Here is a 60,948-nt window from a genome sequence, read left to right on the forward strand (position 1 = left end):
AGGGTGCTTGGACCTCCCCCAGAAAGAGCCCATAACCAGAATGCATTTCGTCCCGGTTTCTGTTCAGGTGAGTCCGTCTCAGGGAACTCTTCATGGGGCCCCCTCCCCCACTCCGGAGCACCCACCATTCAGCCCTAACTGCCAACCAAAGGGGTTTCATCCTTTCTTTCACATGTAAGCCTCTGCCCCAGGAACAGTAAATCGTTCTGTTTGAGTTTCCCTCCAACGCTCCTCTCAGTAAATCCAGGAAAAATAAAACCTGCCCCCTCTGAGAAGAGGCCATGAAGGCTGCCTCTGCATCCCCGGGGTGGGGTGCAAGCGGGGCTTACACCAGTCTGCTCCAGCGCTACTGCACATGTCTTAAAGAGCCAGCGAGCCACACTCATGCACGAGGCAGCAGAAGACACGCACCCAGGCAGGACTGAGCCCAAACTCATCAGGAAGTCCACAGGGTCCCCGCCCCCAGCGTGTGGGAAAGAAACTAACGCTTTGGGTTTACGTGGGGCTGAGTGCATCGCAGGTCAAGGTACCCAACGAGCTGACCCATCCAAGAGTGAGCACCCCTTTCTCTCCCCCCAACCCCACCTCCAGCCACCTCCTCCCACTGCAGCCACCGCCGAGGTTCTGCAGTCACTTGAAGGAGAAAGATTTCGCAGTACGGCATTCTTAAAGCTGCAGTGTCCAAATTCTCCTTCAAAGCCCAGCTGTCCCCGACATCAGCTTACTTACCCGGGTCCTCTGCAGAGGGTGGGTGGGCTAGGGGATGAGACTGTTGAGGGGAAGCTTGGAGCAGCCCTGCAGGTGGGGACCAAACGCCCAGACTCTGGCAAGGGTAAAGAGAGAGGAGACCATACCGAGAGCCTCCGCAGTTAAACCAGGTTGCTGGGACTGCAGCGGAGACTGCAATGGAGTAGTTTTTTTTTTTTTTTTTAAATCATAAACCCCCATCGTGATTTCCTCCACAAACTTACATTTTCTGCAGCTAATTAAAACACAAGATGCACACACGTGAAGCCCACAGAAGAAAGAACACCCCCTGCTTTTTCACCCCAAAGAATTTAAATAGCATTTAAAATTATTTTTAAATTGACTCCCGCGAGCGACTGACTCAGCTTTCCCTATGCTGCTCGGATGGCAAGTCATGCAGGAAAGAGCCTGGATGGAGTTCATTGAAGCCAGAGTTTCTGCAAAGTGCAGGGACAGAGGACTCCAGCTCCTTAGCGGAGGAGGCTTTTTGAAAACCCAAAGGGACACAAAAGAACCGATGTAACGAGCACCCTGCCGCAGCACACCCATGCCCGAAAAGTTACCTCTCTCTCCTGCTCAGCTGCCGCTACTGAACTGTCCGGATGGCTGGCAAGTTGCAGAGTGCCGCCGGAGGGGCCGGACCCAAAACCAAAGTGTCAGCTGGGTGCGGGGAGTAGAGGGCTGCAGGCGGTGCTGCCCGCACACATCCCTCCCCAGTTTAAACCCTGACACTGCAGGATGCCCACTCCTGGAGGCACATCTCCAGAGCCTTCTCCTCCCCTCATGCCAGGACTGGGGCTTTGTTCTACCAGCTAGGTTTGCTCACCTGGCGATGATGAAGATGAGTGGGGGTGGGGAATGGGGGTGCTCTTTAGAATCCTGAAGCTGGGATTTTCAGGGAAGGTGGGACTTGTTTCAGAATGAAAGCGTGCTGGCCAGGGTTGAGGCAAAGGTGCTAGTCTGCTGGACTTCAGATAGGTGCTTTCTCTAGAAAGATCGGGGTAGAACAGTGAGAAAGGGGAGAGCTCCTCTCTGCACACCAGCAAATCCTCAACAGTTTGGGAGGCACCTGTTTTTGCATTTCCGCTAAAAAGAAAAATTTCAAAACATGCAGACATGAAATGTAGATGGAGGCCACGAAGTGTTAGTTTTATCCCGAGGTGTCTTCGGTTCCTAAAGTTTGTGCTCCCACCTCTGTGTAAGTCGATATCATCTAAGATCGAGGCAGGGATTTAATTGAGAAAGTTCCAGGAGAGAATGCACTTTAAATGCAGATATGGTTAAATAGCTCATTCCGCTATAACCCACAGGGGATTGCTCAGAACAGACACACTGAGAGATGGCAGAGGGTGAGGGGGATGTAGGTATTCTCAGGTTTTGAATTTATTATAAACTCAAGAGTATGAGAAAGGACAGCGAAGGAGAAAGTGCACATATGTGTATGTCTGTCTGTGTGCGTGTGCACACATGCACACACATGTATACACGCAAAAAGGTAAAGCAAAACTCCCCCTTTAAATAGCCTGCAGGAGGAAAAATCACACCAATTCTGTGTCTTCCTCAGTCCCAAGATAAGAGACCAGGAGGGGCTCCTCTGCAGCCTGCAGCCCGCCTGGGACACAGCCACACTGCTGCAGCGCACCATGGCCAACGGGCATCACCTTGTGCGGCGCCCTTGCCCACCTTCCTAGCCTGTGGGCTTTGTACAGAATGAGCCATGCTGGGGGATATAGCCCAGGACCATCCACAACCAGACTGGCCCGTCCTCTTCTTCATCACGGTACTCCTTCCTGGCTGAGGGGAGGAAAGCTGCAGAGACCCCTGAGATGCCTGACATATCATACCTGAGGTATCTGTCGTAGCAGAAGGGACCCAGAAAATACATAGCCAAACCTTTCCCCTTTTGTAAGTAGGAAATCTGACACCTGAGAATTGGTAGGATACCCTCAAGGTCACTTGGCCAGTGAATTGCAGCCTGAATTAGATCCTGGGTCTTCGGGTTCTTGGTCCTGTAAAAATTCTTGCTACTCCTATCATCAGACCCTTGAATAAGTGATCTGCTTTGACTGTGACCTCAAATGACCTTGACATTCCCCTCTGCTGTGCTACACAGATTCCTCCTGTAAATGATGTGATCAATGACAAGCAAAGAGCCAAGAATTCCAGCTCTCTGAAATCAGGAAAGAGTATTGGCTCTACGACCAAAGGTGGCGGGACGCGTGGGGACCCAAAGCAGCATTTCTTTCCTTCCTACCACATAGGAAACGTACAATGTTGTCTACATCGGTTTCTTTAGGTTTCCCTGAAATTGACCACAAACCTGGAGGCATACAGCAACAAAAACGTATGGTCCATAGGTGCCATGGAAGTGGCTCAGTGGTAGAGCGTTTGCCTGACACACAAAAATATATGATCCCCCATTTCAAGAAGCCAAAACCTGAAATGGAGGGGTGGGTAGGGTAGCTTGGCTCAGAAGTCTTGAGTAGACTGAGGTCCAGCCTCTCTCCAGCCCTGGGGCCCTCTCCAATACGCTCAGGGTCAATGGCTAGGCTGCTCCTTTTAAGGATGAAGCAGACTCTCAGGCTGCGGTAGCCCAGGACTAGCACCATCGGAAGTCAAGAGCGTCCCTAGATTCTCTTGTCATTAAATCATAAAAAGTACCCCTGGCCTGTGGATTACCACATGTCTGGATTGGGAGCGGAAAAAGTAAAATGGACCACAGCTTTCCCTTCCTGCTGAGCAAAGCCTCGGATGACCTCAACATCCTAAGCTTTTCCCCCACCAACACCAAACCACAGTCACCCGGAAGGGGAACAAGGTGGTCGTGGTCAGCAGAGGATGAAGGTTTTCTCATTCTGGGTCCCTTATGTCATTGATGTTGATGCCCTCAGTGGGGACCCTTCTGCTCCAAGGACACCCGGGTGACAAAGCTGAATGCACCACATCCTTGGTGAGACCCCCACCTACCCTGACCGAGTGTTCCTCTTGATGTGTTTAAGCATGCATGTCCAAGGAGCAGAAAGGCCAGCTTGTGCCCGCATCGTTGGGGTCTCTCGCTTGCTCACTGTTTATATTAGGCAGGTCCGTGTGCAGAGCAGAGGAGAAATATAGTTCTCCCCACTGAGAGTCTCCACTGCTGTCTCCCTGGTCCCAAGTCAACCGGGTTTTAGTTTGCACCTCCTTGTGGGTTAAACTGTTTCGCTAAGGTAGTTAGCTGGCTTCTGAGAGCCTTCTCCTCAAGGGAGTTTGTGTTTAACAGAAGAACAAAGATACTTTAACTACAAAAGGAATGGTGGGTGCATCTTCAGGCCCCAGTAGCCAAATGGAAGCTATTTTTATCACAAAGCAGCCTTCCAGGGCCCTCGAGTACCTTCCTGCGCATGTGCCTGCATTTCTTCAGCTGCACCAGAAAAGTCCCCCGAACCTGCCTTTTGCTGACAGGTTCTCTCATTGGCTCCCTGTCATGGGACAAGTTGTGGGATGGTTGCTTCATCCCTGCTGAGCCCCCAGCAACAACCAGGAGCACCACAGGATCCACTGGGTTTGTGAATAAGTGGAGAAGCCGACTTCTGCTCTATGTGGCTGAGTCAAACTGCTCACTTCCAGGCCAATCTGTGTCCCCCACACTACTCGTAAAATTCTCTTGTGGCACTGTAAGTGAAAACTGTTTCTTATTGGTCACAGACATAGAGGTCGCCCCTGCTTTGTCCTCGGGTACGAGCTGGGAGAACTGGTTCCTGCAGCCTGAACTCTGCAACCCCACCAAGGCCAAAGGCTACAAGATCTAGCCTTCACACTCTCCGCTCCCCATATCTCATGCATGGCTCTGTCTTTTCTCAGTGGGGTGGCACCATTGTGTAGAAAGAGGCCGTGAAGTTTCTCCACCGGGAAACTCTAGTTTGAGAGAGATGCCCCTCGACAAACAACGACAATCATAGACTTAGCATGGCTGCTTCCCTGCTGGCCAGAGGCTGGCTTCCCATCCTCTTCTCTCCCCATGCCCCTGTCTGTCCATGTTCCTCTGTTCTCTCTGCTTTATCAGCGTACCACGGACTGGACGGCGGAAACGGCTGAAATCTCTTCTTTCCACAGCTCTGGGGGTTTGGGAGTTCCAGAGGAAGGTGTTGGTGAGGCTGTTTCCTCCTGAAGCTTCTCTGTTGGCCTGAAGGTAGAATGTGTTCTGGGGATGTCCTCTGTCTGTCCTAGTCTCTTTATTCAAGACTGTCTAAGACAGCAGTGGTGAGGGCTCAGGCCTATCCTAAGGACCTCGTCTGAGCAAATACACCTCTTGAAAGCTGGTCTCTCCCTGTCTGCAGATTGGCTGCGTGGAGAGAAACTTAGGGTTAGAGCCTCGGGTGAGCTCAGCACAGCACGAACTAATTTCTGTTTCACTTAAAATACTGTCCAGGGGCCGGTGAGATGGCTTGCTGTTTCATTCCCTGGGACCCACACAGTGTGGGAGGAGAGAACCCACTCCTGCAAGTTGCCCCCCTGACTTCCAGGCATGTATCGTTGGCGCATGTGCAGTTCTGGGTTCCTGGTCCCCAAATAGACACAAAAATTTTCTGACTCTTTAACTTAAAAAGTATTGTAGAGATCAAAAATACTTTAACCATTCTTTGTAGCTTCTGGTAGCCCCTGTGTCACCAGAGACCCTGGCTCCCCTACCCTTCTCTTCTGCCATCCTTAGCCCGAGCTGGAAGAGAGGCTGGAGCGCCATCTGCCCCATCAACATTTCAAACAAGAAGAGGCAGGGAAGAGAAAACTAGGGGCGAAAAGTCAAATCCTCTTCATAATTCTACTTGATCAATTTTGTTTGCACTTTGTTGGTCAGAACTTAGGCATGTGGTCGTACCCAGCTGCAAAAGAAGCTTGAGAAAACAGTGGTACAACTATTAACATTGCCACACAAGGGACTGTCACTAGGGAAAGGGCAGTCAAGCATTGGGTGGGCCAGTGGCCTCCAGGGACTGCTAAACCAGCGAGGAATCCCAGCCTTCTGGGCTGGGGTATTAGGGGCTTTCTTTCCTTCTCTCTCTCTCTCTCTCTCTCTCTCTCTCTCTCTCTCTCTCTCTCTCTCTCTCTCTCTTTCTAACACAGTCTCTTTGAACATCTGTTGACTTCTGCTCATCACCATTCTCAGGTACCAAGGGCACAATCTCAAATAGCAGAACAGTAATAAGAAGAAAGCCGATTGAATTTTCTATGACTAGAATCTAATTAAAAGGCTGTTTTTAAAGAGAAGAGAGAGCTGCTTGAAGGGTAAGATTCCTGGTCTCTGTGCCTCCCCCACCTCAGCCTGATCCTAGGAAGGGACTGGCATGGGACTGGGACTAAGGTGGCATGCCTGTCAGTGCTGCACCTGTTCACCCAGTCGGGTGCATCTCTAGCCTTGGCCCCTTCGTAATTAGGGCAGGTGAGGAGGCCACACCCATGCTGCAGAGCTGAGAGGAAGGGGAGTGGTTGGGGGGCCATCAGTATTGATGGAAGAGGAAGACTCGGGGCTGCAGTGTGATGGAGCCTCAGAATGAGGGCTCTTAGCGGTGACTTGTCCTTGAACAGTGTCCTTCCTGGGCCTCGGTAAGTTGTTTGGTGATTCACATGGGTCCCTTGAGTCTGCTGACAATTTTTCACCTTTTAGATTTTGCATGACTCAAAACTATTAAATTATTACTATTGTTGATGTTAGGGTTAAATCCAGGGCTTGGTACAGCTAAGCAGTCCTCTACCCCTGAGATGCATACCCAAAACACCCAGATCCTGTTTTGTTTTGTTTTTCTTATTTTTTCTTTTTTTGAGACAGGGTCTTGCTATGTAGCCCAGGGTAGCCTGGAACTCACATTCCTCCAGCCTCAACATACCAAGGATTGGACTCACAGGCATGCAATAACCAAGATGTGGAAAGAACCCGAGTGTCTATAAACAAATGAGCAGATCAACAAAATATGGTATATCCACACAGTGGAATATTATTCAGCCATCAAAAGGAAAGGGATACTGGCAATTGCTTCCACATGATCGAACTGGGGGGACATTAAATTAAATGAAAGAAGCCAGTCACCAAAGCCCTAAATCCTGTGAACTGGTATTTAATGGGGACGGTTTTGTTGCAGGAGATGGAAGTGTTTTGGAGGGGAATGCTGTGGAGAGTCACTCAGCACTGCGGACACTTACTTAATGCTTCCGAAACGTGAACTTATAGTAAGCAAAATGATAAAGTTTGTGTTTTTAATTGCTGAAAACGAGGGGAAAGGTATCACATTAGTTGTGTCCTGCGAGTTAGAAACTGAGAGACCCAGGGCAGCTACAGCATCATATACAGCAGGCTTCCCTCCCCTAGGCTGAGCCGCCGCGTGGCTGCACTTGTGTGGAGTGGATTGGAGACATGGAGCATGTATCCGCATGGCAGACACTTATCACAGCTGGGACAGAATCTATATCAGCACAGCAAAAACAGTAATCTTTCCAAAGGCCCCATTCCAATGCCCGCGTCCCTCTCAGTGCCTAGAAAAAGCCTTGTCCAGTTGCAATTAAAAAAATTTTTTTATGTGCATGGGTGGTTTTGTCTGCATGTATGTCTGTGTACCACACATGTTCCTGGGCCCACAGCGACCAGAAAAGGACCCGAACCCTGATCGTCTGGAAGAGCATCCAGCACTCTTAACTACTGCCATTTCCCAGCTCCCAGTCCCTCTGCATTTTCATAAGAAGGTGGTTAGAGTTAGCGTTAGCCAGGCAGCTCTCCTTAGTCCCAAGCTCAGGAAGGGTGTTGAGAGTCCACTTCTCCACAGGCAAGGCTTGTGCCATTTAAATCTAGGGACTTGAGGGTGAGGGGCAGCCGGTGAGCTTGCTGGAAGCCCTGGGTTTCATCCCCAGCGTGGGATTAAACCTGGGATGGTGGCTCATGCCCATAATCCCAGTACTGGGGAAGGGAGGGCAGGAGAATGGGGAGCTCAAGGTCATCTTTGGCTACATATTGAGTTTGAGGACAGCCTGGGCTACGTGAGATTCTGTCTGAAAAGGAAAGAAAGAAGGGAAGGGAAGGGAAAGGAGGGAGTGAGGAAAGGAAGAAGGGAGAAAGGAATCTCAACCTAGGCTGAGGTCACTGAAACGCTTCCTCCCTTGAACGGGCTCAAGAAGCTAGCAGGATGCTTCTCTTCTGCTGTGTAGACTCAAGCACTCCTTGGATGAGTCCCGACCTGAACCTGCTTCTCTCTACTAAGTTCCAGGACAGTGGACCTCACCAGCTAGCTTCGGGCTCTGCCACTCGAAGGAATCCCATCACAGAATGCTAATGAAGGCAGGCGTTTGGAGCCAGCGCTGTCTGGTCTGCAGAAAGCAGGCAGAGGTGAGGCAGACAGTGCAAACAACAGCCCTCATTAATACATGTGCTAATTACCTTAGCTGCCCTGGCGAGATGAGACCCTGGTAGGCATTTCGAAAGCCTTCACCTGTAGCTTCTGCACTGAGCAAACAGAACTCATGGGGTGCCCAGTCCATAAAAATGGCTCCCGTGCCCTTTGAATGGCATCTAAGGTTAGGCCCTGGACCTCTTGGCCCCTTCCCCAGTAGCACAGAGGATCTGCAACCCCAAAGTCATAGCCCCTCCCACACACACCCTGTGTCTTCCCACTGTTGTTCCCTCCTCCTGGTAGCACTTTTGCCTCCTTCTACAGATGTCACAGGAACAGACAGGTGTCTAAAGTGTCGGGGTCCGATGTCCCAACATAAAACTACTTTTTCAGTCGGGACACATTGAAGGAACATTCAAGGCTCTTAAACAGGAGGACATTCCCAATTTCCTCTTCCTTCCCACTTCCCTTCCTCCTTCCTTCTGATCCGGGCAAGCCTAGGACTGTTTGATATTTCTCCATGGAAGTAATTGCTATTACGGTGCCAGAGGCCTTTATGAATTTAGAATGTTAATTTTTCAGCAGAGATACTGTTTCCAAACACCTCCTCCCATTTGGCCTCTTCACTCTGTAAACATATCTTTGGTGCTGGGTGTGGCAGTGGACGCCTTTAATTCCAGCACTTGTGGCAGATGCAGGCAGAGCTCTGTGTACGTGAGGACAGCCTGGTCTACACCGTGTGTGTCTGTGTGTTTGTGTGTGTGTGTGTGTGCACGCATGCATGTGTGTGTGGTGTGGTACATGCTGTGTGCACACCATGGCATGTGTGCGGAGGTCAGAGGACAATCTCAGCTTCTGGGTCTTACCTACCACTTTGTTTGGGGCAGGGTCTCTCATTGTTGCTGTGTTCTGGACCATCTGGCCCTTAGGATTCTCATCTTACAGTAAGAGATCTAGGATACAGACCCATGCTATGTCCTAGGCCAGCTTTCCCTGAGTTCTGGGGCCCTGGTCCCCAAGCTTGCTCAGCAAACACTTGATCCACTGAGCCATCTTCCCTGCTCTGCTCTTTCGTGCCCCTGCTCCAACCCTTTGAAAGGCAAGCGAGAGTTTTTCCATACATGAAAAGCAGACATTTATCTGACAAAGATCCCATCCGCTAACAACTATGCTCTGCTAATTAGTTCACACATGGAAGCAACCAATGTAGATAAGAAGAGCCTGGGGGTGGGGAGCGCCAGGTAAGGCTGGAAGCACTAGACACCTTGCCTACAAAGTGTTTACAGTCTGGTTAACACGAGAAGGCTGCAACCCACTGCGATTATATTTTCTCCCCCGTAAACAATGAAGCTTGAAGGTGCCACATGGTCACCTCTACGTGTGCATCTGTCAGATGGTGTGATGGGAAGGCTCCAGTGTCACAAAAACCATCTGAGTTCTTCATCGGCCCTAAACCACACCATCCAATTTCTCACCAAGAATCAATATTCCACCCACACGGCAGAGGCCGAGGGACATCTAGATCAGCGAGCATTGACGCCAGGTGTTGTGACACCCCGCCTCGTTGAGTCTCTTACCAAGTCAAGGTCGTGTTCTAGAGGAGTCTTTCCTAGTTTGACGTTCCGTTGCTGCGATCAACACCCATGACCAAAGCAACTTCAGAAAGGCAAAGGTTTAGCTGGCTTACTCTTCGAGGTCACAGCCCATCACAGAGGGAAGTCAGGACGAAAGCTCAGGCCGAAATGAAGCAGAAATGGTGGGAGAATGTTGCTTATGGCCTCACTCTCTGGCTCATACTCAGCTGGATTCCTTAACACAGCCCAGGCCAACTTGCTTAGGGATGCTGCCGCCCACAGTGGGCTGGGCCCACCCACAGCAGCCATCAATCAACACAATCTCTCAGATCTGAACACTTCTTTAATTAAGGTTCCCTCTTCTCAGGCGACTCTATATTGTGTCAATAGACAGTAAAAACCGACCAGTCAGGCACAAAAACATCACCTGCCCTTCCTTCCAAGGGGGCTGGGCCGTCAAAAGCCAGAGAACTTTTTTTTAGCACTTATTTTATGTCCTATGGGGGCTCCATTTCCTTAAAGGAGAATAACAGCTAGGAGTGGTAGTGTATACCTGTAATTGCAGTTACTTCAGAAATGGATGCTTGCAAGTTCGAGTCTGGCCTGGGCTACATAGCGAGACCCTGCTTCTTAATTAATAGGTAAACAAATAAGAATGACATGCTTAGGTGTGACACATATCTGTAATCCCAGCACTGTGGGAGGCTGAGGCAGCAGGAGGCTGCATAACTATACCTCGTCTTAAAAAAATAGTTACAGTCATTTACATATATATATATAATTAAATTCAATAAAATGAGCTCTAATAAAGCAAAAAAGCTAGAAAGCAATTATTTACACAGTCAGGAGAGTCCACTACATGTGTGTTTCTAAATGATTCATTTGACATATATAGGTGCTCTGCCTGCATGTGTGTCTGTGCACCACAAGTATGTCTGATGCCCACAGAGGTCAGAAGAGGGCACTGGATCCTCTGGAACTGGAGTTACAGACAGTGTGAGTTACCATGTGGGTGCTGGGAATTGAACCCTGGTCCTCTGGAAGAACAGTCAGTGCTATCTCTCCAGTCCCCTTAAAAGATGTTTAAAACAAAGCCAAAAACAGGGCCAGGGGATTCACTTGCAGGCACTGTCTTTGGGTTCTTCTCTTCCCTGGTTGGTGTCTAGCAGTCAGTCCTGTTAATTTCTCTTCCCTAGGGCCATTCCATAGGACTCGAGTCTTGTTTATACTGTGTGTTTTCGATGTTCTGATGTCTGAGGCCCTATTGACACAGACGGCCCTGAACCTCAGGTCAAGTTAATTAATAGAGGTTACCAAGAGTTTGCCTGGGAGCTTTTTATATGCACATTGAGCAGCCTAGAGCCCCATACCACCCACTCGTTCCCAAGATCATCATGCCTCTCTGCCTTCATCACCCCAGACCAAGCATGGACAGCGGAGGGGCAGGCTGTGCTATGCAAGTACCTGTGTTGGAAGCTTGGTCCTGGGGTGGTGATGTCGGGAGGGATGTGGGGCCTGTGGGTGCTTGGCCTCTGCCCTCAGAGGGGATGAAAGCCATTCTCATAGCTCCTGGTTATTCTTGCAAAGGCAGCTTGTTGTCAAAGGGAAAGCCCGCCTCTTGCATTTTCTAACTTCCCGTCTCTCTGGGATCTGTTCCCCTCACACATGATTCTGCTATGATGCTAGCTACTACCGTTTGATGTGGCCAAAGGATCGCCATGTTCTTGATCCTTTGAAAATTATGTATTGTGTGGGTGGGGTGGCACACGCCTTTAATCTCAACACTCTGGAGGCAGAGACAGGCGGAACTCTGTGAGTTCGAGGTCAGCTTGGTCTACAGGGTGAGTTCTGGGACAGAAGCAAAAACAACAAATACAGAAACAAACAAACACCCACTCCCTTCCCCCAAATAAAGACGTCACTATGAACTAAATAAGTCTGTTTTCATTATAAAGGACGGGTCTCAGGTATTTCACAGAAGTGTCAGAAATGGGCTAATGGGTCTTTCCTGCCTAGAACATTATCCGTTCATAGACTGGCTTACCCGGAGCCACTATTCCTCATCGCAGAACGTGCGCACATTGTTCTCTTGCTTGCTTTGCCTCCTGAGAAATCCGGACACTTCCTTGTATAGTGTCCTCTCTCCCCCTTGTCGGGGAACTTTGAAAACAATAGCTGTCTTTCTATGTCAGTAGTTTCCGGATCTGTTTCCCTGCCCTGCTGGAATATGAAGAATCTGCAGGACCCTTCTTCTGTCCTGGAAATCAAAACCTAGGGCCTTATCCATGCTACATCATCAAGCATTCTACTGTGGAACTATGTTTCCAGCCCCAAATTTACACTGGCTTGTTTATTAGTTTGTTAGAGAGAGGGTCTCTCTATGTCATTTTGGCTGGCCTGGAACTCAATATGTAAACCCAGCTGGCCCCGAACTCAGAGAGCCCCACCTGCTTCTGCCTCAAGTGCTAGGATTGAAGACATGTGATACCATATCCAGCCAATGCACCTTAAAGCTGTGCAGTTAGCCTAAATAGCCCTGCTATGAGTTCTACCCAGCATGCTTTTCTATAATCCAGGAATCTAAAACATCTTGTTGATGTGGGATGTCCTTCTGTATATGTGTTGCTCTTATTGGTTAATAGATAAAGTTGCTTTGGCCTATTGCAGGGCAGAATATAGCCAGACTGGAAGAGATATATAGAGAGAGTAGGCAGAGTCAGAGAGACACCATGTGGCTGCCGAAGGAGACAGATGCTGGAACCATATCCGTAGGTCACAGCTTTGTGGTGATAGACAGAATAATAGAAATGGGTGAATTTAAGATATGAGAGCTAGCTAGGAATATGCCTAAGCTATTGGTCAAACAGTGTTGTAATTAATATAGTTTCTGTGTGATTGCTCGGGTCTGGGTGGCCGGGAACATATGAGCAATCTCTGTTTACATCTTGCTTCCTATTTATTTACTTATTTGTGAGACAAGGTCCTACAAAAAGCACGGGCTGACCTCAGGTGGCTAAGGATGACTCTGAACTTCTGATCTTCCTGCAGTCACCTCCCTAGCACTGGCATTACAGATATGTGCCACCACACCTAGTTTACAAGGTATCAAACCCAGGGCTTCCTGCAGGCTAGGCCAGCCCTCTACCAACTGAACGGCATTCCTAGCCCTTATTCATTTACTTGTTTTGAGACAGAGCCTGAACTCTGTATCCCAGGTTCACATTGAACTCACTATGTAGCCTGAGACGGCCTTGAACTCTGCCTTCTCCAGTCCCCTGTCTCCCCCAAGCCACAGCTACAAAAGTTTTAAAATGAACCCCAGTTGTGTCACTGAGCCATTTGAACCCCCACAGAGTCCTCTGCTGGCAACTGGCATCAGTCCCATGTGTGGCTTCCCAGGTCCCGTGCATCTCAGACCCTGACCTCAGGAAGCCTCTGCTAAGGGACCAAATGATTTTTAGTATATGTGCTGCCGAAGCAAGCACTAAGGGACCAAATGATGCTAGCTGCCTTCTAGCTCTTCATAGGTGCTGAGCTGATCCCACGGGACGCCTTTGTGTGTGTTCTTCCTGGGACATTTTTCTCCAGCTTTTGGGTGCCAGCTTCTTTCTCTCCAGCCGCTGTCCAGAGTCTCCTCCCGGGGATCTCCTCTCTAAGTACTCAGTGAAACCCAGCCCATCGCTCAGTTGTCTTTCCTTCCTGGCCCTGGCCACAGTCTGATTCCCCATTGGATTTCTGTCTGTTCCTTATGCATACCAGAACAGACTAGAGGCTGCCTGAGAACAGGGCCCTTCGCTGTGCCCCTGAGCCTGGCAGAGCTTGGCAGCTTCTACTGACTGAAAGGATGAAGGGTGTCTTACCTGCATTTCCAGCACAAGAAGAAGACAAGGAGTCCTTGAATGTGGACCTGTCTCCCGCTGTGACCCTGTAGCCACTTGGGAACTGCTGGCTCACCAGCGGCTTCCAAACTCTTGGAACCAGACCAGGCCACTGCAGTGGCAGTCTGGGGAAAGGCAGACAGAGCCTGCTTCCTGGAGAAGCCACTGTCTCATGAGGTCCTGCTGACCATCACATTTCCCCTACAAGGATGCCTTGTCCTTCCCCCAGGACCCTAGGCTTGCCAGTCGCTTGACCATAGCTGAGCTGTGTCTTCTCTTGGCCCACAGGCTACGATGCAGTACTTGATGGTGCAGTGATGTCTGGGACAGCCGCCAACATTTTTATCTTTTTGTTGTGTTTGCCAACTGAGAGCTCGTCCTCTTCCCACCCCCACCCCCATCCCCCAAGCTCAAGGCAAGGGATGGCAGCCTTGAGGACAGGTGCCTCTCTTCTCTTACCCAAGGTCCTGCCCTGGCTCACACCCAGGCCAGCTGCTCCTGATCTCTGTCTGCCTAACCCTTTGCTCCCAACCCCTAGGGATTCTTCCCCCCACCTCATCTGACTCCAGCAAGGACCGCGTTGTTCTTGTGCCCCTTCTGTCCAAATGCTTCGCACTGCTCTGTAGAAGAACATCCTCTCTGTCTTCGCGGGCACGTGCAGAGCAAAGGAACCCCCGTCCCCCCAGCACCTGGGGTTGGTAACTCCGACTCCTCAGCAAACCCTCACTCTGTGGGCAGTTGTCTTGAGGGTATTTTATTTGTTAGGCCCTGGTTTCCTGGGTCAGCCTCACGGAATGGGACAGGCATTTTGATCATGCGTGTGTTGTCTGTCTGTGAGCAGGTGTTTCAAAGGTGCACCATGCGCATCCTGAGACTGGCAGTTATCCACATGCCACAGACATTAACCGAAAATGACCTGAAATGTGTGTCGGGCTAGGGGTGTAACTCAGGGGTAGACTGCTCTTGTCATAAGCTCAATGTCCTGGGTTTTATCCCCAGTAATGCAAAAGACAAAGACGGCAAACAAACCTAAATACAGAAGCTGGAAAGATTTACTTCTAGGATGGAATGTGCAGCACGCATTTCCCTGGCAAGATTGTGCTGTGGCTCTGTGGTGTGGTCAGTGGCGTGGCTCGGTAGTATGTTCAGTGGTGTGGCTCTGTGCTGTGGCTCAGTGGTGTGACTCCATGGCAGGCAGAACACTTGCTTTAGTGTGCACGAGGCCCTGGATTTCCTCCACAATACCACACACACACACACAAAATCTTTATAATATCAGGTTAGCCTAAGTAAGCCTTCTTAGAAAGGACACTAAGAGCAAAGACAGCAAAAGTAAAAATAGATAAAGTGGACATCATCAGAATTAAAAACTTTTATGTCTTAAAGGACACCATCAGGAAAATGAAGAGATGCCTAACAAAACGAGGAAGAACATTTGCAATCGGGGCTGGGGCGACACAGCTCAGGTGATAAAGCGCTTGCCTAGCATGCACAGACCCCGGGTTCAATCTCCAGTCTTCATAAACAAAGCCTGCTGGTGTACACCTGTAATGCCAGTGTTCTAGAGATGAAGGCAGGAGGTTCAGAAGCTCAAAATCATCCTCAGCTACATGGTGAAGTTGAGGCCAGCCTCAGCTACATGGTGAAATTGAGGCCAGCCTCAGTTACGTGAGGGCCTGTGCTGTTAATCTGACTGACCCGTAAGCAAGCCTGCGGGGGCACTTTCCTGATTAGTGGTTGGTGCGGGAGGGCCCAGCTCACTGTAGATGGTGCTGTCTTTGGGCAGATGGTCCTGGGTTGTATAAAAAGCAGGTTGAGCAAGCCATGGAGAAGTCAGTGAGGGACTTTCCTTCACGGTTTCTGATTCAGTTCCTGTCTCCAGGTTCCTGCTTTGAGTTAATCTTGGATTAGGAAATAGAAGCTGAAATAAATCTCTTCCCAAAGTTGTTTTGGTCATGGGGTCATGGTCTTGGTCACAGCGGAAGAAAGCGAACTAAGACACCCAGTTCTCACAAAAAATGCAAAAAACTTACCTGGCAAGGGATTTGTACTTAGAACATTTTTAAAAACTCAGGCTGGAGAGATGGCTCAGCAGTTCAGCTTACATACTGCTCTTCCAGAGGACCCGAGTTCCATTCCTGGCACCCATACCAGATGGCTCACAACAGCCTGTAACTTTAGCTCCACGGATCTGGAGCCTCTGGCTTCTCCTCAAGTACCCAAACAGATACACATAAGACCAAAAATGGGCAAAGAACCTAGTTAGACATTCCCTCAGGAAAAAAAATGATAAATAAGACAGTGGTCTTCAGCATCATGAGCTACTAGAGAAAATGCAAACAAGCACAAGTAGCTCCCCCTTCGTAGCCTCGAGAATGGATGGCTACAATCAAGATCCAGACAACCACAAGCCTTGGTGCATTGCAGGATTTGGGGAAAAGTACAAACCGTTTAGGAAAACAGTGGGTCAGGTCCTCAAAGGTCATGCACAGAACTGCCCCGTGACCCTGCCGTTCCACCATGAGTATACACCCAAGACAAACAAAAGCTGTGTTTACATTAAGACATGCACACATGTTCATAACTGCATCATTTTCAAGAACCAAGAAGCAGAAATAATCTAAATATCTAACGATGATGGAATCAACAAAAGAAAGCACATCGATGCAATTAAACATTATTTATTGGGAACTGAAGAGTTGGTTTAGTGGTCAAGGGAGCTTGGTGCTCACTCCTGAAGTGAGCTGGAGTTTGGTTCCCAACTGAGGTTGTTTGAATGTAATTGGCCCCCATAATCTCACAGGGAGGTGTGGCTTTGTTGGAGGAAGTGTGTCACTGTGGGGGCGGGCTTTGAGGTTTCCTACGCTCAGGATACTGCCCAGAACCTCAGTTGACTTCCTGTTGCCTGAAAGATGTAGGGCTCTCAGCTACTACTTCCGCACCACATCTGCCTGTATGTGGCTGTGCTCCCCGCCATGATGATAATGGACTGAGCCCCTGAAACTGCAAGCGAGCCACCCCAATTAAATGTTTCCTTTATAAGAGTTCCTGTGGTCCTGGTGTCTCTTCACAGCAATAAGATCCCTAACTAAGACACCAACACACATTTTGGGTTGCCCGCACAGCCCATACATAACTCCAGTTCCAGGGCATCTTGTGCCCTCGTCTATCCTCTTCAGGCACTTGTACACACATATATATATATATATACACATAAGTAAAAATAATCTTGAAAACACTTTTGGGGGACTAGAGAAATGGCTCAGTGGTTAAGGGCACTGCCTGTTCTTGCAGAGAATCCAGGTTTGGTTCCCAGCACCGTATGGTGGCTCCCAACCATCTGTATCTCCAGTTCCAGGGGCTGTGATGGCCTCTTCTGACCTCTAAGGGCACCAGGTGTGCATGTGGAACACAGGCACCATGCAGGCAAAGCACCCATGCACATAAAGCTAATAAATAATTAAAAATGTATTTTGGCTCAGGCATGGTGGTGTACACAGCTTTAATCCCATTACTTGAGGAGACAGAGGCTGGTAAATCTCTGTGAGTTCAAGGCCAGCCTGGCCTACATAGAGAGTTCCAGCCCTTCCCCCAAATATGGAAAATCTAAAATGAGAAATATTATAATTTGGGATTATACAAGTGTTCCCCACCCACCCAGTTTAGTATCACGAGCCCTTAAATCAGATGCCCTTTACTGACTGAGTCAGGAATTGCACCCTGATAGGAGTAAGAGAAATTTTCAATTCTTAACTTTTCATCTAAACCTTGAAGATAAGAAAATTCCCAGGCCAAGGAATTTTCAAACTGAGAACAGTCCTCAGTGAAATCAGGAGGGAAACTGGGGATTCCTTAGATCACAAGGCACCGAGCTGTGCCACCAAGATGGATGATAGATGAAGCAAGACCGAGCGAGAAAATGGCTTCTCTACAAAGGATCCGAGCCTTGAGCCCTGTAGCCCAGCCAGACCCGAGCCAGCGAGCGGTAAGATGACAGCTCTATGCTGTTTAAATGTGGTACCCTATTATGGCAGCAAAAGAGAATGAAATAATCGCTCCTTTACGGAGCCAATCTTAAAACATAACAAGTCATTTGGAGGTTTCTCATCTGGGGATGAAAATGTCTACCCATGGCTGAAAAACGTACGGCACCTGTTCCCTCCCTCCCTTCCCTCCCCTGTGAGAAGCAAGGAGCCAGCCAGTAGAGCCGACTAGGGGCATGGTGCCTGAAAATAGAAACTGCAACGTGATTTTATTTCTAACTCCATAGACATGTCTGTGAGTCATTCATCTCTCTGGGTTTCACTTTCCGTGTCTGCAAGGCAGGTTGAGTTAACCCCCGACTTCTGTTTACCCAGTATGCTGTGTGAAGAGGAAGCAAAGTCCCCACCAGTGTGCTTCATAGGCGGAGCCCCTGGTGACTTCCTTACCTAGGGCAAGATAAACCTGATGCAGTCTGCCCATAGAAGCCTTCCCCCCAGAGGCACTTTCCTCCCCAGCCCCACCTTCCTACTGAGAGCACACCTTTGCAAAATGGTTTGGAGTGGGTAGTAGCTGCTAGCACAGAGATGAGAAACTCCAGGCAGACAAAGGCACTGGAACCAGTCCCACGGCAGGCACAGACAAGGTTCCTAGGGCTGATTTGGGAAGACAGTGGTCTTCTACCTAGACTATTGGGGTTTTTATATAAATGGATTGATTCTCTGAAGAAATTTAATAAATTGTTCAGATCAGACAAGAAGATGCAGGGTAGATGGATCTGTGGGTACAGAGACTGCTGTACGGGTATGAGGACCCAAGTTTGGATCCCCAGCACCCACATTAAAACAAGTCAGACACAGTAGTCAGTGGCCTGAAATACAAGTACGGCAGATAGACCATGGTAATCATGGTAATCAAGCCTGTTGGCCTCACTTGGTCCTTCTGGTCCTGCCAAATTCCCCTGCTAGTGCTATGCAGGCAGAGAGCAACCATTGTGAAAGAAAAGCCAGACTGGTTCACGTTTTCTCTCACACCAGGAGGCTTTCAAGGTGGCTCAGAGGTGGCCATGCAGCCTTTCTGCCTGTGCGGTGGCTCGGAGGAACCTCTGAAGAAGGAACAGAGCCATGGTGCTCCAAGAGTAAAGATGGGCACCCTCATCCAGGAGGGGCCCAAGGGCATCCTGCCGTCGGTGCAGTGCCATCCCTGCCTTCGTTAGCCCGAAGTTGCTTGAGGGCCACCGAGGGAAGAAGCAGCTTCATCTTCAGCGTCAGGAGTCATGGGGGACACTGTAGGGTTAGCATTAAAATGGTCGTGAGGTCAGACGACAAGTCAGAGACACCGCTCATCCACTGAATTTTCACAACGACACATCCACTATCTCCACCCCAGCAATCTTTAGGGCACACGCCGCTTTCCCGCGCAGCAGGGCAGCCCTGCCATTGAGAGTATGACCCGGATAGCAGAAAGGACCACGAAATCAAGGCAAGAAAGAGCCCAAGTGTAGCAGCTGGACGCTAGGAAGCACTTGGAGGCCCCGCCTCCTCTACCGCGCCCGCGAGATAGGGGGCGTGCCCAGGTCCGAGGCTCCGCCTCCTGCGCGCGCTTCGCCCTAGGCCCCACCGCGCGCGCTCCTGGCGCCCGGGTGACCGCAGCGCGGGGCCGCGGTGGCCAGAGGCCTGCCCGCTGGGCCCTGTCGCTACGCAGCCTGAAATACTGCGGCATCCCGGGTTGATTTTGGCCTCGCGCCCGGGCGCTCTCGGAGCACCGAAGCGCGGCCCCGAGTGAAGCGCGCACCGAAGACGAAGCGCGGGCAGGGGGTCGCAGGTCCCTTCCACCCCCAGACCCCAGCCGCCTGTCGTGCTAGCCAGCCCGGGCCACTTCCCAGAGGAGCGAGATGAAGTAAGCTGCACCCCCCCTGCTTGCTCTGGGCTGCGCACTTCTTGCATCCAACGGCACGCTTGCCAGCGGGCCATAGAGATGGCTCGGGTCCCACGGTGCTCGCCCGAGTCACCGAACCTTCACCCGCACGCTCCTCCTTCCGCGGAATAAAGGCATCATCACCCCACCCCACCTCTGCAGGGCCTGGGGATACGGTGCAGTTAGGTGATGGGCCAGTAGGAGGCGGCCAGGCCCCTTCCCCGGCAGCCCTGGGGGCCCGGCGCGCCCTTGTCCCTAGGCTTCCCGGAACGTGCCGCAGAGAGCGAGCTGGTGATTTCCCAATGCTTAAACTTTGGCAGCTGCTATCGCAAGAGCGTTTCCTGCATACCGACCCAGCAAATTCTTTTCCAGGGACACGGGGCCTCTGAAAGCCGGCTTCTCCAGCCTTGAATGCTTAGCCGGAAGTAAGAACTGAAAATTCCATATGGCTGATACAGTAGCTAGTCCGCCCCTCTATCGTGGCCCTTGAAAGGTCACCAGCTGGAAAACCAGGACTCCTATAGTCTCTGCCGTGACGCATGACTGGCCTAATCTTTTGAATTGATGAGGCTAATCCTTATTTTGGGAGCACATCCTAGAAAAGCGGCTGTTTAAGAGGGGCATAGTGGTGTACATCTTTAATCCCAGCACTTGGAGGGAGGGGGGCAGAGGCGGGAAGATCTCTGAGGTCGAAGCTAGTAGCCTTTTCTGCAATTAGCTTTCTAGGCTAGCCACACAGTGAGACCCTACCTTAAAAAAAATACTGTGTTTGACTTGAGCATGGCTCATTTTTAAAAGAGTTTTATATTTAACAACAACAACAAATTTTAAATACAAGGTGATTTAACAGAAAGCAACAGATTACTATTGGCTGTTTGGGTAGATCAGGGGCCATTTTAAAGAGAAAGAAAAGTCGGAGTGGTGGGGCCCATCCATTGTCTCAGCATTTCTGAGACTGAGGCAGAAGAATGGCCAGCCCAGGCCAGCCTGGGCTACCGGGCCACATTCTTCTCTCAAAACCAAACCAAACAAAGCCGTAAAGGAGAATTAGGAAGATTGCTTTGGCTGTTGGTGGCCCAGTGCTCCAGATCTGCCCGGAGCAGCTGTCCTGGGCTGTAAAGTCAGGAAAACCCCTTAAACCATGTCCTCACGAAGTACGTTTTGTTCCCTGATCCGGTTTCTTCTTACCAGCCACTAAAATGAGGTCGTTTATCCCCATTTTACAGCAGGGACAGTAATCCAGAAGTAAGCCAGGGGTTTAGGGCTGTGCAATCACAGGCTCACTTCTCACTGGGGCCATTGTTTTCCAGCTAGGACATCGTAGGTGCTAGGCAAGCCCCAGACCTTTGGCTACAGCCCCAGCTCATACTCCTTTGCAAATACGTTATTTTTAAAAGATTTTTAAAAAATTTGTGCCTGCATGTGTGTAAGCATACCATGTGTGTGCCGTGTTCGGCTAAAAGAGGGTATGGGCTCTCCTGGAACTGGAGTTGTAGATGGTTATGAGCTGCCATGTGGACATGGGAACTCAAACCTGAGTCCTCTGCAAGAGCGGCATGTGCTTTTAACCACTGAGCCATCTCTCCGGCCTCATTTATTTTATTTGTATGTGCGTGTGTACGTGCGTGTGCGTTCACATGCCTGTGGAGAACGGAAGAGGGAGTTGCAGTGCTAGGAACTGAATCTCAGTCTTCTACCAGAACAGCAAGTGCTATTAACCGCTGAGCAAATTCTCTAGGTCGCCCCCCAAACCCCGGCCTAGTTTGTTTTATTTATTTTGTGTGTGTGGTTGGGTGTTTTATCTCCATGCATATCTGTATGCCACACGTGTGCCTGGAACCCCTGGAGGCCAGGTGAGGGCTGGAGTTACAGATGGTTGTGAGCTGCCAGGTACATATGCCGGGAACTGAATTCAGGTCCTCTGCAAGAGCAGCAGGTACTCGCAACTGCCGAGTCATCTCTCCAGCCCTGCTGTGTGTTTTGGGAACAAGGTCTCCTTTTGTATCCCAGGCTGGTCTCAAGCTCTCAGCCCTTACCCTCAGCTTCTTGGGTTGCCAGCTGTGGACGGGTACCGCGACACCCAGCTGTCATACTCTGTTCTTCTGGCCAGATGGTAGACTTCTCAAGAGCTGAGAAGGGGCCATGCCAGCCCTGTAGCTCTTCAGCCTTTCGTCGGTGTGGTCAGATGGACCCATGCCTTGCAGGTTTCCTGTAGCAAGATGGTTCGTCGCTTCTGAGGCTTGGTGGGAGCCACCTTCATGATGCTCATGTTCAGTGGCAGAAGCTAGCATTTTGGGAGAGCCTACAGCTTGCCAAGCACGGCGTTAGAGTGCTTTACATGGATCATCTTCGTGTGTGCATGTGACGGACTTGCTTTTCTGTTTTGTGGTTGAGAACACAGGTTAGACATTGTCTCAGGTCACCCAGCTGCAGAGAGGCCTGGACTAGACAATTCCAGATTGTATACTCAGTGTCTTCACCCACAGGGCTTTTCGGGTTTGCTTGGGTATCAACTCCATGTTTTCCTATATCAGAAGGAGGGCATTTGAGTCACTATTAGGCAAGTGGATATGGGGCCTTAACAGAGACCAGTGAGAGGCCATTAGTGTTCGGGGTAACGTGGCAGCTTAGAGCAGTTCCTGGCCAGCTGGCTTATGTGAGCAGCCACTGGCAGGAAAACCAGTAATGGCACACCATGCTGCTGTCTGCCACTTCGTTGTTTGGGGATTCTTTTTTCCTCTTCTTTTAAGGTTTATTATTATTATTTCCAGGTATGAGTTTTTGCCTGCATGTATGTATGAATACCACGTGTGTACAGTGCCTGCAGAGGCCAAAAGAGGTCGCTGAGTTCTCTGGAACTGGAGTCACAGATGGTTATAAGCCATGTGGGTGCTGGGAGCTGAACCTGCGTCCTCTGCAAGAACAGTAACTGCTCTTAATTGCTGAGCTGCCTCCAGCCTTTAGCCACACACTTTATAGTGGCCTCGGCGGTTAGCTCCACAACCAGGCCTGTCACCTCCGAGGTTGTCTGACCATCAGCAAGATAGTTTACCTTCCCGTGACTTAGTTCACTGCTCTGCAAATGGTTGATGACAGCACCTACCTCACAGAACAGCAGCAAGAGTGCAAGGGTTCGTCGCTTGTCAGACTCCAAGCCCAGCATTTGGCAGATGGCATTTGCACCATAAATAGCTCACACTACCGAAGTGCTGTCATACGCAAGAAGCAGCTGCTGGTGGGTTGCAGCGGCACGGCGCCTGACGTGGCCGTTACAATGCGTTGTTTCCATGCCAGTGTTCAGTCCTGGGCATCTTGTTCATGAGGTTACAGTGATCCTGTGCAAATGGCATTTATTTGGTCATTGGCAAATGTCACACGGAGCTTGCTGAGTGCTTGGCCCTGTTTTGGATGCCAGAGACACTGCACTGAAGGGAACATACCTCTCCCTGCCTCAGGCTGGACGTCATCATCATATAGACATAGGGCTGGGGATGTGGCTCATTTGGTGGTGTGCTTGCCTAGCATACATAACATATCCAACACGGCACGAAACTAAACATGGTGACTCATGCCTGTCATCCTAGCATTCAGGAGATAGAGGAGGGAAGAGAAGAAGCTTAGCGGTTAAGAATACTAGCTGCTCTTCCAGAGGACCTGGATTCAATTCCCAGCACTCACATGGCAGCTAACAACTGTCTGTAACTTTCATTCCAGGGCACCTGAAGCCCTATTCTGGCCTCTCCAGGCACCAGCATGCATATAGCACACAATCACACACAACACCCACACGCATCAAATAAAACAAGGAAAGTCAAGGTAATCCCCAACTACATATCAAGTTTGAGGGCAGCCTAGGATACAGGAATCTGGGAAGGAAGAAAAGAAGGGAAGGAAGAAAAGAAGGGAAGGAAGGGAAGGGAAGAAAAGGGAAGGGAGTTCAGGTCATCAGTCTTGGTGACAGGTGCCTATAGCTGCCCCCAGATATAATTTGAAGGTCGATACTGGTATTTTCCAACAGACCAGACACCTCTTAAGGTTTATGATCTGAACATGTGCGTGTTCACTGGGACTTATGGAAGCCGCATTTGAGGTAGGGTGAGAGGTGTGGTGGTAAAGGCCTGTAACCCCGGTGCTGGGGAGAATGAGGCTGGAGGATAAGAGTAGAGGCCAGCCTGGGCTACAGAGAGATGCCTTGTCTCAAAAATAAAGAAACACAGACCTGAAGGAGGGGAGGGAGGGGAAGCAAAAAGAGGGGAGGGAAGGAAAAGGAAGAGAGGAGATTTGGGGGTAAAGAAGCCAGGTGGATGTTGATGTGGTTAAGCCTAGTCAGCACTCAGCTAGTGGGATCAGAGGATTTGAGTGTGGGTTGATTGATGACTCTAGAGGTGAGGTGGGAGGGTCCAAACTGGACGTACAGGCTTGGGCACACGGAGAGCAACTGGCTGGTCAACTTTGAACAGCTGCTGTGTGGGAGGCGAGGATGGGGCTGGGGAACTTGATTTAAGATCTTTGCCAATCTCCACGTTACAGATATCCTCTGCTCAGCCAATCAAGGGCACATAGCAAAAAAGTGGTCTCATGGCTAGGAGACGCTGTTCTGAGTGTGTGGTGACCTTTGCTCTTTATAGAATTCAGCTGGTTATTCAATAATGTAACTCAGATTTAGTAATAACTATGCTTGATAACCAGTTGTGAAAATACCCAGAAATTTAGCAATCGAACCTTGGAGACTGGTCCAAAGGGGCTTTGGGTTTCATCACTGCCTCTAGCTACCCTCAGAGGAGGCCAGGAAAAGGGCTCTTTGGAAAGAGCTCCATCTGGAAGCCCTGGTTCCCAGATTGGCCACAGCGGACCAAATGCAGATCAAGGTTGAATGACACAGGTTCTGTCTTTGCCTGCTCTGGTGAGTCTGGCGTCAGGGCCTCGGAACTAGAGGGGACCTTTGGTTGATAAGAGCAATTCTCTAAGTGTCCTTTCATTTGAAATCTTGTTTCCTTCCCAGTTCTTTTATAAAGTCCAGCTTTCTGGGCTGTGATTTGAGGCACATCCCCTCTTTTAGCTCCATCCCCAGGAGTCAGCTCTGTCAGTGACTTCTGTGGGAGCTAGAAAAGGGAATGGGGGTAGGTATGACCCTGATTTTCCTTCTCTCTGCTGGCCTGGGCAGGGACAGCTGTGGGCTGGCCTTGTCCCCCTTTCAGGTGAGGGTAGACGGAAGATGGAGCTGGACACTGCCCCTGTTCACCATGGCTGGCCAAGTCTGCCTTTCACCTTTTGGAATGTGAGCAGGGCGTTTGTCTAAATGGGGAAATGCTCAATGACCTCCCTTAGTTGGGCTTGGAGAGCCAAGGGTGTTGGAATCAGATCCCTGTGTGCACACTTAGTCCTGATTCTTACACGAACCTGTCAGAGCAATGTATTGTCTCCCAGAGGAGGCCCGCCTGTCTTCCTGCTTGCTGACTCCACCTCCTTTTTACTTATTTTATTTTGTGTGTAGAGTGCTTTGCCTGCATGTCCGTATGTGCACCATGTGCATGCTTCGTGTTGGTTTCCCTGGAACTGGAGTTTAGGATGGTTGTGAGCCACCATGTGGGTGCTGGGAACGGACCCTCTGTAAGAACAACAAGTGCTCTAAACTGCTGAGCCATCTCTCCAGCCTCTATCCTCTTTCTTCTTCCTTACTTTTCTTTCTTTTGATATGGGGTTGCTGTGTAGCTCAGGCTAACTCTGAACTCACAATCCTCCTGACTCCCAAGGACTGAGATTGTAGGTGAGTTACCATGTCCTGCTCTAACTGTTTCTTGAATTAAAAAAAAATTATATATGGAATTGTATTCTCTGTACTCTTTTTGTTTGTTTTGTTTCTCCTGGCTGCCCTAGAACTCACTCTGGAGACCGGGTTGTAGACTTGGATTTATATTTCTTGGCCCTGTGACCCCTTACAGAGGTCTCCCCTAGCACTTCCCTGTCTATGTAGCTGCTCCTTGATAGTAGGGCAGGCCTTCCTGGCAAAGCATGGGACCAAGGGCCGGTAAAGTACCAGGACCCACTTAGTTCATTTCCCAGGTGAGGAGGCTGAGGTCTTGGCAGATTAAATGCCTTCTTCACAGTTGTGTGGTTGTTTAGGATGAAGGCAAGAACGTGGCTGAGAATGACATTTTCCAGTGTCCCTGTTGACATCTCTGTCCTCTCCTCCAGCTTCTAGGCCTGTTGAGTGATGGTTTCCTGACTGATTGCTTAATTAGACAACAAAGAAAGCAAGGGAGAAGCAAAGTCCTAAGTGGGCGTTTGTCCTGCCTCATGACCCACGTCTAGTGTCGGGTGCACAGCTCTGGTAGGTTCATCTCAATAGGCCTTTCCTCTCAGTCGGTGCAGAGCCCAGAGGGAGGAGCGCTTGAGTAAACCTCCTCAGGCTGCAGCCTCTGCAGCAGCGGGAGGGAGGGCGCAGTGGCTGGAGGGAGGTCAGCGGGGAGGAGAGCTGAGCCCAGGTCTCACAGTCCTCATCCTGGGAGGCTGAGCTAGCTGTGAGATTGGTGCTGGCTTTGCTCAGCAGGGTGCTTGGCGGGGTTGGCTCTGTGGCCTAGAGGTGAGGGCAGTGGCCCAGTATCTCACAGCAGTGGTGTGCCGCTCTAGGGCAAGGAATCACTTTATAGTCAATTAACTTTCTTTCCCTTTTTTTTGCCACCCCCCCAGACAGGGTCTCTAACCTCTTATATTGCAGGCTGGCTATGCATTTCTGACCACCCTGATTTCACCTTCCAGGTGCTGGGTTACAGGGGCACATTGCCATACCTGGCCTATTTAATAGTCTAATTAGTTAACATTTATCTAGTATTCTCTCTCTCTCTTTCTCTCTTTGGTTTCTCAAGACATGGTTTCTCTGTGTAACAGCCAAATTTGCTTTTGCTTTGTAGACCAGGCTGGCCTTGAACTCACAAAGAACCGTCTGCCTCCACCTCCTAGTGCTAGGATTAAAAGTGTGCACCACCACCACCTGGCTAGTATCATTTTTAAAAGACTTTTTATTACTCTTTAGTGTGTGTTACACGTATGCACATGCATATACTTGCCGTGGCGTGGATGTGGGGGGTCAGAAAACAAATCCGTGAAGTGAAATTTCTCTTTCTGCCACGCTGGTTCCAGGGGCTGCAGTTGGGTCGTCATGCTTCTTGGCAGCAAGTGCCTTTACCCACTGAGCCGTCTCATCCACCTGGGGGGTGAGTGAGAGATTATGTGTGTGCATGTGTGTCTGTTGCATTATTTGGTTTTGGTTTGCAGAGAGTCTTACTATGTAGCCTAGGCTGCCTTGAACTTTTAGTAATTTAGTAATTCAGAAGGCCTTAGTCTTCTGACTGTTGGGATGACAGGCATGTGCCCAGGTACATGGCTGTGCATGTTTTTGTTTGTTTTGCTTTGGTTTGGGTCACATACCTCATCTATGTCAGTCTTTCTTCAGGTCAGCAGAATCCAGAATCTGTCATGATTTTTTTTTTAGTGTGTTAGAGACTGGACCCAGGCCTCACTCCCGATAGACAGATGGACCCAGGCCTCACTCCCGATAGACAGATGGACCCAGGCCTCACTCCCGATAGACAGATGGACCCAGGCCTCACTCCCGATAGACAGATGGACCCAGGCCTCACTCCCGATAGACAGATGGACCCAGGCCTCACTCCTGATAGACAGATGGACCCAGGCCTCACTCCCGATAGACAGATGCTCTGCCACCGACTGGGTCTTCAGCTCTTTCCTCACTCTTAATTTTGAGACAGGGTCTCTCTAAGTTGTCCAGACTGACCTCAAACTCCATTTGTAGCCCAAGCTGGCCTTGAACTCTTGACTCTCCTGCCTTAACATCTCAAGGGCTAGGACCGTAGATATGATCCACCATGCCTGGTCTCCGCCATGTTTTATAGATGAAGAAGTCAGGACCAAAATGGATTAAGTTGTTTCGGGAAGTCCTGTGGCTAGGAGGGTGAAGCCCAGTGCTTGGAACCTCCATGCCATGATTGACTAAGAAAGAGGGTTAGCGTGGTAGCGTGAGCTTTATGGTTCGTAATTCATTCCTCTTAGTCTCTTCAACTGTAGTATGAGAATCATGTCAGAACCAGTGGACTGAGGCCGTACAGCTGGCTCTCTCAGTTAATGTTGGCTTCCACAGTCAACACAGGACTTAGTTGAAGCCATTATGACAAGGAGAAGGGTCAACTAAAGCATCTAAGGTTGAGCTCAAGCAGGATCGTTCTGACTTAGCGATGAGAATAGGAGTCCAGGCGTATTTTATTTTTTCCTTTTGTGAATATGGGTGTTTCGTATGCACCATGTGCATGCCTGGTGTCTGCAGAGGCTAGAAAAGGGCATTGGATCCCCTGGGACTGGAGTTAGAGTTGTGGCCTGCCTTGTGGGTGCTGGGGATCTAACTCTGGAAGCAACTAGTGATCTTTGCCACCAAGTGGACTCTCTAGCTTGTCTGTTTGGATGCAGATGCCTCCTGTGCTCAGTGTTCTGGAACCTGGCAGCTTTGGCCTCTCCATCAGAATCTGTGTCTTAAACAGTTCCCCAGGGAACTCAAGCACACACTACAGTTTGAGCTATGCTGTTAAGGTAAAAAAAAAAAAAAAAAAAAAAAAACAGGATCATAATAAAAACCAGTAACATGCCCCCTCCCCATCAACACCCGAGGTCATAAGAGCAGGAGACATTGTACCTGCCTCCAACAGCTGTAACATTCGAGACAGCAGGCTCTGCACCTCGCCTGGGCAGCACAGTAGAGCTGACCATGTTGGTGGACGTGTGGGTGATCCAGCCCCTAGTTGTGAGCATGGGAGAGCTGTCTCCAGTACTCATCTGTCTTGTGGCAGCAGCACCCCCATCAAAGCCTGAGGCAGTTGGAAGAGCATGCCCCGAGGTCCTAAGTGTGGGGGAGCTGTCTCTGCCCTTCATCAGCTGTAGCATTCGGGAGAGTGGCCCCCACATCTTACCTGGGCAACACAGTAGAGCTGTCCCTGAAGGTGTAGGTGTGGAAGAACTGGCCCCGCCCCTTACTCATCGCCTCTGCAAGGGGTGAACTAGCCAGGGCAATGCAGGAGAGCTCACCCTGGTGGTGAAGACAGGGGAGAGCTGGTGGGCTGACAACCCTGCAGTTAGGGCTCTGTGTTGGCCCACCCCAACATCCACCCTATCTGTGATCTGATGGACTGGAGTGACGGGTGGGGGTGGGGTCGGTGGCAGCAACAGGATATCCAGGACGAGTTCCAGAGAGGGCCCAGCATAGATGGTGTAGCACACACCAGGGGCCTTGAATCAGACCAATGATTCTTTGCGATGAACGCCTGCGTGTAAAAGTGTGAGGATAAAGGGCTTACTGCTTGACTCGCCGTGTCACACCCGCAGCTTCCAGGACGAGATTTTCCCTTTCTCCCCTTCTTTTCCTTTTTTTCTCTTAAATTTTATTTTGTTTTATTCTGGAGGGGTGGGAGGGAGATGGGTGGGATTGGGAGGCATGATGTGAAAGACACAAAGAATAAATAAAAAGAAAGTTAAAAACCAAGTAACACATATAACACCCCTGAAAGTTAAAAAAACTAAGTAACACGTAACGCTGATTTCAGGAAGAGTGGTTGTGTAGGTGTTTAGTAATCACTCTGCAAACAATGCTGTTGTAATTCCCAGTGTTGCTTGCTTCAGGAGTTCTGGAATGCAAGAGAGAAGACTGGTTTACCTGGGCATTAGGTCCAGAACACACCAGTCAGAGGACACCGGTGTGGTTGAGGGCCAGAAGGCAGTGTGGGTCAGGTGCCATCCATCCCCCTTGTCCTCAGAGAGGCGGCCTTGGGCTCCCCCACCTGCCAGCCCCTGCAAGACTCCCCAGCTTCTCTCTGTACCAGCACATCCCGAGCCCTGGCTCCCAGGACTGGATCAGGAGTTTGGTGAGCCGCTTGCCAGCTGGCGCCTCCTCCTTCTCCAGGCTGTTCTCTGGGCTTCAGATTTCTCCTGCACTGACCTTGCAGCTTTTCCTTCCCCCGGGGCAGAGCTGTTGCCAGTGGAGAAAGAAAGGCTCAGGTGCCAAGGACAGGAATTGGGAAGCAGAGGAAAATGGAATGCCCTGTAGTCAGTCTGTGTGAGGGTGAGCAGGAGAGGAAGGCTAGAGCCGCTCAGGCCTTTTGAGCGGAGGAAAATGTGTCTTGTAGATGCTGGCACAGACACTGTTATTGAACCTTTGTCTTACTTGGGTGTTACTAGAGCCATCTTGGTGGTGGGTCCCCAGAGAAATGAGGAAGGATGACTAGGACCAGGTAAAAGCAGGTGCATGGCTCACACCTGTAATCCCAGCACTTCAGAGACTGAGGCAGGAGGATTGCCATGAGTGTGAGGCCAGCCTGGGCTACAAAGAAAGACCCTGTTTCATATAATAGCAACAATAATCAAATAAACAGGCAAATTTAATTCCAACTGCACAGTGCTGGTAGGCTGGTCAACTCTGTGGGAGCTTTTATACGTTCGATGATCTCTGTAAGCCCTGGTTTCCCATCTGTGTGGCCGTATTTATTCTGTTCATGCTGTCTGGTTTATGAATGGTGTTCAGCCAGTTTCTGTTGTCGCCTTCACCTTTCCACTTCTGTACTATGCCCCGTTTCCTCCTTCACTTCCCTCTCTCCGATTCCTTCTGCCCTTTCCCAAAGCCCAGCTTCAGTAGAGACCCTGAGGACTATGGTAATATAAACACAGCACTGGGCCAGAACAGAAAAGCAACCCAGTAAATACTCGGGTGCTCTTGTGACTTGATCCAGGCCTCTTGCCTCTCGGATATGCCAGCTGCCACAAGTCAGGCTGGAAAAGCTGACAGGAAGGCATGTTTGTCTGTGGAAGGCCAGCTAAGCAACTGCAAGGACCCAGCTTGCCACTCTGTCACCATGGAAGCTTCGTCCCACAGTACCTCAGCCTTTCCACGTGCAAAGGGGACTGTAGTTAAACTGTCCTGTATGGGTCTTCAGGGCCCTGATCCAGTAAGACTGGACCAAGAGCATTGGGTTTGTGAATATCTGTAGCACTTCTAATCAAAACCCAGAGACGGATATTGGAGTTAGCCTGAAGGTCAGAAAAGCAAAACAGCCAGTCACTGGCTCTTACCTCTACCTCAGTCCAAAATGGCGACCCTGCCTCCAGGAATCTGAGAATGAGACTGTGTCTGTGTGTGAGAGCTGCCTCCTCCCGTCTTATATTCCTCTCTAGTGTTGGGATTAAAGGCATGCACCATTACCGCCCGGTTTCTATGGCAAACTAGTGTGGCTACTGGGATTAAAGGTGTGTGTCACCACTGCCTGGTCTGTGAGGCTGACCAGTGCGGCTGTTTGACTCTCTCATCTCCCTTTCTCCCCTTCTTTTTCTTTTTTCTCTTAAATTTTATTTTGTTTTATTATGGAGGGGTGGGAGGGAGATGGGTTTGGGAGGGATGATGTGAAAGACACAAAGAATAAATAAAAAAAAAACCCAAGTAACACATATAACACCCCTGAAAGTAAACCTACTAAATAACACGTAACTTTGGCAAGCTTTGTTTATTAAAATCAAATGAATGCTACTGCAAATACCATTTATGCCATCAGCTCTCCTGTAAACAGTGGCTAAAGGCAGCAGGTGCTGCCCTAAGCATCACAGAAATGTGGAGTTTATTTTATTCTTGCTACAAACCTGTGATGGAGGCAGCGTGCTCTTCCCTGTTTCAGAGGAAACTGGGTGTCACCGGTCAAGCCCTCGGGTTCTTAAGGACAGGAGCTGGGGTCACAGTCGGGCACCAGCTGCACATTCTTTGGTTTACTTGTTTGTTGTGGTTTTTGATTTTGTTGTTGGGTTGGTTTTGTTTGTTTTGTTTTTCAGACATGGTTTCTTGGTGTAGTCCTGCTGTCCTGGAACTAGCTCTGTAGACCAGGCTGGCCTCAAACTCACGGAGATCCACCTGCCTCTGCCTCTGCCTCTGCCTCTGCCTCTGCCTCTGCCTCTGCCTCTGCCTCTGCCTCTGCCTCTGCCTCTGCCTCTCGAGTGTTGGGATCAAAGGTGCACACCACCACATACCTTTTCTTTTTCCTTCCTGGGTTGAGAATGGGACCCAGTTCCTTGTTATACTGAACAGTTTCCAACTGAGCCCCACACACCCCACCCCACCCCCAAAGTCTGTGCTTTCTCTGTTACATTTCTGTGTGTGTGTGCGCATGTGCACATATGCACGCACATATACATGGAGGAGGTCAGAGGAGAGCTTGCAGGAGCTGATTCTCTCCTTCCACCATGCGGGTCCCAGGGAATGGACTTGGATTGCAGGGTGGGGCCGGCGGGTGTATTTTCACACTGGCCCCCACGCCCTTGAGTAGTTGGGATTTTGTGTGTGGAGTCCAGTAGACATGGGAAAGAGCTGAGTGACGGGTGCGAGATGGTGGCTGTACCCTCTCGCCTGCTACTCTTCCTGGGTTAGGGTTCCCCTGCTGCCCAGCTAGCCTGTGCTCGTGGCAGATGCTGGTTGTGGCTGTGAAGGGGTCCACTCCTCTCTCAGCACTGGGGGCCTCCCTGGTGATTGGGACTGCTCTCTGGTGCTCCTAGCAGCAGAATGTCCTGGTTCCATCACGTGGCTTAGGACTTTCCCGGGCACATTTCCTGCTTGCAGAGCAAGCTCCTAAACACCGACTTCCTGGTACAGAAGCCAGGCTGCTCGGGAGGGAGGGCAATGCTGAGTGACTATAATGTTTCCCCGAGTAACATTGGTTGTTTCTTGCCAGGCAGGAAATGTTTGATGCCCTAGCTGTGTTATTTCCACATCACAACCTCTTGAGCCGTGTCTGATGATGCTTCCTCATTCCTTGTCTCTTCTTCCCAGGTACCCCAAAATTTGGAAGATGCTCGTAGCAGCAATGTACTTGGCCCTTCTGGGCTGCCTGCAGGCCCAGGAATTCAAGGGGCATGTTTCCATAATCCTACTGGGAGCAACTGGGGACCTCGCTAAGAAGTACCTGTGGCAGGGACTGTTCCAGCTGTACCTGGACGAGGCTGGGAAGGGCCATAGTTTCAGCTTCCATGGGGCCGCCCTGACAGCCCCCGAGCAGGGCCAGAAGCTCATGGGCAAGGCCTTGGAATCCCTCTCCTGCCCCAAGGACTTGGCACCCAGTCATTGTGATGAACTCAAGGGTCAGTTTCTGCAGCTGAGCCAGTACCGCCAGCTGAAGACAGCTGAGGACTATCAGACCCTGAACAAGGACATTGAGACCCAGGTCCAGCAGGACGGGCTCTGGGAAGCTGGCAGGATCTTCTACTTCTCTGTGCCACCCTTTGCCTATGCAGACATTGCCCGCAACATCAACAGCAGCTGCCGACCGCACCCAGGTGCCTGGCTACGGGTTGTTTTTGAAAAACCCTTTGGCCATGACCACCTCTCAGCCCAGCAGCTGGCTTCAGAGCTTGGGAGCTTTTTCCAGGAAGAGGAGATGTATCGAGTAGACCATTACCTGGGCAAGCAGGTGAGCTGCAGCTTGGAGCCTGGCATGGCTGTGCTATGTGGGGTGCCAAGGGGCTGACATCAAGGACTTACTACTGAATGTAGAATTGGGTTAGGGTGTTGGGATCCCTCAGCACCCATGGTCTTCTTGAAGGGAGATGGGAGATGTGGAAGCAGGGGAGCCAGTGACTAGCAGGCAAGACCACCTTCTGTCTTCTTGTCTTGGCTTCCCAGAGAGAGAGTGCATTCTCATTCCTCTGTATTGGCCTACCTTCTCTTCAGAAGTGGTCCAGGGACTCTGATGTCTGAATCTGGCTTTCATTTGGGAATGCTGTGGGAATTAGAATTAGCTTAAGTCTCTCACCTGTAGCACGATTAATAAAAACCCAGAGACAGAAATTGGGGTTCAATTTGAAGGTCAGAAAAGCAAAACAGCCAGCCACTGGCTCTTACCTCTACCTCAGGCCAAAATGGTGATCCTGCCTCCAGGAATCTCAGAATGATCTGAATCTCTCAGTGTGAGAGCTGTCTTCTCCCATTTTATATTCCTGTCTAGTGCTGGGATTAAAGGTGTGTACCATTATCGCCTGGTTTCTTTGGCAAAATAGTGTGGCTACTGGGATTTAAAGTGTGTGTCACTACTGCCTGGTCTGTAAGGCTGGTCAGTGTGGCTGTTTTACTCTCTGAACTTCAGGCAAACTTCACTTACTAAAATACAAGTGAAATATCACTACACTCACCCATCTGCCTTTTTAAAATAAAAATCTTTGTCGTCTTGAATTCTGTCTTGAGGCACAAAGCTGATAACAACTTAGACCTGAGAAAGGGAAGTGGGCCCCGAGTTCAAGCACTTCACTGAAGCCTAGACAGGAGCTTGGAGGATCCCCTGGAGATAGAGGGCAGCATCGTTCCACTTGGCTCAGCTCTTAGAACTCTGCTCATCAAGCGCCAGCATTGCCAGTGTAGACTGCACTGGGCCTGTACTCTTCGGTGTCCAGACTGCTGAGCTGGGCCACATACTGGGTAGAGAGCTAACTACCCAGGCAGGTGCTTCATTTCCCATCCAACCCTTTGCATCTGTCGTGGTAATAGTCTCAGATTGCAGTTCCCAGGCAGGGCCAGGCTTGATAAGGTTTCTTTGGCCTGGAAATGAAAAGGAATAATATTAAATGTATACAGTTTAAAGTTTTTCATATTACAATTTTGTCGTTAAATTATTTTATTAAAAATTGATAGTCTTAAAATAGAGGGTTCTTTTTTTCCCCTTTCCTTATCTACCCTCTTTATACTGCAGATTGAACCTAGGCTCTCATGCAGGTGAGGCCAGTACCCACCACTGGGCTACAGCACAGGAAGACAGTCAGTTTAAAGCATGCCCTTTCTTGGCTGGGAACCGTTTAGATCATTTAGTTTTGAGCATTTCCATGGGGCTGTGAGACCTGAGGACCTGGAGCTGGTGCCCACAGACGACTTTCTCCCTGAGCTCCAGAGCCAGGCCTCTTTCACCCAAGAACCTGGGATGACCAGTCTTCCTCCCCGACAGGCCGTGGCTCAGATCCTGCCCTTTCGAGATCAGAACCGTAAGGCCCTGGACGGCCTCTGGGACAGGCACCATGTGGAGCGGGTGGAGATTGTCCTGAAGGAGACAGTGGATGCTAAAGGTGCGTGAGAGCTCTGGTGCCCATGGCTCCTCAGCCTTGCCTGCCTGGTATTTGGTGGCATGCCAGGCTCTGCAGTCTGGAGTGCCGGCCGCGCCTTTGCACCGTGGCCAGCTCTGCTTGGAGGGAGCCTCCTGCTGTGTGCTGCAGGAGCTGACCTGCAGGGACCCGGTGGTAAAGCCCGAGTTGTCAGTGATGCCATATGAGGCATTTGGTGCAGTGACGTGCGTCTGGTGCAGACAAGAAACAGCTGACAAGAAGTCAGTGCTGGAGGTTACTCCAGGTGTTGTGTGTGTGTGTGTGTGTGTGTGTCTTTGTAAGTCTGTCTGTCTGTCTGTATGTGTGTGTGTATTTTTTTTGAGACAGAGTCTTGTAGCCCAGGCTGGCCTCAAAATTGCTACATAGCCAGGGATGACCTTGAACTTCTGGTCCGTTAGCCTCTGCTTTCCTGGTGCTGGGACTCTGGGGATGTGCCGCCGCATTCAGCTACTGTGGGCTTTATGCTACTGTAATATGGGTCATTGCAGCTGTGAGTGATGCCACCGCCTGGGAGGTGGCAGCCACTCCTATGCCCTCCTCCCTCTCAGGTGACCTCTAGCGCCCTTGCTCTTCCTGTGAGGCCCTTTGCTGGCCACTCCTTCCGGAAGCTACAGACTTCCATTGCTCTCTGCAGGGCCTCTCTTCTCTGGTGGTGGCCTCACTGTGTCTCTCACATGCTTGTGGGTGCCAGGAGGGCACCCATCTTACAAAGTGCCATGTGAATGGTGTCAGTCTGGGGTCAGGGGACAGAGTGTTACACTTGTCTCTGCCTCTAGCGTGGTGACCTCAGTGTGTCACTTTTACATCTCTGGCAAGAGTAGGTTTTGCAGGTGATGACAGATAAGGTGGCTTTGAGCTCTGACATTCTGCAGTGTTAGTACAAATTTTTTAGGAGTGTGTGTGTGTGTGTTAGTGCGTGCGCGTGCGCCTGCATGCATACAATGCATACACATAAGGGTCTTGTGATCTTGTGGAGGTTAGAGGGCAGTCTTTGGAGTCAGTTCTTTCCTCTGTGTGTCTCCTAGATGTTGAACTCAGATCATCAGGCTTGGTGGCCAGCACATTGGTCACCAAGCCATCTTTCTGGTCCTGTTATAATTAAAACTATTTTTATATTTATGTCATGTTATGTGTATTAGTGTTTTGCCCAGGGAGGTCAGAAGAGGACGTTGGGTCCCCTGGGACTGGAGTCACAGACAGTTGTGCATCACCACGTGGGTGCTGGGAACTGAACACAGACCCTCGGCAAGAGCAGTAGTGTTTCTAACCACTGAGCCCAGGGTTAAAATCTCTCCAGCCCCATTATTAAAAATTTTGATTACTGCATTTACAACATGGGTTCTTACGTCATCATATAATAACAATCATATAATAATAATTTAAACAGCTAACTGTTGCTATGTCCCCAGTAGCTGTATGAGATGGGACAATCCCTGGCCTTCTCTAAAGGAAGTGGATGGTTCTCTGTCCAGTCCTTGGCTGGAGTGAAGGAGTCTGCCTCTAGGCCAGCACTGTGGCCCTAGTTCTCATGCTTGGCACCCTGCACAGTGCCACCACCCCACACAGATGTATGCCCACCTTCTGCAGCTGTAGGAATTCCCAGGGTCCACCCCCGCGTACCCCAAAGTATGACTTGGCTAGAGGAGAGGTCTCCAAGCTCCTAGACCAAAGATGGGTAGAGGCCTGACCTCTTCTCCTCTCCACCTGCCCTTTCGGCTTCGTCTTTCTCTTCCCTTCGGTAACTCTGGCTTTTCTCCTCTCTCGGTGTGTGTAGTTAGTGCTGGGAGCTCTGGGTCAGGTGGTAGGGTCAGAGAGGTGAGACCCAGACTCTGGGGGGCTGGGGTGGGGGTGAGAAACTCCAGTATGGAGGCTGCTGGCAGACTGCGCTGGGCGGTGAGGAGTGAGGGGCAGGAGGCTAGACAGGGCTTCCCGGCCAGGCTTAGACGGGCATCTCTCCATCAGGAGGTCCTGGCTCCCCCTCCTCCAGGATCCACCGCAGAGAACAGGTACCAGCTCCTTACGGTGACTTCACCTGGGTCTCAGGAAGTCACTGGAGCCCTTTCAAGTGTCTGATGTCCAAGCAGGAGTGTATGCTGCACCTCGTTCTTGCTTTATCTGCAGAGCTGAGCTGCAGATCTGGTCCCAAGAGCGGGGATCCAGTGAGTGGTGCAGCGACCACTCCTGAGCCAACCGGCAGCAGTGTCTACCCCTCCTTCTGCTCTCTGGACTTGGTCTGTTTCTGCCAAGGCTGGGAGGCTGGGTCTCGCTCCCTCTGCCTGGCATTCTTCCCTGTGCTCACCATGGGGCAGGGAAGAGTTCCATGTGTGAAGTTGGCTGTGGTCCTCTCACCTCAACCTTCTGCCCATTTCCTTCACATCCTCTATGGACGCTAGGTGTGGAGACAGGGGCCGGACAGGCTATAGCAAAGGTGCCTTTGACAGTTAGGAAGTAGAAGCCAGAGAACAGACAGAAGCCAGGTGGGTGTCTGGGCAGGTGGACTTGCTGAGTTGAGCCTGCAGCAGTGACAGCGTGGTCTAAGCAGCAGCTGCTACCGGGGTGGCTGTGCCTAGGGACGGGTCAGGGCTCTGGCCACAAGGCTGCTGTAGCAGGTGGATTCCACTGTTCCTAAGCCTCCAGCAGACACACTCCCTCTCAGTGGGAGGCCAGGCAGCCAGGCTCCCCCTTGTTCAAAAGCCCCACACCTAGTAATAGATGAGGCTGCTGTGTGGGACTGGCCTGCTCTCTGGGCTTGCTTCCTTTAACCATTGTTTGGTTTGAGACAGTGTCTCTCCGTGTAGCCTAGGCTAGCCTCCGTCTTACAATATAGCTCAGGCTGGCCTTGAACTCACAGAAATCCTCCTCACTCAGGCTCCCAAGTGCTGGGATATAGACACAAGCTACCACTTCGGTCTTCTTGTTGTTGTAGCTGGCTGGTGGGGCTGCTGTCCTGCTGGGTACAGGCCCAGAGAATAAGCCCAAGAGGAGGGCCTCTGCCGTGGGCCACTTTGGAGATAAGATGAGCACACGTGAGTGCTGGGAGGGCAGGCTTACTGGTACCCTCAGGAGGTGCCTACAGAAGCCTGAGACTCAAGTACAGTCTCCTCCCCCAACTTCTGGACAGGAACTGCAGATCCACCCAGGTGCCAACATCTGGTGGCCATGGTGGGCTTCGATGAGTGACAGTTCCTGTTGGCCTCAGTGCGGGCTCAGTGTTTCCAGGTCTGAGTCCTGCAGTTTGAATTTTAAGCAAAAAGACCAAGGTCACAAGCCATTCCCTGTCCACTGCCTCCCCCCCCCCCCCCCCCCCCCGACTCATGCATTATTCCTACCTAAGGGTAGATGCTGGTGAGTCTACACTGTACTCTGCCTTCTGGGAGGGGGGGAGCCACTACCCAGGCCTGTTCTCCCCTCGCCCCTCCCCTGCTTTGCCTTTGCCAGGAAGGAACTTTTGAACTGCAAGGTCATTTGTCTCTTTCTCTCCCACCCCACCCACCTGGACGGCAGCAGTTCCCCAGCTCCCTCCCCTCCACGGCTTCTGCCGCAGCCTTTGGCTCAGTGGAGCTTGCTGCAGAGGCTGCAGCACAGGCTGGGGGCACACTGGAGGAGAAAGGAAGGAGCCAGCAGTAACCCTGCAGTGTCTGACCTGGGTTCAACCCGCAGGAGGCCCTGACCCCCTTCCCCCAGTCACAGAAGCCCTGGGGCCCTCAGGGGGCTCTCCTGCTGTGGCAGCAGGGGCTGTGGGTGTGACCTTGGTGAGGTCACCTGCTGCAGTGTGGCAGTGACTCTAGATGGCTGGCGGAGGAGTCAGTCTTTAACACCAGAGGTTCAGTAGTCTGTGTTCTGGGTTTGAAGCAGCCTCTGGATCATCAGAACCCAAGCCTCCAGCCATTGTGTTCCTCATCCTCTCAGTGCCCAGGTCTCAGGAATTGGCCTCCCTCATTACCTTGTATTTGTGGACACTCCATACCAACCCAGCGTCCCTCTGCACAGGGCACTCCCTGAGGCTGTCTCTCCTGGGCAGGGTCTCTATCCAGGCTCTACGGAGAGGATGCCTGAGTTAGTGACTGCCCTGTGCCTCTCACCAAGGGACCAGAACAGCCCGAGTAACACCATTTGTCCTGCTTTCCTTCACCCTTGTGACCCATCTGCTGTGCTGTCTGCAGGCTGAGCAGGAGCGGCTGCATCCTCCTGTGCAGAGGGAGGGCGACGGGGAGGGGGAGACGGGGAGAAGCAGCCTGCAGTCAGTCTCTCCCCTGCTCCGCTCTTACCGTCTTTATTTCTAGCGGTCCCAGAAGACATTGGTAGGGACTGCTGCTGGCTTCTAGTAGTTTTTCCTTTGGTTCGTTAAAGTATCTATTTTAGCTGGGAAACCCGGCTCTCCCAAAGCACCAAAGCAGTGGGAGGGGGTATTAGCTCATTTCTGGAGGCTTGACCCTTAGCTCACCTTCTATAGTGCTAAGAGCCTGGTAGTGTTCTCTGGGTGTTTTTCTGTATTAAATTAGATAATATCCATGGGCGTAATTAACAAATAGAGATGCTCTTCAAGTTTACCAGGAGAGGAAAGATCTTAAAATGCCTGTTCCAGCCAAGGTTGGCTTAATGTGCAACAACCTGAGATTGGTCTAGAATGCCCTTGTCCTTTCGTAGTGAGCCCCATCTACCTTTCCATATATTGATAATCTGCGTAATATATTTTTAACAGCTCTATATTTTGTTCAGTTCTATTTATATCACAGAATATGTAGTTTAAATTCTATAACTAGGCATTTTGGCTGTTTCCAGTTTTTGCTATTTTAAACAGTACTTTCTGAATTTTTTTCTGAGATCAGATTCACATTCTGTAAAATTCACAACTTAAACTTTGTGACTCAGTATGTTTTAGTACTTTGCAATATTGCGCAGCTCCTCTCTACTTCTAGAACATTTATGATCTTAACTATTTCTCCTCTGGTATATTTCCACAGTGGGGTCCCTGGGATGCTGAGCAGTTTGGAGCCATCTTCCTTCCCTTAGACTGAGCAGGATGACAGAGGACAAAGTCATGATCCACCCTGGACTCGCACAGTTAGGAGCTGAGTTCACAGGGTCTTTCTTTGAGTTGGCCATATTGCTTGCCCTTTCTCTTTTCAACAATGTGGATTTTAGCTGGTGACCTTTAACCTAGGAAAGGATGCATAAAGCCAATACAGACCCCCTTTAGAGGAAAGAAACATCAGTCCCTGACAACCGGCAGTTCCTGGACAAGTCAGCACACTGAGCACCATGGGAGCGCCAGTGCCTGGCTTTCCACCTGCTGCTCAGCTGCTGAGCCCCGTACACGGTCTCTTTCTCGTTCATGTGTGGCTCTGGCCACAGCCCTGCTCCTTCGTAGCTGACCACACTGGGAGCAGAGACACAAGACCACGAGGCTATGGGTTGTGCTAAGACAGGCACACCCCTGAGCCTGCAATGAAGAAATAAAGTCAGCTCTCTTCCACTCGGCAGGTAGTGAACCCCAGGCAAACAATCTCCCAGAATCCAGAAGCGGGTGGATAAAAATAGGAAAGGGGCCACTCGGGGATTTAGGAAATTAATGAATAGTAAGCAGAAAGTGGGCTTTTAAGGACACCGGTGCTCTCTCCATCAAAAATGCATCGTTCTTAAAGCCGTAACCACCCTCGCCCTGCTTCAATCTGCTCTAATTCATTGATTTTATCAGGTACGGGTTTTCATGTTTGAGCATCTCTGAAGCTGGGCTTGCCATCGAGGGTGCCAGGCTGAGCCAGCAGCCAGCTTCTTCCTGAGGCTATAATTAGCGGGGTTCAAATCTCGGGCTTGGCGAAGTCTGTTGTTGCCTCACCTTGTACCTCCAGTGACCCTTCAGGGATGACCACCAGAAGCCACGCCAGCACTCTTCAGAATCAGCGATTTTAAATGGACATTATTGTGGTGTCCTTGCACTTTTCTCATAAAATGCCAGCTACCTTTTTAAAAAAGTATTTGTTTCTATTGTATGCATATAAGCATCTTGCTTGAATATACATCTGTGCATTGCACGAATGCCTGGGCGCCTGTGGGAGTCAGAAGAGGGGTCAGACCCCTGGAACTGGAATTAGGGATGGTTGTGAGCCACCATGTGGGTGCTGGGAACTGAACCCTGGTCCTCTGTAAGAGCTACGAATTCTGCCATCTCTAGCTCCCTGAAACTACCATTTTTAAAAGATACATATCTCTTTAAAGGCTTCTACTTTTAATTTTTGGGTTTTTTTTTTCTTTTCATGAGAGGGTTTCAATATGTAGCTCTGGCTGTCCTGGAGCTCACTATGTAGACCAGGCTGGCCTCAAACTCACAGAAGTTTGCCTCCCAAATGCTGGAATTAAAGGTGTGGGCCACCACTGCCAGTCTCTATTTTTACTTTTAACTGTGTGTGTGTGTGTGTGTGTGTGTGTGTGAGGGAGAGAGAGAGAGAGAGAGAGAGAGAGAGAGAGAGAGAGAGTACAATGTCTGTGGAGCCCAGAAAAGGGCATCAGATCCCCTGGAGCTGGAGTTTAGGTAGTTGAGGGTGTGGGAACTGAACTCAGATCTTCTGGAAGAGTGGCAAGTGCTCTTAGCCTCTGATCACCTCTCTAGCCCCCCAGCTGCCCTTTTCAATTCCAAATGGTCACATGTCTCTCCAGCAGGGCAGGTTCTGCCGACTCAAGGAGCCTGCTCAGGACAAGCATGCTCAGCTCCACAAGTCTAACCTGGGATCGCCTCCCCTCTATCTGTTTGCATTAAATATTAACTAGATTCCAGGTAAAATTGTACTCAGAAAATACATGCAAGGTAAATATAACTCTGTAATAAGCAATGCAAACGGGTTTTAATTTAAATTTTTTATTTTGCCCTCTTGGGAATGAGCCTGGAGCCTCGAGCATGATAAATAAACATCCTACCACTGCTCCACATACAAGTTCCTTCCTACTAGTTCTATACTTCAAAAACCCTTTAGCGCACTCATTTATTTATTTGTGTGTGTGTATGGGTGTGTGCATGCTGTGGCACACATGTGAAGGTCAGATGTTACTTGTGGGAGGTTCTGCTTTCATCTTCTGGGACCTGCGGATTGAACTCGGGTTGCCAGGCTGTCTGAAGGCTCCCGTCTCCGCTGGTCACTCTTACAGCCTCCCCCCCAGTTAAAAGCACGGTAACAGCCCTTGGGTCCGTCTCCTTGGACTCTATCCTATTCCTGTCTCTGTTGTTCCCAATTTTGAGTGTGCTTACATCTGTTTGTATGTTTGTGCATTTTTGTAAGTACATGTGTGTACATATGTGTACTTGTGGGCAGCCAAGTGTCTTCCTCAGTCATTCCCCACAGTACTTAATTTGAGTTAGGCCTCTGTGACAAGCCAGCCGCTACTAGGGCTCCCTTGCCTCCACCTCCTCAGGGCTGGAGATGCAGGTGTGAACTGCCATGCCCCGCTTCTTACATGGGTGCCGGGAATCTCAACAGAGATACTCATGTGTACATGACACATGTGTCGCTGACTGAGTCATTGTCCCCCTCTCAGCCGGCCCTCAGTTCTCCTTACTCCTGTCGCAGATGTCTGTGTCCTTAAACAGTGCACTGTGCGATTTTAGTGTAGAGCCACATGTGGTACAGCAACTTTTTGTTTGCATGTTTCTTCTTTGTGGTGCTGAGGTTGGAGCCCAGGGCCACATGTGTGCTGGGTAAGACTCTGCTGCCAGGCTCCACCCAGCCTTCCTTTCAGCTCTCATCCTGCCCCCTTTGCAGCTTCACATGTCTCTTCTTCTCTGACTCTCCCAGCCCCTTCTGATCTGTAATTAACCCCTACTTCAGTGGTGATTGCTTATTGAAATCCTGTCGACGTGGGCCAATTCATAGCCTATTTATTTATTTATTTATTTATTTATTTATTTATTTATTTATTTATTATGTCTTGGCTTTTCTTTGTGTGTGTGCGTGTGTTTGCACTCACGTCTGTGTACGCACATATTTGTGCTGCTACCCTCAGAGGCCAGAAGAGGGTGCTGCCAGGTGCAAACCCTGAAGCTGGCGTTAAGGCAGGTGTGAGCTGAGTGTTGTGGGTATCAGGAACTGAACTCTGATCCCCTTAACTACTGATGCATCTCTTCAGCCCCTAGATCCTCTTCAAATAAGTTCCTTCTCAATCAAAGCAATGCTGTCTCCTTGTGATATCATGGGCCAGGATGTGTGCATTCATCCCTTCCACGGTCTTTCGTGTGAAAGTGGCAATAGCTGAAGTAGCAGGCACACGACAGCTCTGTCCCCGCCGTGGGCCTCAGGTGCAGACCTGAACGGCCAGCATCAGGTGGGCTGGAGAAGGCATGCCTGCAGTATTTACACAGGAATCAGTTAGCATCCTCCCATTGCCATGAGTGTTACCGCCGGCCCCCCTGTTGCTTAGGCCCAGTCTGGGGTCTGCATTTGGCCCCTCCTTGCCTCCTGTCACTCATGCTGTCCTCTTCTGTGGCCAGTGCAGTCAATTCCAGACAGAAACGCTCTAGCTCCTGGGCCACTGCTCTAGCGGAAGCCTGGCCATCCCTTCCATCTTCCAGCCTCTGCAGCCTTGCCACACAGCAGGCCAGGACCCTGCTCTCAGTGTGACTCAGGCCTGCTCCACTGGGGTCGTCCAGGGGTTTCCCCTGGAGTCCACAGCACTTTCCCTTTACCTCATCCCACAGGGCCCCAACTCCGCTCCAGCCTCTTCTCTGCCATCTCCTCGTTTCTCGCTGTCCAGCTCCACAGGCCCCGTCTCTCCTGCCCCAGAGCTGTGCACTTGAGGGTCTCTTCACCTGCAGTGCTCTGGTCTCAGGAGGGCCTTCCACGACCCTCTGTCATAGCTCACAGTTTTATTTCCTTGTTCTTCTCTCCCCCTTCTTCACATTCCCGTGTGCCCTGGCTCAGTGTACTCTTGCAGTGGATCATGGGGTGGCGTTGTTGTTACTGTCGAGTGGTCAGATACCCAACCAGTTAACTAAGCAATGCACATTCGGTGGCGGCTGTCAGAGCCAGCACCTAGTCTGTTCTCTGCCATCCTTCCCTCCTCTCGCCTGGCCAGGTTACACCCCTCCGCTGTTGGCCAGTGCCCAGGGAGGGAGGGAGGCAAGGAGGCCAGCCAAGATACACGGGTGTTTTCTGCCTTGCCCTGAGACTAGAACCTTACTAAGAAAATTCCTGAGCAGGCCCCGTGGGATGACCCCTTTTCTGAGAGTGGTTCTTGATGGAGGACGTTGCCCCAATGTCCCCTTTGCTGTCTCGTGTTGAGGTTTGCAGCGGCACACCCTGTCAGAGGTTCTTTAGATGAAGGAATAAGGTGTGAGGACGAGTGATTCTGGAGACTGTAGTGTCTCACCACCGTGAGGACCCTGCTGACAGCCCCCTTGTCACTCAGGCCGAGCCAGTTTCTACGAGGAGTACGGTGTCATCCGTGACACGCTGCAGAACCATCTGACGGAGATCCTCACCCTGGTGGCCATGGAGCTGCCCCACAACATCAGCAGCTCGGCCGCCGTTCTGCAGCACAAGCTCCAGGCCTTCCAGGCCCTGCGGGGGCTGCAGAAGAACAGCGCCATCCTGGGCCAGTACCAGGCCTACAGTGGGCAGGTGCGCCAGGAGCTGCAGAAGCCAGACAGCTACCAGAGCCTGACACCAACCTTTGCAGGTAGGCATTAGAGCCTTCTGCGGTGGGGCCATCAACCACAAGCCCACCACCAGCTGTGGGTCCACCGACAGCAGGAAACAGCTGTCCCACCTAGTGCTCTTTGAAGCGTGGTAGCTCGGACTAACCAAGAATCTTTACAAGAGTACCTAGTGTGTGGTGATTACCACCCCCAGGCCTTCTCCATTTTAAAGCTTCAGGTCACCCACATCAACCTCCATTCAGTTCCAGAAAGGTCTCCTGAGGGCTCAGATAGGTGCCACCTTCATGGGCTGTGTATATGGCTTCCATAACATGGTAAACCTTTCTCCAGCTACAGCCAGGGAATGTCCCTGTGGACAGACACCACATTGGCCAGCAGATACCTGCTAGAGCCACCTGGAAAGTTCCAGAAGCTTTTGGGGAGAGTAGCTGGCTTCTGGCAGGAAGAGACTATGGCCATGGGACAGCCCCTATATAGAGGCCAGGCGGTGTGTGTGCCTCTTCTCAGCCCTTGCACACCCTGGAAGCAGGTACAGTTGTTGTCCTCCTTGAGGATACAAGAGGGGAGGCAAAAAGGCAAGGCTTGAATTTGTGTGTAGTATGTCAGCACCCGGCATCTGTGACTGTGGCATGCACACACACGCACACACACATATGCACACACACACACATGCACACATACTACTCCCACTCTACAAACTCTTTTTTACCGTCCCCTACCCACCTGGCTTCCGCTCACGCGTGAATTTGTTTGGCATTCCGAGGGCCTCACGCAAAGGGAACTGCCTTTTCCCATCAAGATCCAACCTGCCTCTCACCTCTTCTTTCCTACCAGAGAGCCTTCCATGGCAGGCTCCAAGCCTAGTTAGACCAGGTCTCTCAGAGGAACCTCAGAGAGCTGGTGTTATGGCCATAGAATTAACCCCACTGGCTGTTTCCATCCCTGCCTGGGAAGAAGAAATAGCAGAAGGCTGAAGGCACAGCAAGACGGGCTGGGCAAGGGCATCGGGTGCAGGGTGGATGGCTTAGCGGGCTCCCAGGCTGTGGTAGCACTGTCTGCTCTCTCCCCACCTCAGGTGTCCTCGTCTACATTGACAGCCTGCGCTGGGAGGGTGTGCCTTTCATCCTGATGTCTGGCAAGGCCTTGGATGAGAGAGTGGGCTACGTTCGGATCTTGTTTAAGAACCGGGCGTACTGCACCCAGAGCGAGAGACATTGGGCATCGGAGCAGAGCCGGTGCCTGCCCCAGCAGATTGTCTTCTACATCGGACATGGAGAGCTGGGCCACCCCACCATCTTGGTCAGCCAGAACCTGTTCAAGCCCCATCTACCTACCCAGAGCTGGAAGGAGGTGCACGGCGAGCCTGGGCTCCGCCTTTTCGGCCGTCCCTTGTCTGATTACTATGCCTACAGACCTGTGCGGGAGCAAGATGCCTACTCCACCCTCTTGTCTCACATCTTCCATGGCCGAAAGGAGTCCTTCATCACCACAGAGAATCTGCTGGCCTCCTGGGTCTTCTGGACCCCCTTACTGGACAGCCTGGCCCTCGAAGTGCCACGCCTCTACCCAGGGGGTGCAGAGAATGGCCATCTGTTGGATTTTGAGTTCAGCGGTGGCCAGCTGTCCTTCTCCCAGCAGCAGCTGGAGGTGCTGATGCCAGAGCTAGGGTCAGCCCCAAAGCCCAGTGACTTCCAGGTCCTCAGGGCCCAGTATAGACAGAGCCCGCTGGTCACTGCTTGGCCAGAGGAGCTGATCTCTAGGCTAGCCAGTGACATCGAAGCCACCGCAGTGCAGTCCGTACGACTCTTTGGCAAGTTCCACCTGGCATTGTCAGGTGGGTCAAGCCCCATTGCCCTCTTCCAGCAGCTGGCCATGGGGCATTACAGCTTCCCCTGGGCCCACACACACCTGTGGCTGGTTGACGAGCGCTGTGTCCCGCTCTCAGACCCGGAATCCAACTTCCAGGGCCTGCAGGCTCACCTGCTGCAGCATGTCAGGGTTCCCTACTACAACATCCACCCCATGCCGGTGCACCTGCACCAGCGGCTTTGTGCTGAAGAGGACCAGGGTGCCCAGTCCTACGCCAGCGAGATCTCAGCCCTGGTGGCTAACAGCAGCTTTGACCTGGTACTGCTGGGCATGGGCACCGACGGGCACACAGCCTCCCTATTCCCGCAGTCCCCCGCCGGCCTAGATGGCGATCAGCTGGTGGTGCTGACGGAGAGCCCATTCAGGCCACACCAGCGCATGAGCCTCAGCCTGCCCCTCATCAACCGTGCCAAGAAGGTAGCTGTCCTGGTCATGGGGAGGACAAAACGTGAGATCACCACACTGGTGAGCCGCGTGGGCCATGAGCCCAAGAAGTGGCCCATCTCAGGCGTGCTGCCTCTTTCTGGGCAGCTTGTTTGGTACATGGATTACGAGGCCTTTCTGGGATGACAGGAGCACCCTGGCCTTAGTCACTCTTAAGCTTTCTGTCACCCGCTCAATGTGCCCCAGCTCTCTAGAGCCTGGTGCCAGAATCACGCCCCAGAGAAGGGAGGACAAAATTCTGCCCCGCTTCCTGGGCCCCCTGGTTCTGTGTAATTATGGTGCCTAGACACAAAAACAAGGCAGAACTCGGACCTCTGCTATGGAGATGCCTTCAAACCCATCAGGAAAGAGACCCTAAGGCTTCTACCAGTTACTTGTCACTATCTACAACACAGAATAAGACAGTGGTCCTTTCACTGGTTCCTGCAGGAAGAGGGCCAGAGTTGGTGGAGAGACTCCTGGTGAATGCAGTACTCTGAGCCAGGCAAGAAGAGTAGAAACGGTCCTGAGACTTCTCCCTCCAGGCAGTCTGCCTCTTCTGGAGTCCCTTCATCCCTCTGTGCATCTAGCTGATGCCTGGTCTTCCTTCAGGCAGCGTCTGCCTGCTCTGTGCCTGACAGCCACTGCCCTCTGCATTCCCTGCTGCCCTTAGCCTCTCCCTGCACAGATACAGACACTGCCATGTCAGAAAGGTCCCCTCCCCCCGCTCCAAAATCTAAAGACCTGGCTCCCCTTCCCCCACTGAGAACTGTTCCGCCATCACTGGACCATCAGGTGTTTCTGCTCTGTTAGATAGGGCTCTCTGTCTGCTCCTGGGGTGGGGATTACAGTCACAGCTTCTTTCTGGGGCATGAATGGCTAGTTCCCTACACTAGGGGGCAGGCTGCATCTAGGCCTCCTCATGCTACCTCTCTTGGGCTCCAAGCCTGGCAGCTGACTCTGCCTGTGTCTCCTCCACCTCTCTTCATCCTTAACCTGGTACCACTGGGAACAGGATAGGCAGCTCCTAAATTCAGCCTCCTCTGGGGCCTCCGAATTTTTAATTTTTTTTTTTTTTTTTTTTAAAGAAAGCCGGCAATGTAGAGCAACCTTCTCGGGGCACATGTAGTTTTCTTTCAGCCTCCGGTTTGGTCACGTGGACAAGGGAGGGCATAGAAGGGCTACCATGGCCCCTGCCTCACAGCCACGCTGTGTCGGTCACAGTCTCGGTGTCTTTCAAAACTTTCCCAGAGAGGGGCTTTTGTTTGATGAGGAGCATCAGGATATCTGTTTCTCTACTTTTGATTGATTGTACTTTTCTCCCAGGCAGAACATGGAAAAGACCCTCACTTTCACTAGAGATGCATGCACAGTGTAGCCTGAGCTGGGGGCTCTGTATGAAAGGCACTCTTGTTAAAATTCTGCTTTCTCTGGCCTCCAGTGACCCAGACTGACAGAACACCTCTATTGCGAGAGAGCTACCCTGGGCAGAAAGTTCACATAATGAGTGCCCTGGGGTCCTTTTCTGGCTGGGCTTGCTCACTTTTCTGGCTGGCGTCACAGGTAGTTGCGGGTGAGCTTCCACCTTTGGCCATGTGGGGGAGCCCACGCGCCACCACTCACATTCCACCCAGGCTGCAAGTTTAGTGCCAAACGTCTTTCCTTTGTTTTTTTTTTTTTTTGGTCTGCCTCTCTGGCTTCTTAGCCCGAGTGCGTTCTCATCTGTTCTTTAAGGACTCAGCCCTCCAAAGGCCTTGCATGACTCGGGAGAGAGGGTGAACTGTCACCGTTCTGAATAACAGTGAGTCACTGCCCAGCCTGAGCCTAGAATGTCCTGTTCTTACCCAGAAGAATGACTCGCCTCTATCTGTGGGGAGTTGCACAGGGGAGGCCAGTGTGGGGAAATACCAAAGATTTCCTTTCCGGAAGCAAGCGCTAATAAAATCGCGTTGGAAAGATTGGCGGGAGACATTGTCAGTGTCCTTTGGCATACACCTGTGCTGCCCTTTCCCCTCTGCCCCGGGGTTAGGAAGGAGTGAAGCTCAGAGTCGGGACTGCTCTTCAGACCTTGTGGACCATCGTCCATGGCAAGCAGTGTGCTTTACGTCACCAGTTAGTTACACAGTCTGTGTCTTCAGTATCAGGAAGGAATTCTCAGCCTTGGGACCTGGAATACCCTGAATTTTCTATTTTCCATTAAAAGAAATTGTTGCTTGCAAACGACTCACGTTGAGTTGATTACAGTGTGAAGAAGACAGCCTTGGCCAGTTTCCTGCCTGTCTGGACGTGGAGATCTGAGGCTGGGAAGAGAGGTCTCTGGGGAGAGGGGGACGTACGGTCACTTGTGTCTGGGACACAGCCTTCCTTCCTCGCAGTCCGCTTCCATCAGGCTCTCCCAGTGACGTGAGGTCCCTGCTGCCGCTGTGGGGACCTCGCCTGGGCTGGCTCAGAGCCAGTGGATGCTGCTGCCTGCATCCCCATCGTTCCCATGGGGATAGGGGAGAGGGGATGAAACAGCAGAAGCGGAAGCCTGCCCCTTGCTTGGGTGGCTCTCGGGTGTCCCCTGCGGACCAGCAGATACTAAACTCTGTGCACAGGCACACCTTGTGCTGGTGACAACCCAGTTTGCTGCCGGTGGGACCTCAGTGACTGATGGTTGGAAATAAGTCCAGTGGCAACCAGGAACTGTTGGATTCTAGAGCCCGTTCCCAGCAGCCCGGGAACCTGATTTTTGTTTGTTTGTTTGTTGTTGTTTTTTCAGAGGACCCACAAGGGCATCCCATGGTAGAGTCAGGCTCCCTGAATGAGCCCTTCATGGGAAGGACATAGGGACATATGAATGACAGAAGGAGCCTTTGGGGTGACATGCCAGTTAGCATTTCCAGCACAAACACTGATGCTTGTGATAGGCTTCTGGGTGTCACAAACTGGATTCTGATTTCCAGTTTCCTGGGCAAATGTTCCTGCTAATTAATTGCATGTTAAATGGTCCCATCCTCTTAATCTTCTGCTTCTTTTTTTATGATTTTTCCCTTATTTTACATGCATTGGTGTTTTGCCTGCGTATGTGTCTGTGTGAGGGTGTCAGATCCCTTGGAACTAGTTACAGACAGTTGTGAGCTGCCATGTGGGTGTTGGGAATTGAACCTGGGTCCTCTGGAAGAGCAGACAGTGCTCTTAACCACTGAGCCATCTCTCCAGCCCATATTCCCGGCTTCTACTCACTCCACAAAACAACCCTCTTCTCACTTTGGCCCCCAAATTCTCAGTGTACTCAGAGCTCCCTCCCTGTTCTTGGACCAGTACCTTGGCCCTTTCCCCCAACAGCTTGATCTCCTGGTTCTTGGTTGCCTACTTCCCTTCTTCCCCCATCCTGACCTAGAGCCAGGGGTGTGTGGTGGAGAAGGGAATGAAGAAGCTTCCAGAAAACCTAACTGGGGCTATTTCTTGGAATTTCATTTTCAGGAATTTTGTTTTTTGTCTCCTACAGAGTGTGTGCAGTCCCACAGAGTGTGTGCAGCCCCACAGAATGTGTGCAGCCCCACAGAGTGTGTGCAGCCCCACAGAGTGTGTACAGCCCCACAGAGTGGCTGTGCAGCAGATCCCCAGCTGTGTTTTTATCTTAAACATCTGGGGCTCCCGCAGGCCTCAGTCCGTTGGTAGAAAAAAACCACCTGGCAACATCCAGTGTCAGGGGACGAGCCACAAGTTGTGGAATGAAGTCACATTGGTTGGCCGAAGTGGTCAGCACCTGCCTGCCCTGGGAATGACACTCCAGAGGAACCAAGGGCTTGAACAAACTGCTGTCCCAGGTGTCACAGATTGCACGGGTCATGAGGCTGTCTGCTGGCCAAACTGGAGGAAACAGGCCCCTCCACTCTGCTCTCCCGCCCTCCAGCTCCCAACTCTCCTGAGGCAGGCAGTGCTGCACCAGAGCCACAGTCCGCAAGGTCGTACCGTTGCCCAGGGACCTTGGCACTTGAAGACATGCTCATGGCTTGGTTTGGCAGCATATCCATGAGGGAAAGGATTGTATTCAGGAGTTAGTCAGAACCCAACCCGAACCGGCAGTTAGTCAGGGTGGGTCTGCACTGCCCTGTCTGGGTCTGCTTTAATTGAAGTGGCCAGGGATGCACAGCTGCAGATGAGAGTCATCCGTCCTGGACTCAGCCCTGGCTGCACTTAACCTTGAGCCCTTCAGAACCGGACTAATTTAGCTGCACCGCCATTCAGTTGGTGGCACGCGTATCTTTTGTTTCCCTCATGCTGCATCCCATGTGGGCTCTCTAGACACACAGCTTCCCTGCTTCCTGCCCTTCCCACCCCACAGCAGAGCTGGTCCTCCAGGTATCTAAAGATTCCTTGCAAGGATGCGGCCTCTGGGAAGGGGAGCAGGAATCAAACCAGAATGTGTTCCTGGGAGATGTAAGGGGCAGATGTCTTCCAGGAATACCAAATCCTGCCTTCTGCAGGCTGTTCACGCCGACTGCAGGCTCCTCACACTTAGAGATGGGTGTGAGGAACCCCGAGAATTCTTCAGCTCCTAGCTGAGCAAGATGTCAGTTCACCACTGCTGTCACCAACAAGACATCCTGGCAAGTGATCTGCGTATGCTTCACTGTGATCTAACAAGCTGTGGGGATTGGGATGGCTCGGATGTTCTGTCTCTCCAGCCAACCAACATTGTGGGTATATTTAGTTGCATCCCAGGGGATGGCCGTGTCTGTGTGTGACCATGGACAGGACCCCAAATTAATGACACTCTGCTCGTTTTTTGACCTCCAAGGGTGAGCTTGTTCAAGCCCTGTGTTGTTTCAATGACTGGTGTTTTAAGGGCAGTCTCTATATTTTTTGTCCTTTTCTGTTGAGTGGCAAATATCTGTATTTGTCAAACACCATTGAGTCCATATGAACATCTGGGAGTTGGCATTGTTAGTGCAGGTGTACATAGACACCATGTGTGTGTGCACGCATGTGTGTGCGTGCGTGTGTGTGTGTGTGTGTGTGTGTGTGGTCTTTGGCTAAGCATCACAGAGGCCTCCATGGGCTGATTATGGTGCATTATGGGATTATGGGACTGTAGCTCAACTGCTAGAGCACTTGCCCACCATGCAAAAACCCCGGGTTCCATGCCCAGTGCCACATAAGCTGGGGATGGTGGCACACATCTGTAATCCTAACACTTAGAAGGTGGAGGCAGGAGGACCAAAAATTCAAGGCTACCCTTGGCTACATCACAGGGTCAAACCAGCTTGGGATAGGTGAGATCCTGTTGCCTTGTGAATGCAGAAGGTAAGGGCTGGGTTAGGCAGGAGTGAGAACCCCCGAGCTGTTTCCCTCTGTCCTGGGGGTCTGGCACAGCTGGCTCTTCCTGTGTCCGTCCACTTGGGAGATCTGGGTAAGGGGACTCCAGTAATCACCACGGCTTCTTCTGTCCACCCGTGCCTGAGTGAGGAGCCCGAGTCCCCAAGGACAGCTAGACTTCTGAGTCACTGTGATAAGCCCCAAAGGAGTAAGGGTTTATTTTGGCTCATAGATCATTTTAGCCCAAGGTAACTCGACAGTGTTGTTTGTGAGCCAGTTCTGTGAAGCAGAACGTCAGGGCAGGAGCATGGTGACCCAGAAGTGGGATTAAATAGGCAGGGAAGGGGCAAGAGACAAACACATCCTTCAAAAGCACACTCTTGGGAACCTTCTTTCTTTAGTGAAGACTGACTTCCTCCTCCCATCTTGGAGAATGCTTTCTTATTATAAAGTCACCAAGGGATTAATGCAGCATGATGTGAGAGCCTTCAGGACACAGTTCCCCAAAGGCCACAAGCTGGCAACCCAGCCCCCAGCACCCAAGTCTGCAGACAGACTCCACACACAGCATCACAGAAGGTCAAGCCACTGCCATGCTGAGGGTCCGGGCCAGGCTTGTGACTTGGGTATATCCCCATTCTTTGTCCTATAGAATGGAACTTGAGGGGCTGAGCCTTTGTCAGGTAGGAATGGCAGTGAAAATGTCCAGGAGCAAGAATGTGGGGTTCCCCCACCCCCGGGAGAAACTGCCTCAATCTTATGGAGACTGGCACCTGCCCCAGAGAATGAGAGACATCAGAACAAATGCCTTTTTAAACAGCTGAGACCCTTTATGTCTTTCTCTGTATCAAATGTAACATTGTTTTGTTTTGTTATTTTTAACAATAAACTTGTTTATTTGCCAAAATACAAGTTTCTTCCTTTGGGGCATGGAGTGAAGATGGTGTGAGCCTGGCTCATGTGACAGGAGGGGATATGGGGCAAAGATACTGCTGGTTAGTGCTTGTCAACCAGACCCAGGCTAGAGTTACCTGGGAAGAGAGAGACCATGTTGTGGTTCCCTGGGGCACCTCCATGCTCATAGACACACATGCACACACACACGTCCATGTGTGCATACACAGACACATATGCACACACACGTGCATGTGTACACACACAGACACACACGCATGCACACATGCCTGTGTGCAAAGCACAGACACACATGCATGTATGCACACACAGACACAATGCATACACATACACACATTCATATACATAAATGATTTTTTTTTCTGAGACAGGACTTCTCTGTATAGCCCTGACTGTCCTGGAACTCACTCTGTAAACCAGGCTGGCCTCAAACTCAGAGATCTGCCTGCCCCTGCCTCCTGAGTGCTGCGATTAAAGACGTGTGCCACCACTGCCTGACCTTAAAAAAAACTTTTTAAAAAATGTTTTCTTGGGGGCTGGAGAGATGGCTCAGTGGTTAAGAGCACTGGCTGCTCTTCCAAAGGTTCTGAGTTCAATTCCTGGCAACCACATGGTGGCTCACAACCATCTGTACTGAGATCTGGAGCCCTCTTCTCGCGTGCGGGCATACGTGGAGGCAGAACGTTGTATACATAAGAAAGAAATAAATCTTTTTAAAAATGTTTTCTTTTGGAATGCAAAAATGCTACTCAGTCAAAAAAAAATTGACTTTACATCTCCACCATGCGAAACAACTATGACAGAACTGAAACTATCAAAAGTGCTTCTCTCTCATGCCTCCTGTGGCCTGTGGCCTACATTCCACCCTTTCCTATCACCTAATATTCTCTTGATCTCCTTTTTAAGTTGTAGGCTGTATGTAGTGACTCCTTTTACATATGTGCGAGTATACATTGCCGGCTGTGATTGGAATGTTACAGAGAACATGCTTTGGGGTTGGATCCCCTTGTCTAATGTTATACTTTCCAGGCCTATCCATTTTCCTGAACACAGCTCACAGTTTCATTTGTAAAGTGCTTGAGTAGCGTTCTGTGTATAAATACACACCACATTTGCATTATCCACCAGTCTGTTGATGAACATCTGATCTGGTTCCATGTCCTTGCTCTCGTGACTAGTACAACAATAAATATGAGCACAAACATTTGTTGTCAGACTTCTTTTATAAATGATATTTTTATTAATTCTTTGTGAACTCCACACATGTATTTTGATGGAATCCACCCACGAACTTCCCCTGAATCCACATCTACTTCTCCACCTCTCCCAACTTTGTATCTTTTGAAAAAATATTTTTAAATTGTGTGTGTAGTAGTTGCCTGCCTGTATTTCTGTGTACCCATGTGTGTAATACCCAAGAAGGCCAGAAGAGGGCATCTGATCTTCTGGGTCTGGCATTACAAACCATTATGAGCGACTGTGTGGGTACTGAGAGTTGAACCTGTCCTCTGGAAGAGCAGCCAGTGTTTTTCACTGCTGATCCATCTCTCCAGCCCTTGTATCCTTTTTTTTTTTACAACCCACTGAGTCCAATTTGTGCTCCTAAATACTCATGGGTGGGGTCATTCACTAGGCCTTGGTCAACCTACTAGGGGCCACACCCTTAAAGAAAACTGGCTCTCCGTTCCCCAGAAGCCAACAGTGGGAGTGCGTACTGGCTAGTTTTAAGTCAACAAACCAGAGTCATCAGAGAGGAATGAGCATCAATTGAGAAAATACCTCCATGAAATTGGGTTGTAGGCAAGCCTGGAGGGCATTTTCTCAATTAGAGATTGCCCTGGGAGGGCCCAGCCCAGGTGAGTGGGATCAACCTTAGAATGGTGGTCCTGGGTTCTATAAGAAAGCAGGCAGAGCAGTCACCAGGAGCAAGTCAGTAAGCAGCACCCCTCTGTGGCCTCTGCATCAGCTGCTGCCTTCAGTTTCCTGCCCTGCTTGAGCTCCTGTCCTGACTTCCTCCAGTGATGAACTGTAATGTGGAATTGTGTGCCAAATAAACCCTTTCTCATCCCGAGTCCTCTTTTGGTGATGGTGTTGCATCGCACAGAGGTAGTGATCCTAACTAAGACAGTGTTGTAGGGTTTCTTGGCGATAGCCATCTTGAGGGGGATGAGGTGGCGTCTTAGAGTAATTTTAATTAGCATTTCTCCAGTGACTGGGGATGGTGAGCCCTTTAAAATAGTCTTGTTTCTGTGTGTGTTTCTTCTGTTTACAGCTCTGCTCGATTCATTAGCCCACCTGTTGTTCTGCCGTTTTATTTTCTTGATGTTTCATCTCTGCAGTCCTTGATAAACTCTGGATAGGAGCCTCACCCGAGGTCCAGCTGACCAAGGTTTTCCCTACGCGGTGGCTGTGTAACTGCTCCACTGGTCATTGCCTTTGCCGGGTAGGAACTTGTTTTCACATCGTCCTGTGTGTTGATGCTTAAGGCTGGCTCCTGGCTGTTCCTGTTCTATTCAGGCAGTTCTTGCCTACCCCAGTGCCTTGAGGAATAGTTCCTATGTTTTCCTCCAGAACTTCTAGCATTTCAGGTTTTAAATTAAGGTCTTTAATCACCTCATGTTCATTTTTACACAGAGTAAAAGACATGAATATGATTTCATTTTTTTTGGGTGGAACCCAGCTTTACCAGCATTTCCTCTTGATTAGCACATCTCCTTCCCCACCACCCCACATGTTTGGCCTCCTTTGTCAAAAGTTACGTTCCCATAGCTTTGTGGCTTGATTTTGGCATCTTCTGTTCTATTGGTCTAAATGCCTGTTTCATGCCAAATCGAATTGTGTTCGTCACTGTAGCTCTGTAGTATAATTTGAGATCAAGTATTGTGATATAACCAGCTATGTTCTTACCTCTAAGGACTGCTTTGGCTCTTTGTGATTTTTTGTGGTTCTACATGAATTCTTAGGCCTTTTTTTTTTTTCTAGATCTGTAGAGAATGTTGTCAGAGTCAGGCATGGAGGCACACCTCTTTAATCCCAGCACTTGGTAGGCAGAGGCAGGTGGATCTCTGAGTTCAAGGCCAGGCTGGTCTACAGAGCAAGTTCCAGGATAGCCAGGGTTACACAGAGAAACCATGTCTTGGAAAGAGAAACGTTGTCAGAATTTTAATGAGTACTGCATTGAATGTCTGCTGCGGTCTCTGCAGCCTCCATGGCTAGCAGAGTGATTGTCTGTGGGATGGGCAAGAAAGCAGTTTGGTTCAACATGACCAAATAACCAATTTGGGTTTAAACTTCAGAAATCTGACCCCTAGTGGTTTATTTTAGGCGTATTTAAGCACAGCACAATTTGGTGAAAACTTTTCTGGTGCTAATTAACTTAGTCTCACGTGTACAACAAAGCATACATAAATCTCTGACAAACAAAGTAGGCTAAATAAAGACCAGACATGACTACATTGAAACTCTTTGTGAAGTACATGGGACACCGGCCATAAAGATAGGTTCTATAGATTGACTGGGGGAGAAAAACCAAGCTCACCATAAGGATCTGGGAGGTTTCAGTGTGGTCTTGGCCACACAGAGAGAGCAAAGGTCACCAAGCTATTTAAACCACATCCACTCCCAGCCTTCTGGGTGGATAACAGATTATGCATCCATTCTGTGGAAGGAACAACCCCGCCATGATTAACATTCGCGGTTCGCCTAGAGCCTAACCGTGAGCATAGGACTTCTGTACCCACGACAAGGATCTAGATTAATCTTGGTAGCAGAGCCATTTTCATTACATTAACACTGCCGATCCAGAACTTAGGTAGTGTTTCCATTATCCAGTTTCTTCTTCATTGGTTTCTTTTCTCACTTTTCCTTTTTTGTTTTGTTTTGAGATAGGATCTCTTTATTAAGTCCTAGAGATCTGTCTACTTCTGCCTCCAGAGTGCTGGAATTAAAGGCTACCATCTCCAGCTTGGGTTTCCTTTCCAATATGTTGAAGTTTTCAGTGTATATGTCTCTCTGTGTGTGTATAAAGGCACACAAAGTGTGAAGACAACTTGTGGGAACTTGGTTTTCTCCTTCCACCATATGAGTCCCAAGAATTGAGCTCAAACCATAAGGCAAATACCCACCAAGTCATCTACCCTGGTCTGATGTTTTCCCTTAGTCTCTAAGGCCAAATGCTTAAATGCCTTCTGGCACCTCAAAAATTCCAAGGCTGCCACAGCGCTCTGGTCTCACCCACTTTTGATTTCTTATAACTATTGTGTCTTCATGTGCTGTGGTGGAGGAGCTTCACAAAACCCTAAGATGCCTGGGGGGCGGGCTATGGGTGTTTTGGGTATAAGTGACAGAGCAAGCTGGCCAGTGCAGGTGTGGGACGTAGGAGCCCCCTGGAGCCCGACCTCGAATGACAGCCCCACTGTGGGGAGTGTCTAAGAAAGAATGTTCCAGGGTCAGACAAACGGGCTTCCCCTCAATCATTTCTTGCCCTTCCCTCAGCTCCCCCTCCCCCCTCGCCCATCTGCCGTCTCCAGGTGTTCTCTCTCTCTTCCCTTCCCACCCCAAATGTGGCTTCCTATAAGGATGTGTCCCCAGGTACAAGTCAGGTCCGTAGAGTAGGCAAGTAGTCCAGGGCCTCCCCTGGGCTGGATCTCAGGGTACCTGGGTCTTCCACCCCTGCCCCAGGAGTTAGTGTTAGTGTTCAGGCATCTGCACTGGCCTGCCCTTGGGGTCCTGACAGGATATGTCCTCAGCTGCAGCCACTAAGCGCATCCCCTGTGCACGTTCATTATGTTCCCTTTTAAAAGGTGGGCCTTGCCCACTCTCTCTCTGTCTCTCCCTGTCTGTCTCTGTCTGTCTCCCTCCCTCCCTCCCTTCCTCCCTCCTCCCCTTCTCCCCTCCTTCCCTCCCTCCCTCCTCCTCCTCCTCCTCCTCCTTCTTCTGCTGCTGTCATCAGAGGCTGATCTCCCCTTCCCCCCTCCTCCCCTCCCCTCCCCCACATCTCCTAGCCTTTTTCCCATCCCCTTTCCTCCAATAAAAACCCCTCTATGTGATTATGTCATATGGCATACATATTTCTCTCCTGTGCCATTTTTTTTTTTAAATTAAAGTTTTAGTGAGTATATAAGAGAACAGAAGAACACACCCTCTGGCTCTCCCCAAATCTGAGTCCATGCCCTAGTCAAGTGTCCTGAGTGCCAGGCGTTGAGATTGCCTCATTCATCCCTTTCGTTTATTTATCTGCCTTGAGTGAAGATGAAGGAAGAGAGAAAGGACAGAACTACGGACAGGAAGAGAAGCCTCGTGCCAGGGAGTATAGTGGCCATGGCTTTGACTTCTCAGCCCCCTTTGTCTCCCCTGATTTCAACTCTGAGCCCTTCTCAATAGGGTGGAAGCCCTAGGCCAGTTATATTTGGATCTTCTCCCCTGACCACAGATACCCAGGGAGAGGGGGTAGCAGCAGGCTGTTTAGCCTCCATAGGTGTCCTGCCCTGCCCTGTCCTGCCCTGCCCTGTAACTTTCCCTCCATCCTGTCTCAACTGGATCTGAGGGAAGCTGATCCCACGAATAGTCCTTGGCCCTAAACAAGGTTTGAGCCATTGGTGGGCACCCATCCCTGCCAGTCCTTTCCTTTATTTCAGAAAGGAGTATAGGAGGCCCCGGCACTCCCGCCCACCAAGGCATTCCTATGAGGCATGTGCCAAAGGCTGGGGCTAGGACTGAGCACTGTCCCCTGACATTTTCTTTTTTTTAATATTTATTTATTTATTATGTATACAATATTCTGTCTGTGTGTATGCCTGTAGGCCAGAAGAGAGCACCAGACCCCATTACAGATGGTTGTGAGCCACCATGTGGTTGCTGGGAATTGAACTCAGGACCTTTGGAAGAGCAGGCCATGCTCTTAACCTTTGAGCCATCTCTCCAGCCCCTCCCCTGACATTTTCTACCTGGAGTTGAGAGGGAAAAGCGCATTTCTCTTTTTGACTAAGAGCTGGTCCTGCCTTTCAAGCCTGAAGAGCAGGCAACCAGTCTCTTTTCTCCCCCATTGATTGCTGGGCCCAGAGAAGGAAGCCCAGCAGACAGGGGGCCTGAGGTCTCCAGCCAGCCTTTGGTGCCCAAGGCTCTGCCCACGCCTTCCCTTGCCTGTAAACCAATCCATCTGGCTTCTTTCCCAGCTTGTACTGCTTTGAACTGGATTTTTTCACTTCTAAGGAAAGAACCCCCGGACAATGGAGCAGACAGACACAGAACAGAACATATCCCCAGCCCAGAGCAGCACCACCAGGACACATCCCCAGTCCAGGAGAATGTTTGGGACTTAGGGTTCTTCATATCCATATTATATTGAGTTTATGTATTTATTTATTTTATTTTTGTAGGGCTAGGGGTTAACCCCAGGACTGTGTGCATAGAGAAAAACAGATTTGTTGTTATTGTTTGCTTTTGAGACAGGATCTCACACAGCTCAGGCTGGCCTTGAACACACCATTTTCAGAGTACACACATAGACACAGGCAACCGCTCTTGTTTATGCAGCGTTGTGGATTAAACCCAAGGCTCCAAGCCTGTTAAGCAAGCATTCTGCCAATTGAGCTGTATCTCTAGACATAGAAAAACAGGATTCTAGTTTCTGTCTTAGAAGTCCAATGATATGGGGATTCCAAAGCAGGGCGCTGGCCACAAAAGGAAGAGGAGAAAGTGATGGTTGTGTCCTGAAGACCCCTGCCAGGAGAAAGGACTGGGGTAGAGCATGGGCTTCTCAGGCAGGCAACCGGAAGCAGCATGTCTCAGGTGGGAGACACATGAGGTCCTGAACTGCTAGACAGGGTGGTTCCAGGTGGGCAGCTTGGGCTACGGAGGCTGAGAGAGGACAGACCCACACAGCCTTGAAGGCTGTTCAGTCCTCTCTGACTGGGTCACCCCATAGTCTTGGGGAGGGATGGGGGACCGTCTCCCAGACAAAAACCATATCCAAGAGTAGCCAGAAATGACTTTGCCCTAAAACAGTGCTAGAGTGGCAAATGAAATTCAAATAGGCCTGGCAAGAAGGCTCACCATCGCCTGGCAAGAAGGCTCTCCATCGCCTGGCAAGAAGGCTCTCCATCGCCGTCGGTCAAACCTGACAGCTTTGTGTTCCCTCTCTGGAACTCCTGGAAAGGTGGAAGGAGAGAACTGACCCCACAAAGCTGTCCTCTGACCTCTGCACATGCAAATAATAAGAAGTAAAATACAAAACCGTATCAGAAAAACCAGGCCTGAGAACTTGCTGAACACGCCACATGTGTGAAGGGATGATGTAGCCTCCCTGGAGTCCATGGTGAGGAGGACACTTGACACTGGGATGGAGGGTCCCCTTGGCGATCGATCTCACCACCTGATGTGTGTCAAGGGACTGACAGGCAGAGAACTACTGTCCCCAGGGCTCCGGCAGAGAACTACTGTCCCCAGGGCTCCGGCTCAGCTCAGTCCCCCTGCTTGAGTCTGTCTACATAAACTGCTGGGTCACCACATTGCTGCCTTCTTTCTGTGTCTCATGCCCATAGTCCGATCCTCTGCAGCTCATCTCCACTCTGAGGTGGACCCTCCAGCAGCTCTGTGGGTCCCCAGCACCCCTCTAGCTGGGTTCATGAGCATCTTCTCTTTGGGGCTGAAGGAGCATGAGTCAAGAGAGCTGGCTGTATTTATTGCGACATTGTAGGAAGATACAAACGTGTTTGGTGATGTTTTGGGCTCGGCTTGCTTACACCAGGGGTCCAGCCGGTGCAGCTGCTGTAGGACTGCTCGGGGATCCAGGGTCGGGTGATCTGCCCCTCAACACACCTTTCATTCACTCATTCATGTATTCCTCCCCCTGGAAATCTTCGGTTCAGGCGCAATGGCAGATGCTGGGTCCCTGGCTTTGAGGAAGCCGGCCAGGCCCTCCGTTTCTTTGCCACACTGTGACAAATCTCCCCAGTAGGGGCAAAGGCCTGCTGTTTCTTGTCACACACCCTGCCTGGTGTGCTGTTAGGCACTCAGAAAGTGAGTCAGGCCTTTGGGCCAGACCACCATGCTGCCCTGCCCACGAACATTTCCTTCCCATGGGCTTGCTCAGTAGTTGTCTGGCTCATGCTGGCCTGCTGGCACTCTGCCCACACACCCCTTCTCCAGCTCCTGCCAACAGTGAT

General features: G+C 50.6%; 1 protein-coding gene across 8 annotated transcripts; it reads left to right on the forward strand.

Annotated features, from left to right (window-relative positions):
• The first annotated feature begins 19,159 nt into the window (after positions 1 to 19,159).
• Positions 19,160 to 48,784, forward strand: H6pd (hexose-6-phosphate dehydrogenase/glucose 1-dehydrogenase). 8 transcript variants are annotated; one of them, XM_038334862.2, is made up of 6 exons: positions 19,160 to 19,431; positions 25,645 to 25,780; positions 32,315 to 32,951; positions 34,473 to 34,590; positions 44,023 to 44,292; positions 45,348 to 48,784. In XM_038334862.2, the coding sequence occupies exons 3-6, from the start codon at positions 32,334 to 32,336 to the stop codon at positions 46,709 to 46,711; spliced, it is 2,370 nt and encodes a 789-aa protein (XP_038190790.1). In that variant the 5' UTR covers positions 19,160 to 19,431; positions 25,645 to 25,780; positions 32,315 to 32,333; the 3' UTR covers positions 46,712 to 48,784. The 8 variants fall into 8 exon arrangements, with proteins under 8 accessions (XP_038190790.1, XP_038190785.1, XP_038190784.1 ...); XM_038334860.2 differs by lacking the exon at positions 19,160 to 19,431 and adding an exon at positions 24,019 to 24,352; XM_038334861.2 differs by lacking the exon at positions 19,160 to 19,431 and adding an exon at positions 25,127 to 25,216.
• Positions 48,785 to 60,948: the final 12,164 nt, after the last annotated feature.

Source organism: Arvicola amphibius, chromosome 6, assembly GCF_903992535.2.
Source record: "Arvicola amphibius chromosome 6, mArvAmp1.2, whole genome shotgun sequence".
Taxonomy (NCBI): domain Eukaryota; kingdom Metazoa; phylum Chordata; class Mammalia; order Rodentia; family Cricetidae; genus Arvicola; species Arvicola amphibius.

Excerpts from the sequence above, each read along its gene's own strand:
- H6pd (XM_038334856.2), top strand. Across the intron at positions 32,952-34,472 it reads ACCATTACCTGGGCAAGCAG|GCCGTGGCTCAGATCCTGCC; the intron begins GTGAGCTGCAGC and ends CCTCCCCGACAG. Across the intron at positions 44,293-45,347 it reads CCTGACACCAACCTTTGCAG|GTGTCCTCGTCTACATTGAC; the intron begins GTAGGCATTAGA and ends TCCCCACCTCAG.